This window comes from Oryza sativa, chromosome 9 (genome assembly GCF_034140825.1).
Source record: "Oryza sativa Japonica Group chromosome 9, ASM3414082v1".
Classification (NCBI taxonomy): Eukaryota; Viridiplantae; Streptophyta; class Magnoliopsida; order Poales; family Poaceae; genus Oryza; species Oryza sativa.
In genome coordinates, this window is record NC_089043.1 from 10,538,116 (window position 1) to 10,609,497 (window position 71,382).

Genomic DNA, 71,382 nt, shown 5'->3' on the forward strand with positions numbered 1-71,382 from the left:
TCATTAGCAAATGTTTACTGTAGCACCACATTATCAAATCATGGAGCAATTAGGCTTAAAAGATTCATCTTGCAAATTAGTCGCAATATGTGTAATTAGTTATTTTTTTAGCCTATACTTAATATTTCATGCAGGTGTTCAAATGTTCGATGTGACATAGTGAAAAATTTTGGGTGTAATCTAAACAATACATAAAACTACTATCCATACATATAACATTCTTGTATATGTTGGCTCCTATAAATAGCACATTGCTGCTCAATCCTTGGTCATGCAGCACCAGTAGTAGAGCACTATATATCAATAGCCATAACCTAAGCTTTCCTGCCTCTTCTTCCCCTCTCTAGCTCATAAGCTGACACAAAATGGCCTCCATCCGCACCGTCGTTTTAGTCGTTGTCGCCGCCGTTTGCGCCGCCGTCGTGCTCGTCAGTATCCCACCCGTGGAGGCGCAGCAGCGGGATTGCCACTCAATCTGCAATCAGAGCTGCGCCTCGTCGTGCAGGCCGGCGCCCATCTCGGCGTGCGGCAAGGCCTGCAGCCTCGCAGGGCCACAGGCTTGCAGTCAGTGCCAGTACAGCGTCTACCAGCAGTGCACCGGCCTCTGCTTCAACTACTGCTTCAACTCGTGCTCCCACATGAGATGAAGAAATTAACCCAAGAATATATATATATCTGTGTTTGTTTGTGCAGTGTGTGTGTGCTTGTGGACGGCCGATATATATATAGTTAAACAAATGCGTTGTGTGTTATGAGTGTGTGTGTTGTGGGTTTGTGAGATGGCATATAAATAAGCAAATGCATGCCGGACAACTGGATGGATGCATGCATGGATGCCTCTATATATGTATATGTTGTATGAAACTATGTAAAGGTAATAATAAGAATGTAAAGCCGTCCATGCATCACCTGTGTCGTAGTTCATTTTGTGGGACTATTCGGAAGAATATATCCTATATCACACAAACAGACACATCAACTAACATTTTAAAAACTATGTAAAAATATGTAAGGCTGTGTTCCCAACTCCCCCTTTCGTTTTCCGCGTACACGCTTTTCAAACTGCTAAACGGTGCGTTTTTTACAAAAAGTTGCTTAAAAAATCATATTGATCTATTTTTGAAAAAATAGCTAATACTTAATTAATCACGCTATAATAGATTGTTCTGTTTTCCGTGGGCAGCAGCTTTGTTGGGAACACAAAATAACAAAAGCAGCCTAAGTGTGCTTGGAGACCTGTACAAACATGATGCAAATCGGCGCAAGGACTCGGAGCTTATTTAAATTTCTTTTTTACTTTTCAGTCTATTAAAAGCCATACTATCAGGGGATACCAAACGGTTGCATCCGTCTATTCATGTGCTCAAGGTGTCTAGATAAGAGACACATTTGCATAACACTTGCACAAGTTTGGGTTTTCTCATAATGTGTGGGTCGAAACATCTAGGTGTTCTGGGCCGGAAATTCTAGGCCCCTGTTTTTCTGCATGTCCCTAAATGTTGGTCAGAATAAGTTCCTGACATTTCTGTCCGGAACTTCCAGACATCTTTCTAGTTCAAAGATGTGAGTAACGGCTACATGACATCATGGAGTGGGTATATATTCCTACCTCCCCCCCCCCCCTGTGCTCCTTTGACAATTCCGATTTTGCGTCTCTATCTGCTAGCTTCTCCTAGAGTTTCTTGACCTCTGCCATCTAATTCTTAAGCTCCCATAGTGATTTGAGTGTGTTTCTTGGGTGGTCGTGAGGTTTGATGCTGGTGAGCGAGCTAGGAGGACCTAAGCACTTAGGGATTGTCGTTAGGCTACTGTTTGGTGTTTATTACTCTTGGAGGGTGATCTCCTAGACAGTTAAGTGTCACCCTCGAGCTTGCTCAAGCTGTACTTTGACCTGGGTAGGTGTATGAGAGTAGAGTTCGCCTTCAGACTTGGAGGACATTCCGAGCTGGCTGCTCGGAGGTTGTCTTGGTAGAGCAAGTTTCACTGGTTCCTGCTCGGAGGCCAAAGACTTCTTCGTGGATCTTTGCTTGATGAGGCAAGGGGTTAATCGAGATCTAGTTCTCTAGAGCACATCGACGGAGTGGAGGATCCCTGTTATTCGAACATCAGAAAAGAAATCCTTGTCTCCCTAAATTTTGTTTCATCTTGATCGATCTTTGAGATGAATTGCATGAAGTATCTGTGATCTTCTCCCTCCTATGTTATACTTGTTGTACCTACACCTCGAAGGAATGAGACCTACATCTTTCATGCGTCCAGGGTGTTGGGGGTTCCTCAATGCCAATGTGAGCTCATCTATCTCTTTCAGGCACAAAAGTACCCTTTGATGACTACGAATGGGTCTCAACAATCTCTGTTTTAGCTCTTGCCGATGAGATCATGCGGCGATCAACTCCCCAAAGGTGATAGTTCTGTGTTCCTAGAGTACACATAGTGTTTTGTCCGGGTTCCCCACCGCTCTGTCTCAGGTGTTGCACCTGCTCAATATAGCTTTTTCTCCATCTCATTCCATTTGGGTATATTCTTAGCATATTCGCTTGGCTCAAGTCAGTGAGGATACTTGTTCATTGCAGAGCTGGCCTTGTTTTGTTCACTCATTTTTCTTGCCTCCTTAGATATTCTGTAGCTGGCGAATTCATCCCAGTAATCCTCACACATCTGATACTTAGGATCACTAAACTTCGAACTTATGCCACTGTTGACAGTCATTAACTTTAACCATCAATTCCTACATAAAGAATACAAAATAAAGTATGAAACATAGTGGTAGGAGATTATTACTAACCATTTCCATAACTATTGGTAAATATTTGTATGCAAGTAATTTTGGATGAAAATACACCCGCCATACGACGAAGTGTACCTCCGACAAATTATACGCGAGCATATGGATTGGAGGGCCCACATGTTAGTCAAAACCGACTGAAATTGAGCAAATCCACAGTGCACTACCATATGGGCCCACCTATCATACCCAGAACAACGCCGTCAGGCACAGATGGTTTGCCTAGATTGGCCAGACCAACCAAGGCCAACGCTTCTAACCACCAGCTTCCATTTGGCACTTCCCCACCGGTCCCTGATGATGGTTAGGGGTGTTTACCGACCTACAACCGTCATTGAACTGGTAAAAAGGAGGAGCCCACTCTCAAATACACAACAAAGTGAAGTACAACTCACTTTCATACATTAGACATAACTTTAGTACTGTGGAGAAAATAAGTATAGAGTAAGGGGAAGTTCTGGAGGACTGTCAAATTTGTACTTTCTTGTACTTCGGTGAATGCTTCTTTAATAATATAATATAAGTGTTCAAGGTATCCTTTTGATATTTAATTAGCTTACTTAAGTACTAGGACTCTGGTTGAACAAGGAGGTTGCTGCGTGAGACTTACGCGTCGTGTCTAGGTCAGCCAGTTACCTTCGTTTTTTTTTAAATCTCCTGCACTTATTATATATTGTTTAAATTATTGTGGCTAAGTTATAGTCAAAGTCACACCTGTATCAAAATGGAAAAGGTCTAACATTATATATTTTTTATCATACGGCGAGTACACAAAATAGACAGATGCACAAGAGCAGACGGGGGGTGCCCTTTCTTATTTCTTACAGTGAATAAAAAGAAATAAGGGATGCGTTGAATTTACGGGTGCTGCAAGCTGCAGCCGTACAAGCAGCCATTGTAGCAGTAGTTCTGGCACTGCTGGTTGGACTCTCTGCGGCACTGGTCGCAATACTGAGGTGTGATGCTGCAGTTTGAGCTGCATGTGTTGATAGCGTTGTTGTAGCACGTCACCGTTCCATTAGAACTCGAGGAGCAAGCGGTGGCGCAGTAATCGGTCTGCGCCGCCGCCGCCGGTGGCTGGCCGCCGGTTGAGAGGATCACCAGCACGGTGCACATGGCGGCGGCGGCGGTGACGGCGGCGCCGGAAGCCATTTGGTAGAACTACGAAGGAGAAGAGTCAAGACAGCACAGGATGGGAGGGGGAATATATTGAGTGGGAGATTGGCTGAGATGGTGCCCATAACATGGGTAACCCTGTGTTTTAATAGACAGGGGCTGCATTGGAAACGGCATCTTGCCTAAGATTATATTTAACGCGGTGCGTAACACGATATGGGCTATTAACACGTTGTTTATCAAGTAAAATGAGTTTATTTGTTTTTTAATAAAAACTTTTATGGAAAATGTATTTAGAAAATATATTATTTACCGGTTTAGGAAACGTAATCATGATTAAAGAATACTCCTCCGTTTCACAATGTAAGTCATTCTAACATTTCCCACATTTATATTGATGTTAAAGAATCTAGACACGTAATCATGATTAAAGAATACTCCCTCCCTCCGTTTCACAATGTAAGTCATTTTAGCATTTCCCACATTTATATTGATGTTAAAGAATCTAGACATATATATCTATATAGATTCATTAACATCAATATATATGTAGGAAATACTAAAATGACTTACATTATGAAACGGAGAAAGTAGCAGTTTAGCCGAGTTGTAGGATCAAAGTCAGCCGTGTAGAACCTTAGTTTAGCTAGCTATACGGCTATACTAGAACTAAATTACATATAGGTGTGTGGAGCTTGAAAGTAGCTAGCTTGCACCATGCATTAATTTTGACAATTTTACCCTTTGCAAAAACTATTTTTATAAATGAACCGCTGCCAAAACTTATTTTAAAAATGACCTTTTTGCTCAACGCCAAATCATATGGCGCTGAACTTAGACACCTCAGCGCCACGTCAGTTGCCACTGAATGCCGTGCCATGGCGGATGGTAGACTAAGTCAGCGTGCCAATGTATATTCAGCGCCATGCTATTTGGCGCTGAGGTGTCTAAGTTCAGCGCCATACGATTTGGCGTTCAGCAAAAGGGTCAGATTTGAAATAAGTTTTGGCAGCGGTTCATTTGTAAAAATAGTTTTTGCAAAGTGTCAAATTGTCAAAATTAATGTGCACCATGCATGTTACTACTAGTTGACCTTGTGCTGAATACATACATAGGATGTGTTTAGTTTACGCCAAAATTGAAAGTTTGGTTGAAATTGGAACGATGTGATGAAAAAGATGGAAGTTTGTGTGTGTAGGAAAGTTTTGATGTAATGGAAAAGTTGAAAGTTTAAAGAAATAGTTTGGAACTAAACTCGGCCACACATATATATATGTGTGTAACTGATCGAATGCCATGTTACAACTTGGCCTTATGTAATGTAAGTACTTAATTGCACTAAGTTTGAATTATAATGTGTTCTATTATTTCTATTCAGATCATTAAACAGAACCATTTAAGGTTGTGTGCTCCCCCTTCTTTCCCAACTTACCTCTCACTTTTTCGCGCGCTCGGTTTTCAAATTGCTAAACCGTGTATTTTTTTACAAAATTTCTCTATAAGAATGTTGTTTTAAAAAAATCATATTAGTTTATTTTTCAAGTTTTTAGGCTAATACTTAGTTAATCTCGCTCTATTCGCTTGCTTTATTTTCCCTGTCAGAAGGCAAGGTTCCAGACCACAGCCTAAGTGCACTAATTATGTACTATATTGCCTTGAAGCCATATTTCCTCCGATTCTATAATTCTTAATATTTCATACAAGGTTAAGCTTTAAACTTCAGAAATAGTTAGTTTGAATGGAGTAAAACAACTTACTCCCACTATTTCACATTAATTATAAGATGTTTCATATTTTAAATAGATTTATGTATGTATTCATGTATGTGCTTCATATCTATATCCAAATTTATATGTGTGTTGATGATTCTAGACAAGAGTGTTGACGTTTGATGTCGCGATTCTGGTATTTGCATAGTATGGGGATCGTTGGTACTAGGATATATGCGAGATTGAGGTAAAAGAGACAGAGATGAGGATTTTTATACAGGTTCGGGCCCCTGAATTGTCAGGTAATAACCCTACATCCTGTTGGCCGAAACTGGTCGTTGCTCTTATTCACCATAATCACACCAGTACAATATCTGGGGTAGCCTATCTAACTGTTGTCGACTTGGCGACCTGAAGTATCATCACGTAGTCGACAACAGGGTAGTCTTCCTCCTCGAATCTGTGCCCGGCGAGATCAGAGACAGCGCTATGTCTCTCCTGACAGTATCCGTAGACACCGTAGGGGACTAGCCATGCTTATCTCTGAAGTCGATCTCCGGCATCTTGTCTTGGCGCATGTTGACTTGTATGTTGATCTTGTGCCTTGATCTATTGTTTCGTATCCCCTCTCCTCCTAGGGGGCCTTGTATTTATACCCATAGGTGTCTCCTTATCCAAGTAGAATTAAGGAAATCAATATGGATACAATCCAAGTAGTCCTTATCGTTTTCATGTAGAACTCTATTCATCCTTCCTTATGCGGAACTCATCGTATATCCGAAGATTGTTTCCATATAAGACATGGTATGTGGTGGGTCCTGCCGAGATTTAGTCAACTACTATTAGGTATGTGGTATCTATAACCCTAACAAAGAGAGACAAGAGATGGAGAGACCAAAATTCGTATATCGTGAAACAGAGGGAGTATATAACAAGATTAGTTTTAAAAATACTATAATAATATTAAATTTATTATTTATTTATTTCCTACAGTACTTGAGAACCAATCTTTGCTCTATCGGCAAAAATCGGCTGTAAAATGAACCGGTAGTAAAGATTATTTTTTACTACCGGTTGTTTAGCCCACCCAGCCATATGATCTTTAGTCTCTGTCGATTCTTATGATCAGCAATATAATTTATAGGGTGCGAAATATTAAGGAGAGATGGTGACACTGATATTTATATTGGTTCAGGCCCTCAGCATGAGGTAATACTCTAGTCTAGTTAGTGTAGATTGGATCTGTAGGTTTGCGCAGCACAGCGTTGGAATTGCTCGTAGGCACATATGCAGAGCGTGATCACCCCTTAGAGTTTGCCCCGGTGCCCCTTATATAGTTACAAGGTCGGCCGGGCGGATATGGTACGGTATTCCTTATAATTTGTGTACCTACAATCTATTTACATGGGATAAGATTGATCACCTTATTTTCAATCCCTTTCTTAAATTACAAGTAAACCATATAGCCCTAAGACACTCGGTCCACCCAATGCTCCATGGCCCAAGGCCTTGCCATGAGTACCCGAGTACTGCGTACCCCACAGTCCCGGTTGTGGCCTGTCAGACTCTTGTCAGGCCCAGTGGTCAGAGCGGGAGATCTTTTGTACCAGTTGGTGGCACCAACTAGTACTAAAGATCAATACTTTACAATTACTTCATCTCGGATTATTGTGGTGGATTACTTGTTCCATGTCTATGAAAATGCATCTTCTAAAATATTTTTTGTTCTTCTACTGTATTGCATAGACCACTTATTCAAAGCATTCATATAAAAAAATATCCCTACAATCAAGTAGATAATCAGCTAAATAATTTGTTTTAAACCGGGAATAAAAGTATTAGCTAATGCACCGGTAAATATATATGGGTGACTTTGCACTTCCATTGTACTCCTCCGTTTCACCTCGTTCCTCTACTTCTCTATAATTTTATGATGCACTATAAATATATTATATCATCCCAAATTTGAAAATTTTGAAAAATGTAACTATTTTTCAAAGTTAGCAATACACAATAGTTTTAAGAAGGAAGAATATGAGAAAGAAAAATGTATGAACATATTTTGTATGTGCTGGGTGGAAAGATTTTAATGTACCTAGTTAAAAATATTCCTAAATTCAACACTCCTTAGGAATGCAGGACAGAAAGAAATAGAAATAGAATAGGAAATCACGTGGAAACAGCGAATTTGAAAACACAAGAATGTAGAAGATGGGTTCGTTTGGATGGACGTAGAAAGTGTATAATCCATGTATTTTCTACACATTTAGTTGGGTAGATCCAATCATCTTGGTAACTCCTCTGTTTATCTTCTATCATTTTACAGTATCATTTGATTTGGCTTTGTGTTTTTTTAAGTACATAGTAACTTGAATTGAACGGTATGATTAATTAGTTTTCAATTTCATTATGTACTCTCATATCTGCTGGTTCGTTTTTCTAACCACATTACAAATGGAACTTTTTTTTTGCGATTTCAACTGACATCTTCATTTTTTCTGGCAGAAGATGTGTGGAAAACTACTGAATAATATTTTATCTAGGAATGTTCACAGGCATACTGAAATGGTTAATTAGATGCTTAGTCTTCGTTTTACTGAATTTTTCAAATAGAATTTAATCTTCTTTAAGCATACAATTTGTTATTCATCCTTTCACGAGAAAGGTTGTTTACTATATTTATCTCATTTACAAATCCATCTACATGCATTCACTCTGTTACAAGGATACGATAGTCACCCCTGTTACGCTCTTTGAGGAAAGCGCATGAGTGTAATATGTTCCGAGATAAATCATGGTTGTGCCATAGTAAAATTCTTAAATAACTGCCACTGCATTTTCTCGGGTAACAAACAAACTAAGCACTCTAGGCACGACCATAGTTATTAGAACCGGACCGGACCAACGATCCGACCAGAAAAAACCGGAACCTGGGCGTTGGCCGGTCCTGTCCAGCTAAAAGATCGGCTTGCATTTTCTCGGGTAACAAGCAAACTAAGCACTCTAGGCACGACCATAGTTATTAGAACCGGACCGGACCAACAGTCCGACCCGAAAAAACCGGAACCTGGGCGTTGGCCGGTCCTGTCCGGCTAAAAGATCGGCAATCAAACAGACCGGCGGCTAAAAGATCGGCAATCAAACGGACCGGCGAAAACCGCTTGAACCGGACAAAACCGGAGGTGGTTCGACCGCTCATGTGGAGGAGCAGAGGCTGCAGCGTCACGTGGAAGAATCGAACCCACAGCCTCCATGTTTCCAAGAAGACTTTCAACCACCAGGCTATGCCACATGTTGTGTTTAGTATTGCAACACTCATCTATTTAAACCATATTCAACCGGTGGTGTGACCGGTTAAACCAATAAACCAGTAAACCGAGTGCCCTAACGGTTTAGTCACTGGTCCGGTCTTAATAACCATGGGCATGACCACCATTGCTTCCAATGCACAAGTCCAATTGCACCATTTTTCACGCAATTGTCTATGAAGGCTAGACCTTTCATCTGATTTTTCATTAGTCAACCTTTCCTTTCATGTCAATTGCTATTGATATAAGAGTTTAACTCGATTATCATCGAATACACTATTCCGGGAGCAACCTAAAGTGAATTTAGTGTTTTCATATGACATTTACAGTTACTAGCATGCATCTTGAGTTGAAAAAGAGGATGGCATGTGCCCATGACAAGGATTGCAATTTTTCATGTACTGTCAAATAGCTTTTATTAATACTGTTATATGATGTCTTTCTTCAAAAAAATGTATTTCTTTTGTCACATTGCTTTACAACCTCTGTAGATTTTCCATATTTGATTGGAAGTGATCCACTATAATTGTATCAGTGTTATTCTTACACACGCAATCCTACTGGAAAAATCAATGTTGATCACTTAGAAGTCCCGCTACAACGTGCGGGGTGTCATCTAGTATTTAAAAAACCGTTCTTCTACTGTATTGCATAGATAACTTATTCAAAGCATTCATATAAAAAAATATCCCTACAATCAAGTAGATAATCAGCTAAATAATATGTTTTAAACTGGGCATAAAAGTATTAGCTAATGCACCAGTAAATGCATGACTTTGCACTTGCGTTGTCCTCCTCCATTTCAGAACGTTCCTCAACTTTTCTATATTTTCATGGTGCACTAAAAATATATTGTATCATCCCAAATTTGACTAATTTAAAAATCATAATTTTTAAAAATTAGCAATACAATAGTTTTAAGAAGGAAGAATATGAGAAAGAAAAATGTATGAACATATTTTGCATGTGTTGGGTGGAAAGATTTTAATGTACCTAGTTGAGAATATTCCTAACTTTAGGGATCCTTTGGAATGCAGAACAGAAAAAAAAATTAGAAATAGGATAGGAAATCGCATGGAAACAGTGAATTTGAAAACGCATGAATTTTTTTTTTTAGAAAATGGATTAAAATCCGGCCTCTACATCCACAATGGATGTACACAGCCCAACGTCATACAAGAGTACTTAGACCCGAATTCTTTACAATAAGGATAAAAAAAGTACCAAAGTGACAACACTTAAAAGAGAAAAGAGAAACACTACTACACCAATCTCCTTCTAAGGTTCCACCCATATTTTGCATACAACTCCATGACCCTTGCCTCTAACATCTTGCAATATCCATTCAATTTGTGGCTATCCTCTTCCTTAAGCAACAAAGACCACTGTTGTGCCCAATAAGTCCCCTTGAAGATCACCTGCAAAAAGGAATTAGTTTTGGAGCCATTAAAGACCACATCATTTCTATTTAACCAAACCGCCCAACACAAAGCCGTGATGCCCACAAAAATTTGGTACTTTAGTCTAGATTGAACACCATTTAACCAACTACCAAACATATTAGCAACACTAGTGGGTGGTCGAATCCCAAAGGTTATAAAAACGGTGTTCCAAACAGATCTTACCAAATGACAATAAAAAAAGAGGTGTTGTATTGTTTCATTAGAATTACAAAAGCAACATTTAATGCTACCCTTCCACTTCCTTTTTGCAAGATTGTCTTTGGTTAGAGTAATCCCTCTCCATAAGTACCACAGGAAAATCTTAATTTTCAAAGGAATACTAAGGTTCCAAATGAAAGTCCTCCTTGGAACTACATCACAATACATGAGAGCATTATACATAGAATTTACAGTGAAGATTCCATTTTTATTAGCTCTCCATCTAAAAACATCATTTTGCTCTGAAAGGTTAACTGACACAACTTTCGACACAAGGTCATGCCAAGCCACTAGATTATCCCCTACGATGGCCCTCCTAAAAGAGACATTAAGAGGCTCTGTGTTTAACACATCAGCAACAACAACATTTTTCTTCCTAACTATATTATAAAGTGATGGATATAGCTTACCAAAAGATGTGGCACCAACCCAACAATCCTCCCAAAACCTCAACTGAGTACCATTGTGAACCTTAAAGGATCCATACGAGAAGAAGGACTCCTTAACAGCCATAAGCCCTGACCAGAAATGAGAGTCCCCTGGTTGCTTATCAACTTGGGTAATACATTTCTTAGCCAAATACTTCTTCCTAAGTAAGTTCTGCCAAACTCCCTCTTCATTAATGAGCTTATACACCCATTTACTAAGCAAACACTTGTTTTGCAGTTCTAAGTTATGTATTCCAAGGCCCCCACACTCCTTAGGTCTACATACAACACTCCATTTAGCCAGTCTATATTTTTTTTATGGTCATCACATTGCCAAAAGAATCTAGATCTATAATAATCTAGCTTCTTGAGGATACCTTTAGGTACCTCGAAGAAGGATAACATAAACATGGCTAAACTGGTCCACACAGAGTTAATTAACACCAATCTTCCTCCCACAGAAAGGAATTTCCCTTTCCAACTACTCAATTTCTTTTGGAATCTTTCCTCTATCCTCTGCCAATCTTTATTCGACAATTTCTTGTGATGCATTGGAATCCCTAAACATTTGAAAGGGTAATTTCCTTTGCCACATCCAAATAATGTGACATACTCCTTCTCTACTTCTTTTGCCTTGCCATAACAAAACAATTCGCTTTTATGAAAATTGATTTTTAAGCCTGAAAGTTTCTCAAATGTACTAAGCACAAGTTTGAGATTTTTTTGCGGCTTCTAAATCATGTTCCATAAAAAGAATAGTGTCATCAGCATACTGCAAAATTGAGAGCCCGTTGTCAATTAGGTGAGGTATTACCCCTTCAAACTTTCCTTGGTCATTCGCTCTCTGAATTAAAATTGCTAACATATCTGCCACTAGGTTAAATAGAATTGGTGAAAGTGGGTCTCCCTGCCTTAAACCTTTTTTTGTTTGAAAGAAATTTCCTATATCATCATTGACTTTCACAGCCACACTCCCTCCATTCACAATTTGATCAATCCACTTGCACCACATTGGTGAAAATCCTTTCATCCTTAAAGCTTGTTGCAAGAACCCCCAATCCACCTTATCATAAGCTTTTTCAAAGTCCAATTTCAAAATAACTCTATTCTTTCTTTTCCTATGCATCTCGTGAATTGTCTCATGTAGGATTACTACTCCCTCCATAATATTCCTTCCAGGTAAGAAGGTCGTTTGTGAGGGACGAATGACCTTTTGAGCTACTAGAGCAATTCTATTGGCCATTACTTTTGTAAAGATCTTAAAGCTAACATTCAAAAGACAGATAGGTCTATATTGCAATTCGATTAGCTTCCTTTTGTTTTGGCAATAAACTAATGATACCAAAGTTCAAACTATGAAGCGGCAACTTTCCATCATAAAAATCTCTAAAAATGGCCATAAGGTCATTCTTAATTACCTCCCAGAACACTTGATAGAACTCCGCTGGAAAGCCATCAGGCCTAGGAGCCTTATTATGTTCCATATGAAGGATAGCATGTTTTACTTCTTCTTCTGAGAAACTTTTAGTTAGCAATTCATTCTCCTCGTATGAGACCTGCGGAATGCCCTCCTTTTCAGACTCATTCATGGAAAAATTATTTTCCTTCGGTGATCCGAAAAGGTCTTTGTAATAATTAGTAATGTACTTTTTTAATTGCACATCACCTTTAATTACTCCTTCCTCTTGTTCTAATTAGAAAATTTTTGTCTTCCTGTGTTTACCATTAGCTATCATATGATAATACTTTGTATTTCTATCCCCTTCCATTATGCGCCTAGTTTTCGCCCTTTGGTACCATTTGATCTCTTCCTGTCTTAGCAAATGCGCTAGTCTATTTTTCAAAAAATTCTTAAGATCCAACTCCTGCTTAGTTAGTATTTGGACCTCAGCTTTTTTATCTAGCTCATCAGCCTTTTCTATTAATCTAGCTTTCTCTTTTTTATATGCACCAATAATATTTTTCGCCCATCCTCTTAAAAATTGCCGCAATCTGCGTATCTTATTTTGCCATCTTTCCATCCCTGTTGAACCTTTAGCTTCCTTTTCCCATACATTTGCCACTAGATCATAAAAACCATCCCTTAACAACCATCCAAGCTCAAACTTGAACAAGGGTTGTTTATTTGCATGTGTTCCAGTTCCTGCATCAAGCAATAAAGGTGTATGATCTAACAATTCTCTATTCGGGGCTCTGACCGTTGCTAACGGGAATTTCACTTCCCAATCCGTGCTCATAAGCACCCTATCCAACTTCTCAAAAGTTTGATTTTATAGAGCATTCGCCCATGTAAATTTACGTCCAGTGAGCTCCAGCTCTCTCAAGTCTAAGCTATCTATGACAGCGTTAAACAAGAAAGGCCACTTATCACTATACTTGTCATTGTTTTTCTCGCTAGGGTTTCGAATTATATTGAAATCCCCTCCAATTAGAATCGGCAAAGACTCTTTTCTACAAGATCTGACGAGTTCAGTAAGGAAAGCCTCCTTATACTCCTCTTGTGCAGCCCTGTAAACTGCTACAAGGATCCATTGGAAGGCATTTTCCTTATTCCGCACATGAAACTTTACATAGAAGTCTCCTTCATCAATACTAGAAACGTCAAAAAATTCCAAATTTACTCCCAAAAGAATACCCCCAGATCTCCCTTTTGGTCTAGTCCAATGCCACAAAAAGTCTTTACCTCCACAAATGTTCTTAAGGCATGCATTTGAAAAATCACTTTTGCATGTCTCCAAGAGAGCAATAAAGTCTAGCTTTTGCTCCTTGGTTATGTCTGAAAGAAATCTGAATTTAGCCAAGTCCCTAAGACCTCTGCTATTCCAAAAGATCCCTTTTATGTTAAACATTTTTTATTAAGCCCAGCAATCCTAATTCTCCGTTTCTTACTTCTTGATTTTGACTTATAAGCTTTAAGAACTGTTTTAGAGTCACAACTTAGGTGACTAGTTTCCTCATCCATAACCTCATCCATCAGATCACCACATAAGTGACCAAGGACAAGATAATTCAAATCATCTTCCTCCTCTGAACTGTCCCCATCATCCAACTTGTCTAAATTATCCCTTACTAGACTTAAACTACTATTAATCCTTTCAACCTCTGTCTTTTTAAGGCTACAAACTGAATCTGTAATTTCATCACTAGAGGCACCTAGAAGAACTCCTAAATTTTGTAAACTAGAAGTAATGGAGGAATTAGAAAAAGACAAAAACGAATTAACTTCGTTACCTTGTTGCAGCTCTAAATTCTTCCATGCCTTTTCCACAGAGTGCACTCCACTGTTGCAACCCAGCCTTGCACTAGAACGTTTCGGTGTCATAACTGTCTCCTTAACGTTTGCTGCTCGAACCACCCTCTCCTTGAAAGCCTCTTCTATATTATTCTCTACTAATGTTAACTCCTCTTGCTCCTGCTCTTGCTCTTGCTCTCCTTTCTCCTCATCTCCCAGATTTGAATCAAGAGGCAACTCCTCCTCCTCTATTGGCTGCTCTGTCTCCTCCATCACCATATCACAAACCTCATTCATCACTTTGCCAACTGCAACATCCAAAATTCCTAAAGCTATAGCAGAGATCTCACTTTCTTTCATCTTGTGCTGACATTGGTTCCCATTCAAGGCTGCATCATACTTTCCTTCTGTTGTACCATTCTCCTTTCCATCTACTAACATGTCATCATTTTTTGCTCTTTTAGTTACTCTTCCATCCCTCCCATCACCATCATGCTTATCTTCCTTATTTTCCTCCAAACCATCACCATCTCTATCATGTTGTTCTATTTCTACCTCCTTCCCATTCTCATCAAAACCCATCTTTTCAACCTCGATTTCCAGCTCAAAAAAATGATCGCCAATCACTACATCCAAATTTTTTGGGATAATCCTCGGGTTTAAAACATCCACAAAGATCCTTCCAAAATCATTCTTTCTCGTCATTTTCATGTCCATAGTTTGAGTGGCGCCTAAAAGAGAACCAACCGCCCAAATATTAAGGTACTCCCTTAGTTTCTTTCTCAGTCCAAAAACCCGTACCCACACCTTTGGCAGCAGAAACCCCTCCTCCTTCTCATTCCACTCCTCGAACTTCAGACGAGCCCCTGTAAGAACTCCATTTTCTTTCACATTTGCCCCGCCATACGCAATAGCTCGTTGTAACTCTATCTTTGATGGGAAAGGAACAACAAAAGAATTCTCTTCGTGTTCAACTGGCTCCCATTTCCATTTCGTCGAAATAATTCTCTGAAGTTGTGATACTGCCTTCTCTTTAGTTAGGCAGCCCCCCTCAATTCTGACCAAAGCTGTCTTGGACCCTTTCTTACTTTTTTGTAGAGGTGGGTGAGGAATGTGATAAAATCCTAACCCATCAACTGAATAACCCACAGCATGTGCAGCAGGTCTTGATTGCTTCAATACTAGGCAACGATGATTGACATGCTCAACACTATCACAAATATCACAATACAACTCCGACGAACAATCTGCAGCCACGTGCCCCTTCTAAGTACACCTAGAACACACCTTCAACTTTGCTTGAGTTTTGCTAATGTCCTCACGAACATGTTGATCAACAAACAAAGATGGATCACAATCCAAGATAGCCAATTCTGAATTTGTCTCCGGATCGTCCGTCACCACCGCAGCCCCATCCATCTGGTTCACCACTACCTCCATATCACCCACCTTCACCTTCCCTTTCCCAGCACTTGCACCACCGCCTCCCCCTGAAACTCCTCCACCAACCTCCCCCTTAGCTGCAAATTTAGAACCACCTCCTGCCTTGTTAATTCCTCCTCCTGGCCTGCCCTCATTCTTCAACAATGGCCTCTCGCCAAAGCGCTTCATCGAGAAGCGATTGTTTTCCCAGCCTCCCCTTCCGGGTCGGCCGGCAAAACCTCCTTGGCGTGGACCAAAGCTACGTGATCCCCTTGGCCTGAAACCACTCCTTTGCTGCCCCCAACCATGATTTCCCTGCTGCCCAAAACCATATCCCGGCTCAAAACCTAGCCGGCCAGCATCAAACCTTGCACCAAAAAACTCTTCTTCCTCCTCCCAGAAGCCATCTCCCCTCTCCCTACCATGGCCATCCGAGCGACCGCTGCCTTCACCTCTCCATGCCATGGTGACTTCTCGCCTGCTTCGCTCTCCCTGGGCGCCGCCACTCTGTTCGCCTACCGATTGCTTGCGCTCGCGAGTTTGAGAGGTCTGCACTAACTGTGTGGTGCGAAGCCCTACAGTCACGTCGCTTCGTTTTTGCCTAGTTGCTCCCTCTGTAGCCCACATATGTTGGCCCGCACGCGAGAGTAGTCGGCCCAGTCCTTGGCAACATTTGAATTGGACCAAATTCGACCTTACTCCAAACGAAACAAATTTATGTTCACTGCCGCCCTTCGACAACAACTCGACCGACCGCTTTGACGCCTCGATATCCGACGTGCACTGTCCCCCTGGACTCATCAAAACTATCCTTCCTTCTTTTTCTCTTTTGTCGAGGTTCATCAGAAACTTCAATGTCTTAGCATTGTCGTCCAAACTAGACCTCACCGCCGCCGCCGGCGGCGCCGCCGCAGCCTTCTCCATTATGCTGCATGTATGCGCAACAGGAAGCCTCATAGAGGAAAGAGATTTGTTGGCCCTATCAAGGTTCTCCTCAGCAACTGGCGAATTAACACCGTTTACTGTCGTGAACCTCGCCGGCGAAGCCACAGACGCTCGTTTCTTTTTTTTCAAAGCAACTCCTATGACGTCCCCAAAGGTTAAAGGCTGTGAAACCCTAGCCTTTGGTAACGGCCCTTTCCAAGGTTTACAGGTAGTTGTTTTTTGATTCACCACCTTTTCAACCATTTTCTTTGCCAGTTTTCTGTTGCCGACGAAATCAGAATTCATGGAGCACGAACTTACCTTTGGCGGCGAACTCATACAAAGTAAATGTTCACCCGCCTTGAGTATTTCATCCACGGTGAAGCCTTGATCGATGGCCTTCTTGACGAAGCTCTCTTCCGGCAGCACCGAACCACCTTGCACCTCCTCCTCTGATCGATGCTCCTCACGGTCAACTTCATCCTCCGAGCTCTCATCACCCAGAGCCCAGAAGCGTGACCCCAGCGCAAGTGGCTTGGGCACACACAACGGTTCGACAGCATAGCATTTTGTCGGAGCAGAAAACCCGCCTCTAGAACACCCCTTCTTATCCCAAGTCGAAACTTCCGGCGAAGTGCGGCATGGCGTTGCTGCCAACACCTCCGACCACCAGTTCCTTTCATCCTCTTCCTCTCCCTGCGCAACTCCCCAGGTTTCCTTTGGAACAGCCGGCTGTGACCACAGATTTGCACTAGCTCCTAGAGCTAAAGTTAACCGTCGACCACCATCAGCACCCTTGCCTCCGACCACCTTAGCTTTCATCGGGCTAGCTACCCCCTTATCAAGAGCCTCCACCTCATCGGCTCATCCCATTCTCTTCCTCACCTCCCCCTCTCTTCTCTTTCGTGATCCCTCTTCCTCCTCCTCCTCTCTCTCTCTCTCTCTCTCACACACACCAATTCCACCTCAAAACGCATGAATATAGATGATGGGTTCATTTGTATGGCCGTATGAAGTTTACAATGATCCCTGTATTTTCTATCTTCCTTATCATCCTTATCCAAAGCTCTTGCTCGATGTCTCCGATTGTGTTCTTCAAAAACACCTACTTATTGTTTGATTGCTTTGGTCTTTTGTGAAGCAAAATAAAAAAGAGCTTGAAGTGGATAAAATTTTTCCCATGCCTTCCCATGAAATCAGTAGCGAAGGAATCTTTCCTTCTATTTTTCGTACGGCTGGTGTGTTCCATCTCCTCCAGATCCTCGGACGTAGCACTCGCTACGTCAGAGGGACATCCGGCGCAGCTGCGTCGTTCATACCGCATCGGATGAACGCACGCAGTGAGGCGGCCAAACGGGCTCAAACTCGGTCCAAGTCACTGAAATAGGACGGCTCATTTGAACAGAAGGCTCGTTTCCTTAGCCAGAAAAATCGGTGTCGCTCCCAAGTTCTCCAGGACATCAGCCGGCGGCCGCTCATCGTCTCCTCCGGCTCAGGCGCTATTGGAGCCGATCTCGGACAAAGCCCCTCCCCTCGTCGCCGCCCTCCTCACCATCCCTCGACTCCTCACGTGGCGCGATGTCACGCCCTGAAGTTTTCCCCCTTTTTCTTGCTTTAAAAATTTGTTTAATAAATTGCCTCAAGAAATAATTTGATTAACCTAGAGCTAATTCCTTAATTAATAAATGCAATCAATAATTGGAAATGGCATTGTGGGATTTTTCTTGGGTTCCACTTGTCACATTTCATTAACGGGATTTTTAGTAGAATTTTCATAGCCCTATAAATAGTTTTAACCAATAAAAATCAATTATCCGCAATATTCTAATCCCAGGAAAATCCTTTTCTTTTTCCTCTTTTTTCTTTTCCTCCTTTTTCCTCTTCTTGGGCCATCGGCCCACTTGGCTCCTACGCTGCCCGCTCGGCTGGGCCGGCCCACGCCCCATCCCTCCTCTCTGGGACGCCGATAGGTGGGGCCCACCTGTCAAGTCGTCCCCTACCTCTAGCCGGGCAGCAACCGCCGCTGAAACCGCCCACGCCACCACCGTTCCCGCTCTCCTCCACGCCACCACTCCACACCAGTGCCCCACGCCCACGTCGCCCGCCCACTAACCCGCTTCTCCCGCTCGTGCGTGCGCCCGTGAGGGGCAGGATTCAATTTGAATCCCCCCCTCTCTCTCTCCCCCACCTCCCCACGTCGCCAGCCAAATCGGGCCCTTTCCCGGCCGTGTCCGCCTCTCCCAAACCCCTATATAGCTTCCCTGCGTCCTCCTCTCCATTTTTCCCCTTTCCACCTCCCTCTCCCGTGACCTCTATCGCACCGGCGCCGTCACACCCAAGCTCAGCCGCCGCCGCCACTCATCAACCACGCGCCGCCACTTCTACAGCCGCTGCCACACCGCCACTTCTACAGCCGCTGCCACACCACGCAATCCCAGCCGCTAGCTTCGCCGCCGCAATAGCAATCTCGGCCGCTGCTCACTTGCCGCGCGCCGTCGCCGTACCGCTCTCCCCACGCACCGCCACCTATTGCCGCCTCCATCCGCCGCTAGCCACCGCTAGTTCCACTGCCGCGCCGCGCCGCTCCGTCGCCGCCGTCGGCCTCGGGAGGTCAAGGGCCGCCTTGTCCATCCCGCGCACCCCGCCATCCACCGCTTGCCGCCGTCATTCGCTGTCGTCTTCCCGCACGCCGGCCGAATCCCACGGTGAGGAGCATTTCCCCTTTCTCTCCCTCCTAGCACCGAGCCGCGCTGCTGCCCTTCGCGCCGTGCGCCGCCACCTTCCGCGCCCCTCGTCGCCGCATCGCTATGGCCGGTCGTGCTGAGCCTAGCAGCCGCTCCCTAGCGCCGTCCGATCAGCCCTCGGCCAATCCGGGCCATTGGTCCCGTGGACCGGCGGTGGACCACCCGCGTGGTCTCGGTCCACGGTGGATCGGCGCCCTTTGGGCGGCTGCTTGGTGGGGCCCGCCAGCTGGCGCCCCCTCGCTCCTTTGTGTCATTGACAAGCGGGGCCCGCTTGCCGCCACTGCCCCCCCTATGACATCATCGCCTGGGATATATTGCGCGATAAATCCATTAAGGCTTTTATTTTTATAGTAAAAACACAGTGAATCTTCTAAAATTCATAGAAATTCATCCGAGCTCTGTTTAAGTCTATTCAAGTCTTAGTAAATTCATAAAAATCCCTAGAATCCATTAAAAATGGTTTTGTTTCCTGTTTTAGTAAACTTATGGCCTGTTTTGCTTGTGTGCTTTGTTTGTCACGTAGTTTTCGGCCGTTTCGTCGCTTCGTGGTGCGTTGAAGATGTTGCAGAGGTCTCATCAGTGCAAGAGCAAGGCAAGTCATGCTTGTTAATTGACCATATTGCTCCCATATTGCAAATACTCTACTTTTCTCTAAATACTGCATTGTTTTATAATGTCATGGGATGGGCTATTTACCTACTGTTCTCGCCTTATAAATTGTATGTCATATTCCTTTGCTAACCTGGGATTTAATATGCTTAGATGTTGTTTTCGTAATTGCTTAGCCCTGCTTAGTTCAACTAGTACACAAAGGGGAATCACATTAATGCTTAGACATTGGTTACTAGCATAGCTTTGGACATGTGCCACCATGACAGTATTAGATTTTTAAAACACACTAAATGGTGGGCTATGGGTGCATGGTTTTGCTGGTTGCACCCATGGCGATTAAGGACCGGTTCGCGGGATGCCCTAGAAAAACTTATCGTACTTACCACAAGCCAGCGTGGACAACGGCTGGGCTTGTAGTGTAGCTTTCCTCTAGCTGACGTACCCAGGCTAGGGTGAGCGTGATGGAGTTGGGTCGGCTGGGGTGTTCGGTGGATTGGCTTTCGGATTCATCGTGGCACGAGGGGTGGCTGCCCGTTGCCTGCTGGGGACGGGGGCAAAACCTGAGGTGTGGTGAGATTGGTTAAAGGGGGTTATGCGAAGGGTCCTATCACGGCCTCTTTCCGGTATGCCGTGGTGGCATGTCGGCACACGGAAACGTGTCGTAGGGCTGTGTCTTGTGGGTATAGTTGTACATCTTTGATCAGAGTAAAACTATTCGAATAGCCGTGTCCGCGGTTATGGGCGGTCGACCAGATTCACCGTGATTAGTCTCACCAATAGTATGGCTCAATGGAACTAGTTAGTTCAGGTGGTGGGTTGGGCCTGTTTTAACGTGGTATAGCGTTGAACAGTGATGATTAATTACTACAACGGTTTTACTGCTTTCAACTACTTCTTTTAAATGCTAGCTTTATGCAAATAACCCCTAGCCTCCTTTGGATATATCTTACATCATATCTTCCCTTCTGATATGACTTGCTGAGTACAGTGTTTAGTACTCAGTTTTGATCTCTCTTCCCCACACCAGAGCTGAAGTTCTTCCCAGTGGAGCTGTCTCAAGGAAGTTGTTTCGTCGCTGCCATCAAGGATGCCTTTGGAATGGAGTCGCCTCGCTACAGGAGTCAAATCTTCAAGCTTAGCTCGTTTTTATCTTTTTCGTGCATTTGTAATCTTTTATATTTTCGTAAGACGTGGATCTGCATTTCAGCAATTGTCATTTGTGTACTCTGGCTGGTCCTGGACAGGGGTTTTAATATACATTCAGTTTAGAAATTCTGGTTCGTGAATTTCTGGGCGTGACACGCGAGAGCCCTGTTTCATTCCTGGAGATCTGCCTCGACAACGACGGGTTCCACGGCGGTAGTGACAGGGGTCGCGCCGCCACGAGACGAAGGGCAGCCTTTGTTGCCATATGCCCACAGCACCGCAGCCACGACGACGACCACCACCACCACGGGTTTCTGGAGGGAGGCGACAGCTGCTTGAGAAGCCCAATTGAGATTGTAAATTGATGTGAATGCGATGAATGGATGTTTTCGTTGGTTCGAGACTGATTAATTTGTCAATTTGAGAATGTTCGATTCTGCAATTTGAGATCAGTATTGAACATACATACATGGCATATATGCATAGGGACTTGTATGCTATGGAGTACTTTCTTGCTTGCAAAATGGGCAATGGCGAAAGATAGCTGAGCCAGACTGTCGGACTGCCGGACCTGAGCCAGACTGCCGGAGTACTACGGAGTTTATTCTCTGGTCGCACCTGAGCCAGACTGCCGGACGGGATGACGAGCGGCCGCCGGCTGTCGGCTGATGGCCACGAGGAATTGGGAGCGATCCCGATTTTCCTGGCAAAGGAAACGAGCTCTTTCTTCAAACGGGCCGTCCTATTTCGGTGACTGGGCCGAGCGCGAGCCTGTTTGGACGCCTCACTAGTGTGTCCATCCGATGCAGAATGAATGCCACAGCTGCGCCGGACATCCCTATGACGTAGCGAGTGCAGCGAGTGCTACATAAGAGGATTGGAACCATCCAAAGATGGGCAGAGCAAAGAGCATGGCAAAATTTGCTACAGAATACTCAAAAAATGTGGTCTTTACCGAGGGACATCGGAAGAACGTGAATTTGCTCAGAGACACTAAAAAACGTGGTAATTTGCTGATAGACAAAATACACATTATTTTATGATTTTATGCTATCTTGGAGAGAGAATTTTCACAAAATGACATATTTGCCCCTGGGACCAATTAGTACATAGAGTTTTGTTTTCCTTATAAATCAAGTCCCTGGTGCGAGCAGCAGCTGAGGCATGGCCTTGCCGGCTGAAACTCCTTCACGGCGATGCCGACGGCGAACGGCGACTCCTCAGATGATGCGGCCAAAAAGAGAAAGATGCGCAGGCTTCTTGCGAACCCGACGATGGTCGTCTTGTAGCCGGAGGTGGCCATAATTGACGCCAGCGGCAACGCGAGCGGTGGCGGCAGCGGCTTCAAGGCTGCGGTGCAAAACAAGTTACGGGCTCAGTCCGGCCTAGATGATGCATGCATGTGTTTTCTTCAGGCTCTAGTGTACTCACCAAGCTGTGCACAAGCCCTGGTGATGCTTGAACAGCGGCAGGTTCGTGTAGAGCAGCTCGGTGGCGGCGAAAAGCCCATGGGCGACGGTTCCAGTCCGGCCGAGCCAAGGAGCTGATAGTTCGATGCTACCAAGATGTTAATAGAGACCTAGAGACGCTACATTCACGAGGAATCGGCTTCTAACTCACCAAGGACGACGGAATCGAAGATGCCGGAGGTTGGCCAGAGTTTGGAAAACGATGGCGATCTCATGATTCACGGTATCTCGTCTCGATTGCTTGGGTCGAAGGGCTCCTAGGGTCTCAGTGATGACGATGGCGCGGTGGATGGCCCGGCCATGCACCGTGGCGGCCGGAACGCAGAGATGGTCTTGACAGTAGCGCAGAGAGCACGCTCCGGGGTCACGTCGGCATGACGGTGTTCCCATCGATCTACTGCACGAGAGAGGGTGAGGTCATAAGGTAAAACCTTCGGCATGATGATATGAATAAGGAACAGGGAAGATCGAGATGATGGCGAGCTCTGCTTGACGACTTATGGCAACTCCTCCTTCTTGGCGGCCGACGATGAGGAGGATGGCGAGGAGGATGATATGTAGCTCTCAGCTTCAGTTCCTTGGCAGTGGGGTGGAGAGTGACAAGAGATGACGATGTTGGGAAGATAGAGGGCGAGGGGAGCGGCGGCCACGTCCTCGGACACGCATCGACGGCGTCCTGCCACGCACTCTCTCTCGGCGCCACGGCCGCGTTGGAGCTCTAGCACTGCGGTCATGCGACGGCGGGGTCGCTGCCATCCGGGACGGAATGGTAGCGACGGTAGGGATGCCCTCCCCGTGCGCGGGCGGTGTATGGCGATGAAGAAGAGTGTAGAGGTTGGGAAGAAGGAATAGAGGGTAAAATAGACAATTTACGTGGTTTCTCTCTCCTCAAATGAGTAAATATTATATTTTAATGCTCATGGTGTCCTATAGTAAATTATCACTTTTTTTGAGTGTCCCTGAGAAAATTCATATTCTTATGATGTCCTTCAGCAAGGACCATATTGTGTCCTGTGGTAAAATTTGGTAAAGAACATCTTTTGAACAGTATTCCCAAAAATCCTACGAAAATTCTGCAATCCAAAGGAGGCCTCAATCTATTTCATCCATTTTTTATTAAAAAAGCAGCGCATGCATTTCAAAACCACTTACCTAATTCTAAAATATCTCAAATCAAGGTGAAACATGATAATCAAAATAAAGAAAATGCATAAGCTCTATATAATTTAAAGTCTATAGAACAGTTCGTAGGACTTATGCTGCTCCCCTGGTTTCACTCGATCTATAATATCCTAAATCAAACATTTTAATCTGTTACCATCAATTTTATAAACTCATATAATTTAACAAGTTCGAGTTATGACAAACCTACAAAGGTGACTAATTTGAAACGGACGAAAATAATCCTACATGTTATACTCTTTGAGAGCATCTGTTTTTACTCTTCGGCACAACTGTTTTTGTCAGAGTCGACATTATTTTTTAGAAATTATTCAGATTTTTTTTAACAATATATACAGCAATATGGTAGGTGGTGATGAAAAATGGTGAACAGATTAAAATGTTTGATTTAGGATATTATATATGGTTCACAAAACACAAGGAGAGAATGCTAGGTAAAAAAAAAAACAAACTAGCCCTCATATGCTATTCCTACATCTCCTTTTCTCCTGCTATATTTCAACTTTCATATGAGAAGAAAAGAATAATGCTGCGACGACTCCATCTATCCTATGGTTGTGTTAATTTGGAGGGGTCCCTTCACATGCAAAACTGAACGACGAATTAACGAATTAACGCATAATTAATTAAATATTAGCTAAAATAATTAAAAATATGTTAATATGATTTTTTAATAGCAATTTTTGTATAGAAATGTTTTGCCAAAAAAAACACGTATCGTTTAATAGTTTGTGAAACGTGCGCGTGGAAAACGAGAGAGATGAGTTTGAGAACTTTGAGGTATGGCTGTGTTCTTCCCTTCCTTTCCCAACTAACTTTCCTTGTTTTCCACAGACATGTTTTATAAACGGTTAAACGGTGCGTTATTTGCAAAAAAAATTCTATAAGAAAGTTGCTTTAAAAATCATATTAATCTTTTTTAAAAAAAATAAACTGATACTTAATTAATCATGTGCTAATAAGTTGCTCCCAACACAAGAAAATACAACTATATAGGCCTTGTTTAGTAGACCTCCAACTCCTAAATTTAGGGCCATTTTTGATACCAATTGTTTGGCAATTCAAATAGTAGTTTGATTGGTTTGGATTAGAGCCAAAGCATTGGCAATGCCCATACTTGATTTGGTAGCACTCTAGAATTTTCTTCACTATAAAAAGCATATTGGTAGCAAATGGTAGCAAACCAAACACATATTATATGAACTCTACCCTATCAAAAAATTGGTAGTACTAAAATTTGCCTATATTTTGGCACTACAATTGAATTGGTAGGATAGAGAACCAAATAGACTCTTACTTATAAGGGTTGAGTCTAGAGTGAAGTTGTGAAGCTGTCTAAACCTAGCTCTACCTCTCTAGTTCATTTTGCAAGAGAGCTTCACCCAGCTCCGCTTCCATTTTAAGTGAAACTCCCATACTATTAGTAAGCAACCAGCAGCATTCTGGTAAGCTCACCGCCTCTAGCTTGGGCCAGAAAAAAAAAAAGCTAACCCCAAAAAAGAAAAAAAGGGGCAGAATGGTGGTAACCTTACCGCGCCCGAAACCCTTGTCCCCCACCCGACCCGCCCCTCCCCGCACGCGCGCACCTCCCGCCTCCTCCCTTCCTCCGCCTCCGCGCCCTAGAACCTTCCAGAAGCGGCGGCCAAGGCGGCGTGGAAGCTCCAGGTGCGCGCCACCCCGCCCTCCGGAACCTTCTGGAAGCTCTCGGGGAGGGGGGAAGAGGTGGGTGGGTGGGAGGATGGGGACGTCGGATCTGGACCGGCAGATCGAGCAGCTGAAGCGGTGCGAGCCGCTGACGGAGGCGGAGGTCAAGGCGCTCTGCCTCAAGGCCATGGAGATCCTCGTCGAGGAGAGCAACGTCCAGCGCGTCGACGCCCCCGTCACGGTGACCGCCCCCCTTCCCCCACCCTTCCCCTTCCATCTCAGTTTCGTTCGATTCGCTTCTGACGATTTTTGGGCGATTACGATGAGCTTTGCTGATGAGGAGTAAGAAGAATTCGATTCTACTGGTTTCGGTAGCTGGATTTGTGGGCGTAACTCCCCTGTGATTGTGATGAGCTCGTGCTTGGATTACGGTTCTAGGGTTTGCCTGTATCCACTGGATATGCTTGTATCATCGTCCTTAGGATTGTGGTTTTGCGAGGAAAATGTTAGACTTTCTTGCTGCGTCGTTGGGGAGAATGCTGCTGTAATGTGTATGCTTAGCTCGATGGTTATGCTTATGTAATGTCCCGATTTATTGGGAGGCATATCTATATTCTTTTTTCCTGTTCAGTTCCAGGGCTTTGGTGAAAATTGCTGGTATTGTGTGTGCAGCAATGTGGTGGTTTGGGTATTTAGTGCATTTTTGTGCTTGATTGCTGGTGTACTAGTTGAATTGGTCACACTTTCCATGATTTGAAATGGTTCATGGAAGTGTGTAAGTACCCTAGAGATCTCAAGTGCTGAGGATTTTTCCACATTTTGCGATTTGGATTCTTGCATGTTTTAGTAACTTAGTTTGTTGTATTTATTTGTTTACCTAATTGTTTGATCTGACAGCAATTATTGGAACATGAAAGGCTGTAACTTCTACTCGATTAAATCCTTGAAATCAACTTCTTTTAGAATTGCAGCCGACCTGATTGTATCTGCATTGTTTGGAAGATTTAGGGCCTGTTTGGCACAGCTCCAGCTCCAGCTCCACCTCTCTTGGAGCTAGAGCCCAGCCAAACAGTTTCAGCTCTACCTAAAATGGGAGTGGAGCTGGGTGAAGCTCTCTCATAAAATGAACTAGAGAGGTGGAGCTGGGTTTGGGCAGCTCCACAACTCCACTTCAGACCCAATTCCTGGAGTTAAATTTAGGAATTGGAGACTTATTTCTATGAGGAACTGGTAACTTGGTTCAGTGAATACATGCAACAACTATTCACTCCAGCATACATGTGTTTATCCAACATTCCAACCATTAAACACTGCACAGCTGCGTGAGTTTATATGCAGATGATAAGTATATAGATAGATTGTTCCACTAACTTGAAATCTTGAATCTACAATTTTGTTTGCAGCAGCATTTGCTTGCAGAATAAAGCTAGAGTAGTGTTGTTATTTTTACGCTGTCTTTTTGTAATGACTTTCTCTGTCTGGTTGTATTTTATTCTGAAAATTATGTTGATACAGCTGCCATTTTCTACTTGGTTAACTTAAAGCTACAGCTTCCATTAATTCTTGTAAACACATTTCTCTTGGAATTCTTGTAAAGCTGGGATAAAGCTACAGTGGGCTCCATCATTTTTCCAAAAGACAAGCTCCATAGCCTGGCAGTCGTTCTTTCTCTTGAAATAGTGTCAAACTGAATTAACTTAATATTCTGAAGATTAGATACAGCTGCCATTTTTCTACTTGATTTCATAAGTTAAATCATTCTAGCTCTTTGCAAAAGCATTATATGAAACATGATCTAATCTTATTTTTGTTGTATTGGCGCACAAGAAAGCATTGATTAGGCACGAATTGCGGTTAAATGATATGTATTGGATGGAAGGATGGTAAATTAATGTAAAAGCAACTTTTATTATCAAACAAAGCTAGAGTCCTGAAATGATTTATATTGTAAAATAGAGGAGTTTTGGACTTGCACAATAGCATATCAGTCCCACATAGGTAGGGTAATCCAGTCTCCCAACCTCATGGTAGAATTTTATTGACTGAACACAACCTAATAACCCAAAATAACCAGTTAATGCCAAGCTTAGTTGCAAAGCATACTTGCATCATGTAATTGGAACATTCTTCCTGGGTCATTATCCTAGTGTTAATGGGGGTATGATACAGCAAATATCTTACTACTGGATATTTCATTAGTTATTTCTCCATAAGTTCAGAAAAAATGTTATTGCGCTAAGTAATATTTTTCTGCTGCACTCAGATATGTGGAGATATTCATGGACAATTCTATGACATGAAAGAACTATTCAAAGTTGGGGGTGACTGCCCAAAGACAAACTACTTGTTCCTTGGGGATTTTGTTGATCGAGGATTTTATTCTGTTGAAACATTTTTGCTTCTGTTGGCCTTAAAGGTATGCTGTTGACACTTTTAAGAATTTTTGGTGTATCTACTTGTTTGTATCTTGCAATATATGTTGATGCTATTCTCCAAAGAAATTGTAAGGAGTACACATGCAATTACCATGCTTTTAGTGTTTATACAGATAAATTAAGGAAAATGGTCACAATGCTCCTCATGTATAGCTGGGTATATGACCTAGTTAAGTAGAAACCTGTTTTTGGAACAATGGCTGATGGCCAGATTGAAATCGTAACATACAAATTTATGCTGATTCCATGAAACCTCTATATTGTGGAATAACATGAGTTAATTATAATATCTCTAATTATAGATAACTTCTTTTGCTAGAATAGATTTGCAGAGTATATGTTGACTATTATTTGCAATAATGCCTAGCTTGAATTGGGGCGAATATTTTAGTAATGTCATTTGCACCTGATTTATGTATTGAATGTATAACTGTAAGGTTGTTAAATGTTAACTACAAACTCAGCCACCCACTAGCCATTTCTATTCATGAAAAAGCTAAAAAAATAAGTGATATAAATGAAACTATAATTCAGTCATCAACAAGAAAATAAAAAAGAATGTATCTAGAACTAACCTGATTTGCTAGAAAACCCTGGAAGGATGAAAAACTAACATAAACAATTGATATCCTAAACAGTTGTTCTGTTTGAAGTTTCAAGTTCATGTTATTTAGTTACCCATCCTAACTGCTGTGGTAAATATGCATACAGGTTAGATACCCAGATCGTATAACTTTAATACGAGGAAACCATGAGAGCAGACAGATTACACAAGTAAGGAATCCTTTTAAGCTCATACTACACTAATGTTATGAAAAAAAATATCTTGTCATTGAGCTTATGCATTCTCTGCAGGTCTATGGTTTCTATGATGAGTGTCTTCGTAAATACGGCTCAGTGAATGTCTGGAGATATTGCACAGATATATTCGACTATTTAAGGCAACTTTCTTACTTTTTTTGTTATGAATTAAGAATTTTGCTTCTTTAGTTTAAAATATACAAAAACTGATTGCAGCTTATTTCTCCCTTCAGTTTGTCTGCACTCATTGAGAACAAAATATTTAGTGTCCATGGAGGCCTTTCTCCTAATATTACAACTCTTGATCAGGCAAGTTATTCTCCATTTTTATTTTTAATTTATGCATTCTATTTCTGTTATTGACATATCATGTACCCTCCAACAGATAAGAGTAATAGATCGCAAGCAAGAAGTACCTCATGATGGGGCCATGTGTGACCTTCTTTGGTCTGATCCAGAGGATGCTGTAGATGGTTGGGGATTAAGTCCACGAGGTGCAGGATTCCTATTTGGTGGAAATGTTGTTTCTTCTTTTAACCACACAAACAACATAGACTATATTTGCCGTGCTCATCAACTAGTCATGGAAGGGTTTAAGTGGATGTTCAATAACAAGATTGTCACTGTATGGTCTGCTCCTAACTACTGCTACAGGTACCTTATTATTCAGCTAACATTATAATTATTTTTGAAGTGATCAATCCTGTATATTTTATCTGTTGACAATGATCAGATGGTCCATGTTTGTTTTGATCACTAGTACTACCCAAAATGGGTTGGGAATGGATTGGCTTGCAGGCAATGAGGATCAGATGGGGGTATACTGATTGTGTGAAAAAATAAAAAGATCGATAACATAAGATGGTCTATTGTTCTATTAATATCTCGAACAAAGCTATTTATGGTTTCTACTGTTCTGATCTTTTTGTATATTATTATGTTTGGGTTGCTAAAAATAACCTTTGTGTGGGCTATGCTTTTGCAGATCTGTGATTCTTGTATTTTAATCCCCTCACAGTGTTCTTAACCCTTTGAAATTGTCAGGTGTGGCAATGTTGCTGCAATCCTAGAGCTTGATGAGAATTTGAATAAGCAGTTCCGTGTATTTGAAGCTGCCCCACATGTATGTGTTAACGACCTTTATCATTACCTCTTGAACACATTATTGATTAGCATCTAAATTTGCCCATATGTGCATTCAGGAATCAAGAGGTGTTCCTGCAAAGAGGCCAGCGCCAGATTACTTTCTGTGAGGCCGCAGATTCAGCAGTGGGTACAGCGTATCCTGCAAACAAGCACCGGCGGATTAAGTCTTGCGAGCTCCCATTTTCTGAGATGAGCTGAGCTCATGCTTTACAAGACTCTTAAGCCAGGAGTGCTTTCGAGATGTATAAATTGATTTTATGTCCCCAGTCCTATCATTTGTAAGCCAAGAGAGTGGCTCACATTTGAGCTTGAGAAAATGCCCCTGTGAAGGGAGTGGTGTAGATGAGGCCACTCCTTTGATTCCATGGGTGTGCGTTGGTCCATGATGTAAAATTTTGTTGCTAGCCCGTTTGCCCCCTAGGAAATCCTGTGCTGGAGAATGATATGCAAATGCTGTGCCTGAGTATTTATTGTTGTCAGAATGCAAATGCAGGAAGTTTTGTAGTTGGCATTTGTACAAACTGTCCGAAGAATGCATATCCATTCCTGCTAGGAAATGCCAGTATGTGATGGTAGAATGGTTCTTGTGTTTCTGTTTGTTCCTTTATCTGTGTAAGCTAAGCTGCTTATAAAAAAATATGAAACGGATAGAGTAGCTACTTATAAAAGCTCAGCGTTCAAATGGAATGGTAGTTGCGAATCGTAGATTGTCAAAATGCCATCTACTGTGACAATAAGGGCTCTTCTTCTTCTTTTTACAAGGGCTATGTGATGATCTATGGGCAAATTTTTTGAATAATATTTTTAATAGCCTTGGGAGACTAAGTCAGAAAAAAAAAAGTAGTCATGTCACATGCCTAAAACCAATTGCTGAGAAGCAAACGGGAACAAGGCCCCCAAAAAACCAAAACTCCATGGATGTCTTTGGGTTGGCTGTAGAGGGAACGGTTAAGAAAAAAGATAGAATCACTTTTCTCTGATCGGTCCATCAACGTGGTCAACTTGTTATATCAGGGCACCGCCGGAAGAGGACAAAGTTCTTAAGGAAAGGCTAAAATTGAACAGATCTTCAAACGGCTCCTCCATGAAGGTTAAGACGTCGAGAACGCTGCTGTCACCCATCCTCAGGGGCATACCTATTAAGGCCAACAAGGGTCCTTGGACACCGGTAAAAAATTTCTTTACAGATATAAGCTATGTATTTGTCACATCCTAATTTTCGTTTTAGGATTTATAAATTATTTAATAAATTATTATTAGAATTTATATTAAATGTTCATTAATTTACAAGTGAAGTTAAATGTGGAAAATAAAATTTTCTAAATATAAAGCATGGATGGATTTAATTTTTATTAAATTCTCCATGGTTAATTATACTCTCTGGAATTTTCTCGGATTTTTCGGAGCTCAATTCCTAATTTTAATCATATAAAGAACATTTCAGTAATTATCCGCATATTAAATTAATCATTAAATGGTATGATTATAATTTTTTTAAGTACTTTGAGTGTCCAAGTATTTTCAGGACTTTTCTTGAAATTATTTGAGCATTGGAAGTATTTTTAACAATTCAAAGATCATTTCAGTGATTATTTTAATTGGAAAAGGTTTTTAAATCTTCTCCTAAGCCGTTGGGCTGATTTCAGCCCAACATCTCTCTCCCTCGCGCGCGTGCTGTGCAGCCCAAGCCGGCCCAAGTCAAGTTGCTCTGTTCTGTTCTCAGCCAACCTAAAAAGTCTAATTTGCCTCCCTCGACACTGTTCATCTTCTACCTCTAGCAGCCGAACTGAGACCGAGTGGGCTCGGTTTTTCCCCTCCAAATCCGACCTTTTCTCTTGTGTTTTCCTAAAATTAGTTGAGGGGAAATATTTCCTTTATCCTCCTCTATCCTTTCCCCCAACAATCGGACTTTATCCCGAAGAAATCAACGCGGAATCGAATTCGTTTTCGAGTTTATCTCTCCAACTAACCCTCGGATTTTCCGGCTCAAATCCTCTCGTTTGGAGTCCGATCTCTCTAATCCAAGGCTATAAAAAGGACCCCCTAGTCGCCCTCTTTCGTTTGTCCCATCTCCCGAGTTCTCTCGTGCTCCGTAGCGCCGCCGCCACGCCGAGCAAGCCGCCGCCGTCGCCGGCCGACGCCCAGCCGCGCCGCGCCGTCGATTCCGTCGTCGCCGCCGCTTCCCCTCGCCGCCGTTAGGTGCGCACGGAGGTGAGGAACCTCGGCCGCCCTCTCCCCGCTGTCGCTGGTCGCCGGAGACCCGTCGCCGCCGTAGACCGAACCGCCGCCGCCGCACAAGCTCGCCGCCGGCCGTCATCCGTCGTTCGTCGCGTTGGTGAGTATCGTTGAGATCGCGTCGTCGTCCTCTACGCGTAGGTGCCCTCCAAAAGTCCGGCCGAGTCTCCTAGCGCCGGCGAGGTCGTCGCCTATGTCGAGCCGACGTTGATGATGTCATCATGACGTCATATTCCCTTTTTTCTCGGTTTTCTTTTTAGATGAAAATCGATTAAACTTCGGAAATTCATAACTAAATCATCGTAACTCGGATTCGAGTGGTTCAAGTTGCTAAATTTTTCTAAAATCAATATCTACATGTTAAAAATATCCACATGTACTGTTTATGCTTTTTTTTTAACTGTTTTGTTGATTTTGTTCATTTGCTTTAGTTTTCCGATGTTCCGGAGGAGAGCGTTTTCGTTGAGGAAGGTTCGGAAGTGTTTGCGGAAGTTCAAGGCAAGTCACACAGATCCCAAACAACCCTTTGAGCATGTTGAACCTATTTAAAGCTAATGTTTTATTTCAACTTATGCATTATTTTCGAATGTCATCGGGTGGTTGAGACTTTCCCAAATTAATTAATGGCCGAAGATGACTTTATTTTTCTATGGGTTATAATTTGATTAGCTAGAACCTTATATATTGGTTTGGTTCAGCTAAATGATATATATATATATATATATATATATATATATATATATATATATATATATATATATATATATATATATATATATATATATATATATATATATATATATATAATTGCTTAGCCATGCTTAGAAACATTAGCTAATTAATGGGATAAATCATAAATCATCTTACATTATTAATTATGGTTATATTTAATGGTAGCTCACGATGGTTAATCGTGTAATGTTAATTAATTGAGAATTAAAACCTGTTTAAGGTGGGTTGTGAGCACATGGTTTTGAAGGTCGTGCTCATGGCAATTAAGGACCGGTTCGCGAGCTACTGTTGTGAAACATTAACTGTGCCAACCACAAGCCAGCGTAGGCAACGGCTTTACCTTTTGTATAGCATGATTCATTACGGGGCACCAGACTGAGAAGCGGCGAGAAGTCCGTGGGGGTCGTTGGGGAGTCTATGCCTCTAGTTATATTTATAGATTATGATCCAGGAATGGTGCACTGTGGTGAGTTGTGTTGTGCAGGGGGTATTGTCACAGCCTCTATTCGGGTACTTTCCGGTATCGCGACGCATGGTAGACATGATGTTGAGGCTGTGTCTTGTGGGTACAGTGGTACATCTCTGGCCAGAGTAAAACTATTCGAATAGCCGTGCCCGCGGTTATGGGCGGGTATAACAATGTTTTTCGTGATTAGTCTCACACTACTCATTAATGGTAATAATGTGATAATTAATTTGACTCCTGGTTTGGAATGGATAATTCCTGGTTTGGAGGTTTGATCTGTATGACCGGGGTTGGTTGTTCAGGTTTGGTTGGGCCTATGCAGCCTGGGTGTGCTGTTCAGTGTTGATTAATATTGATGATTAATTACTTTACTATTTTACAAATTCTCAACTCTTTGCTAAATGCTGCTTTCGCGAATGAACCCTATATTATGCCATCCTTTGGTATACTTGTGCACTTGCATATTTGCTGTGTGGCTTGTTGAGTATGTCATATGCTCATTCTTGCAATAATCAATCAAATCTCAGTTGAAGAAAAAGGATCCAGAAGGAGAAGACGTTTGGCTTATACCCCAGTTGAGCTGCCTGTGGGAGTGGAGCTGAAGCCATCGCTAGACCGTTAATTCCGCTGCTGTTTTCTTTTCTTTTGTAAGTATGTAACGTTATTATTATGATAGATTTGTATATTAAATTGTCAGTTTGTGTACCTCGGCTGATTCCTGGACGAGGGTTTTATGCACAAATAAGTTTGGAAATTACTAGTGAATTTCCGGACGTGACAGTATATATACCATGTGGAACATCCCAACCAAGTTAAATTGGACATCTGAGAATGTTGCTTTATGAGTCAGATGAGCATAATGGCCCTTAGTAATTTTCATTCTGGCTTTGCCACTGCTCATCCTGGAAAGCCAGGATGTGATTTTCACCTAAAGATTCCATCAAAGAGAAATGTTTTCACAACAACATCACCAAAGAGTGTCGTGGCACCCTAAAGTATCATCATTGTTGGCCTTGAACAGGCTAGGTTTTCGCATGATCGTGCTTTCTTAGAAAAAAAATACCCAGTTAAGGTTACTTGAAATAATCTAGTAAGATCTTTTTGCGAGAGTTTCTAGCATCTATGTTCTTAGCTTCTAGAATTTAACAATTCTTAAATCTCTAGATCCTCAAATAAAGTAGAGTTGTAGTTTAAACTGTTTTGCTCCACGGCTTGTATGCATGATACATGATTAAGCGAAAAAAAGAGATTGTATATAGTTTTGTTTTCTGGTGCAAAACTGTGAAATTTTTAAAATAAATATAAATTAAGATATATAATTCAAATTTGTCAATGGGTTATACTCCTGTCTGCATTTTTATTTTATTTAATTAAATTAAAGATATTATAATTCCTCATTTGTGCTCGCGTTCCATCTCGTGTAGTGCGGATCTCTCCTTTTTGTTCTTGTGGGCCCCACTTGTCATTCTCTCGGCGAAAAAAAAAATCCTCTTCTCATCTCCTCCCTCCGAGTCATTTCCCGCACCGCCGCCTCCACTTCACCCGCCTCGCCGCCGCCATCGCCGACGTCGCCGCCGCCGTCGCTGCGGCGAGCTTCCCGTCCGGCAGGCCGATGGACACCGTGGGCGCCCGCCTGAGCCGCTCGTCGACGCGGTACGGCCCCGTCGGGAACACCGCCTCCTCCTTCAGCGGGCCCGTCAGGAAGTGGCGCAAGGCCTGGGTCCCCATCGCCGCCGGCGGGGCGGGGTACGCCGGGATGATGGGCCCCATGGGTGTCTCCAGGGGGAACAAGGTGGTGCTGTTCAGGTGGGCGCCGGTGAACGGCGGCGCGGCCGGGGGTGGCGGTGGCAGCGGCGACGGCGACGAGTCGGCAGCGGTGGCGGCCACCAGGCGGCGCTTCGTTCCGGTGAGGCTTCTTCTTGGCTCCGTAGATTGGCTCGCTGCATTGTTTGTGTTTGGGTCCGATTTGCTTGGCATTTAGGTTTTCTCCATTTCTTAGGATTTCGATTTTGGTTAAAAAAAAACTAGGGTGGGGAGGGATAATTCCAGTTTGTGATTGGATGAACATTTTACACTTAATCTGCGCAATTAGATTCGAGAAGCTGGTCTTATGAAAATCTGTTGGTTAATGTGCTAGGCAGCTAGGGTTTGGTCATCAACTTGGGTTTTACTAGGGTTTATAGTGGTGTAATTCTTTTCTTATAATCTTCTAGGGGTTTCTTCCTCTTCCTTTCCTTGGGGCTAGTGCTAGTTTAATTTAGTGATAGTTGGCTATGCAATTTCATGGTCTGAATCCTCAGGGGTCTAATCTTGGCCATGTAGTTAGGAATGTAAAAGGTTCATGACATCTCTGAATATAATCATTGCTTCATTGGGCTGATATTAGCATGAATACCATCCCATTATCTTAGTCGCGGGGCTATTGGCTGGATGCCTAGTTCATGCGTTCTACTCTGATCTGTAATATGATATAATTATGAAAGCACTCAATTATTCAATAGGGCTTAGTTTTATTTGTCTTTCCTTAGTTGGTTGCCAATGATGTTTCTGTTCATGTTACATCTAGATCAGAGCTACTAGATGCACTCAAATTTGGAATATCAGATATTTGTGTACATGGAAAAAAAGTGCCTGCTACTAAGGAGTAGATAAATCTATTTATCCCCTTCAGCTATTGTTTCAGTCTAGTTCCTAAACCTCAACACACCCTCAGTTATCATTAGGATATCTCCCTCTTCCTCCCGTCTCCCTCCAGAAAATCTCATCATCCATTGCTGCGTACAGATCTCCTACCAGGTCAAAATTTTCCCCTCTGCCTTCCCATCCAGGAACAGAGTGAGAAGCAATCCCAGCAGGAGTTGCTGCGGCCTTGAGCTCGTGACCATGGACCTACCAGTATTTTATGGAAGATTTGGTTTCCTGGTACATCATCCTATCATATCTTCGATGGCAACATGTATGAGCTGAACGGATTGCCTAAACAGAGGAGCAGCATCGGTACTACTGTAGGAAGCAAAAGCTGAAACTAGCCAAATTAGATCTAATAAAATAAGCATCCTTGAAGCCCACGAAAATGGTTTAAGAGTGGAAAATATAGATTCAGGCAAAGAGAAAAACTGTCTGTTTATTCCCCACTCTATCCAATTCCTCTGCTAAAGCATAGAAACAAAGGGAGGATAGAGGAAAGGAAATGGGAGCAAGAGGAAAATGTTGGAAGCTGACATGCTGGGCCTATTAGTTATGGGATTTTATAATTGAATCACTGTGGCTAAATTTGTCCATGTAGGCAGCACAGAGCCACAGACCATTCCTGACTGGATGCCATCTCAGCAAACCGTACAACAGAAGTGCTCCCTCTTCTGTTCATATAATTGAATAGTCTCTAAATTTTAATAATTTCTTATCGCGGAACAATTTCATGTAATCCCATCCTGATTCCTGAGCTGTAACTATCCAACTATTTGTATATAATAGTTACACTTACATATGTTATGTGGTCAGTGGTCGCCTCTTCTCCTTAGTGTTGAAATAACTAATACAGGATCTGTTGTGACCAATTAAATCAATATATGCTTCTGAACATTATTCCCCTCCCACTCAACAGTATATTCAGTTTCTCATGTTCTTTTAATTCCTTTGTTTTCAGGGACTATCAGTTTACCCCTGCTATGTCAAAGAATTTTTCAAATTTTCCATGTAAATTTTCTTTCTGAAAAGCCATGCAACTCATATATTTATGTATCCTCTTTCAGGCTTCAGGCGTGGCACAAAATTCTACCAAGAAGAGCGGCAGCACCGAGCTGAATTTGAACCTTGGGTTGGAAGATCCAGATGACGACAGCGATGCTGATCTGAGCGCAGAAGAGCAACGTGACAGTGGAAGTAACCAACGCTCAGACAACAGACTGAAGAGAAAAGCCTTTTAACCGCCCAGTCCTTTGATGATGAGAACGTACGTGGTCATGCGAGGCCACTCATGTAATCTTATTAGCATCTATCTCCTAGCTCTTAGCTTGTGTTAGGCATTAGCAATTGTGTATTGTAGTCCAGAACAATGCATTAGCCAGTTGTAGTCTTATTAGCATCTTATGCCAATATGCCCCCTTCCATGAGCTGATGATGTAGCAACATGTTATTACACCAAGTGTTAATGCATGAACTTGTCAGATTGGAAATAGGGTTTGTAACCTGGTGCAAATAGCAGCCTTTGCACAAGTGTTATCTTGCTAGCCTGCTAGTATTAGTAATGGTTTGCCTTTGGTGATTGCATTTGGCTTTTCCATGTTTCCTTTTTATGAGCTGCATTTTTTCCATTTTTTTGTATAATAGAGTTGTGCATCTAGTTATGTTCTGAAAGATGGTTTGCTTGGCCAGAGCATGTTTGGAGAACATGAATCTCATGTGAAAACTTATAATTATCACAATACTCCCTCCGTCTCATAAAAAAAAAATCAACTTCTGATTATGAATCTGGACATAGACATAAGTTCGTAGTAAGAAGTTTTTTTATTAGAGGGAGGGAGTAGGTTGTAATAAATGTTCCGTTTAAGCAAGCATGCTCTGCTGTAGCTGACATGACGTCGAAATACAAATACGCACTTGCATATACAAGTTAAAAAAAAACACTTTGCTGCAGCATCACTTGCAAAAACACAATTGTCATTGCTTACAGTGCAATAGCTTGTGCTGGTTAGAACAAAAAATAACGCTCCTCTTATCTTACATGGCTCATCCTCATCTCCAGGACCAAAATGGGACATCGTTCCAACTATCTCGTTAAGTGAAGTAACAGCAGCAAACTTAAACCTCACTCGATTTCTGCTCAGAATTTTCTGCTGCCTCCTCCGTGGTCGTGGGGCCTCCCTCTGTAACACCGACTTCTGCAGGGCGCAGAACACGGTCATGTAGCATGTAGCCCACCTGAAATCACATTTTTTTCGTCATGAATACTGGCAGCAAGAAGATAAATATGCCTTTATCTGAGGAGACAGACAACAATCTACTTGCAATAGACAGGCTATATTTTCATACGTCTGATTCCAGGGCATGTCACGGAATCATATTAAAGATGGGACTTCAGGCTGAAACAGTGAAATGATTGACACGCAGAACCAAACACCTTACTTCAACAGGTATATGCCAGCATTAAAAATATAAGAAACTCTAAGAGAGTAAATAAAACAAGATCATAAACCATCACATTCTAAGGTGAGCAGAGATACAGATGAGATCAAAACAGTAGGGAAGTTAACATCCATACCATAACATGTAACTAACCACCAGTGACTACTATTCTGTCGAAGTTATGACAGGAGTTCCTAAAATAGTTCATCAAGATTACTGCACTAGCTTCCAAAGAAATGGTTGGGTATTCGAATAGGTACGTATCCAGCACAATTCAAGAAAACAGTGCCAAATTGTTCAGATACACTAGGTGACATAATAAGTGCACATCAGGTGACGGAACAATATCATGCATTTAATGTTCAGAAACGCCCTTCAAGCAAATTGTTCGAACTTTACACAAATGGTCACACAACTATAATGGTGGTGCTTCTAAAGAGCATTGACAAATTACCCCAAAAAAATTCAAAATAAGAGGATTTCAACCAATCCAACAGAAGAATACAATCATAGATCATGATTAACGCTTAACCACAAGATGCTTAGGTTCCCCACAATATGCAGAAACATGGATATCAGAAAATGCACGATTCCATACCTTTACAACAGAAGCTACAGTTCCTGAAGGTTTCGAGGGGTCAGGAATTTGAAAGATTGCACAATGTCTACTAGGATCAAATTTCTCATTCAAAGGATCAAACTTTTCAACTCCAAACTTCTTAAAAACCTGTTCAATTTTGAAGGCATAGATTGAATACAGGGTACACTGTCAGTTTCATCATACATTAGTGGGAATATTGGTTGAGAGAAATGCTACTAAAAGGCATTGTACACAAGTTTCAAAATCAAAGCATAAATTATAATATCCGCAACAGATTACCTCACCAAGTTGTTTATCTGTCATGTCCACACCCTCCAACAGTGTTTTTAGTAGTGGAACAGCTCCAGTAGAATCTTTAGATGTATCTATTTTTGAGAAGCTTTCCTTAACAACAGATGATGCTCTAGTCAAATTGTCAGCGACATCTAACAGGCTCTTGGAGAAATTCTGCATATATAATTGCCATAGACTATATAAGCAAGAATTAACAGTTTAAATGCAACTGAATGTACATATAAAGTATATAACAGCATCTACGTGATTTGAAATTTCAAGATGGAGGTGCATAGGTAAAGACAACAGACCTGCACAGCATACTTTTTTGAGTTCTCAGATTCACGCTTTGTCCTAGCTATGACATTTTCCATTTCTGCATAACTTCGCAAAACCTTGTCCTTCATATCATTGATTTCTTCATCTTTTGACTTCAACAATCCATCCTTCTCAAGAACTAGCTGCACCAGATCCTCCTTTGACAAATCAACGTCTTCAGTGCCTGAATCAGGAAATGCAGTTCATTTAGAACCTCACTTCTTATAGGCTTATGCCATGGGACATGGAGTTCTGTGAACCTATCTTGTCATGTTTTCTCAATTGAACATGAACTACCTTCATTTGACACATTTGTGGAATTCTCCTGGTCCTTGCGTTGGTTTTCCTCCTTATCACTTAGTTCCGGGGAAGTGGATGAAAATCCAAAACGTTGAAAAATGGTGGTTGAGTATCTCAAGGGCTGATTCAACATATATGGGACCTGCTTGTCAAAAAAGTACGTAACCAAATTAAGAATATAAAGGATATGACAATGTCTTCCAGTTATAACTGACACCGTTCAAGTTATATTGTGTGTGGGTTGGGGGCAGGGAACCTCACAAAATAAACGATGAGAAAGTAACTTTATTTTTAAAAATAAAAAGCATGAGCTCTGCTAATTCTTTGCTACAAGAGCATAAAAATACAAAGGTGCAGGTGTGATTCAAGAAAGTGATACATCCAGAACAAGTTGATCCAGTTGCTGATGGCTATCCACCTGCTTCCAACTAACTATTTATTCTTTTATCATGGCAATGACTGCTGAAGTTAGTGATGAGGAGTCCTCAAAGATGCGCCGGTATTTGTGTTTACATATATGCAAGCATGAGTAGTAAGTTCAGGTTGAATCCCCAAAATATTTAGTGGACTCAGTGTTGCATAGTGGAAGTGTATGTTAACTGAATGGCTATGATACAATGGTGTACCAACCATTCATAGTATATAAAATACACTCAAGTCTTCTTCTTGAATAATAATCGTAATTACTAAAAAAAATGAGGTATCGTCCAACTTCCCACTCCTGCTTGTATCAGAGCTGGTGCAGCATTGCAACAAAGATACACTTATGAAATAAAATTGAGTATGGCGTAGTCATTCCTACGATGTATTATCGATCATGTTACAGAAGCAAACTATTCATACAAACAAATACTTGATCTCCATTAAACTATAATTTCTGACAATTACTAGTTTACTGAACATAATAATCTGCCACCCCTGCGACTTAAGGGCGGATTCTCTTCAAATTTCTCCATCACCATTATAAAATAATACGAATAGAACTCTAAAACCCTCCACAAAAACATCTATAGACAAATTTTCCACAGCGCAAGCCACCTGAAACGGCACATCCTAAAACCCTCCCAATCCCCCTTGTGACATCTCGGCGTGCGCAGAGGTGGCGAAGAAGAGCACATTAAAACTTCACAACAAGCACCACGAGAGGAAGCATAGAAGGATTCTCACCCCGAGCCACGGCTCCGCAGCCGCCGCCTTCGCCGCGGTCACCACGGGCAGCGACAGCGCCGCCGCCGGGCACCGCCGCCGCCTCGCGGCCGACGCCGCCACCGCGGCGACGCATTGCCTCGACGCCCGCGCGAGGAGGCGCGACGCCGCCACCATCTGGTCGGTCCCCCTCTACGTACGCCCGCGGCCGAGTCGAGGGGGGGAGGATCGGAGCGGCTCGGTTGGCGGCGGCGGCGGAAGCTTCTGGAAGAGAACGGCACAGCTTTAGCTTGCGAGAGGGGAAGAAGACGATGTTCGTGGAGGAGGAGGGGAAAATGACTGTTATGCCCATGGACATTTGGACACGGATGCGGTGTGTGTAGCCAATAGGTCCAGGGGTATTTGCGTCTTTGCACAGGGTGGTTCATGCCATCAACTTATCGCGCAAGAAGCTTTATTAAGAAAATGCGAATAGTAGGGAGTGATATAATTTGTCTAGCCCATCATTTTGTGGAGCTAGCCGGAAGATTATTGTGCGGTTCTCCAAAAGCTTTTTTAGATGTGTTCGTATTTGTATAGTGTTGTTTTATTATTATTGCGAGTATTAATCAGAGTAATAAGGTAATAGTATGAACAGTGAGATCATTAATTTACATTAACAAAGTAAGCGATGCCGGTAAAGAACTGCAACTTGTAAAACGAATCTAGGTGCTCCGGTTGTTTTGCTACAGAATGTTCTTGTGACAAGGGGTGGATTAGCCTTTGATTTGATGAGCTAATACAGACCTATGGTGATAAAAAAAAAGTATGTCAGAGTCTTTATGCTACCTAGCATGAAATTAACAAAAAAAAAAAAAACAGGCACGAAATTGACTGGTCATAAACTATATGAGCAGGGTTCTATTCTATATTAAGGAAATCACAAAAAAAACTGTCAAAAAATTTTAAACGTGGTTTAGAATGTCCGGAATAATTAAAAACGTGAAAAACATTTTACCAAATTTAAAATAGTTTTTTGAAAATTTTGGGCGAAATAGTATCCTATTTGAGGGAGGGGGACCCAAATTCCTGAAATGAGGTGTTCGTAGTTGTTTTTTTTTTTCCGAACACGCTGGAGAGCTATCCATCATTATATTAAGAAGAGAATGGAGCCAAGTATGACAAAAAAAAAAAGACTCGAAGAAGAGAGAGGCGTTTGCAATTATCACACTGTTTTCCCCTTCCATACCATCCCCTAAACATGACTGAACTGACAGTACATACTAGGAGGATGAAAACAGTACCTTATTTATCAGACATATGTACTAACAAGGCAATACGAATTAAACTGGAAAAAAATATTCCACAAGCACTAGTGTGTTTTTACTTAGTACATAACCAGCATGCAAAAGATCAGCCAACTTTTACTGAACTTCTTTTTTCTTCTTCATCTTACCATTTGTACGATACTCCTCATACATCCCTTGTTTTTTCAGCACAAGGCATTATATATTTGCTTTGATGTTTTAGGCACTCAAAATGCGAGATTGGTCTGAATGAGAGGATAAAGGGAAACAATGGGGAAACGCCGTTTACCGCCATTGCGGAGCAAGAAGAATAGCCAGCAAAAACGCAGGATGCCACCATTGTACACCGCCGCTGCACGGCCTCCTCAAGAAGGCTGGAGCATCAGAGAGCGTGTCAATTTCAGGATCGCAATTGGAAGGTATGAAAAACAAATGTTCGCACAAATCTTTGCTAATATTCAGAAAACTTGAGGTTTGTGACTAGCAGATAGCTGAACTAGACACACCCAATGTAGATCACCTGGATTGTCCTATTAATCTCCAGATTTCAGCTTTCTGACTAGCAGATCACTGCAAATTTGTATATTCAGATTGCATCGCATTCTATGGAAGTACTTTAGTATTGGTGAAAAAAACGTTTATTCAATCATGTTTCTGGGGCTCTGCAGATTTGGTCAGGACTGGCCTAGAGTTGCACAGTTTATCAGCACAAAATCTACTGGTCAAGTATGTATCTGAACATGTATTCACTGCCTGCCTTTTAAACTAGCAACAGAATGCAATGCATAGCCTTATGAAATGTATAACCTCTTAACCTATTTTGCTTATCAGATCTGTGTCTATGCCGAGGAATATTTCCTGAAGCGTCACACACATAGCCCAGTGAAGAATAAAAGGATTCTGATTATCAGCTCAGGTTGTTGACAGGAGCAACACATTTAAAGTATTTCTACGCTGAAGCAACTGCAATTGAAGAACTGAATCATCTGAATTGTAAACTATGGGGTTGTTCAGATTAATAACATTTTAAACCATACCATTTTTTGGTAAAATTGCTAAATAAAGTTTTTTTTATCAAACTTTAGTAAATGCATAAGGAATCCTGCCAACTTGACAATATTGTCAATTTACCAAAATTTGGTAAGGTTTATTTTGGCTACAATCTGAACAGCCTCTATATCAGTCTCAAATGACCTCAAGGTTCCACCACATGAATCATTGATGGTATTATTTCAGCTACAAATAGTTACTCAAACTGCTATCTGCACCTTGCAAGGGAAATCTCCACTGGAAGTGTGGCCAAATTTCACAAAAAAATTCTACTCATTGAAGAAATAAAAGGACTGTTGAGGTTACAACAACATAAACTAATACAACATTTCAACAAAACATCATGCAACATTGTTTCACATATCCCATTTCCACGCACCTAGTGCCCTACCACTACCTAACCTAGTCACATCTGATATCACATGTCATTGGATTACAGTATATACATACGTGCACATTGATTGAACACAAATGCACCAAGTGTTGAAACATTATACAGAAAGGTTGATTTATCAATGAGAAGGATTCCCCCTTCTCCAAATGAATAATCAATGAGAGAGCACGGTGTTAGATACTGACCCTACAAGCCTAGACAAAAAAATGCTCTACTCTTTCACCTACATATTAATAATTTTACAACAGCTGTGAAAAGATGATTAAGCCCAGATCGGAAGAGAAACGTTAGCAGATATAGCCTGGCCACACCCAGTATTCACTGAGGGGGTCTGAGCCTGCTGTACAGCTCACAACCCGGGCGGCCAAAAAAGTATTCCATCGACCAATTTGGCGCCTTAGCAGGATCAATTGCTCGAGTGCTTCACTTCTCACTAGCTGTATAGGTCACATAAGTAGGACGTGCAGATGGCTAATTGCTTCAACTTTCAGGTGAGGGAGGCCTACGGCTGTACGGTACATAATAGGAGGTTTCCTGCCCAATTGGTGTTTGGAGAAGAGGGTTCCATCGATCAAAGATGATGCGACCACCTCGCCCAATCCTACCCCGGCACCTAAATGGTGGCATGGTTGCACCATTCTCAATGGGAGGATCTGGTGGTGGCTTTATACCTGCTGCTAGCAACTTCTCAGGATCCAATGGTCTTGTGAATAACAATACTGGCTCCTCAGGATCCTGCATTTTCAGTAAAGTGGTAATTAGTTGACAAAAATAACTATAACAAACGAATTTCCTATACAACGTACATGACAGGATTCTATTAAGGGTTGATAACCTTAGAGATGAGCTATAAGAAAACGGCGCATTCACGCCATTATCTGACATTGTAACAAATCTGAACTTTCTAAAATGGCCCCTTCTAAAATTTCTGGCTCCAAGGAAGCCAAGCCACTAGCTGGCCTGTTTCAATTTAGATGATTACCTCTATTTTCAATTTATCATCTGCATTTTCTTAGAAGTAAATCAAGTAATATTCAAATAGCACTTCCCACAAAAAAAAAGCACTTAATGCTCCAATCTGTGGAGCTTAAAAATACAGTACTTCATTGCCAAACTGCCATCAGTTCTGTAACCCAACTGTCTTACATGAAAGAGAGTGAGGCAGTGAGAAAAGGTGATCACATACCCTTTTAAACACCCAGCCATTCTGCTGTGGCCTCCTTTTTAGTTCGCGCTCACGCTTTATACGCAATGTAGGGATTACGGATAGCTTATGATCAGCGAATCGAGGACGGAAAACAGGTGGCCGGATATATGGTTGTTCAGTTGTCGTGTCATCTGAATCTGCGTAATCATCTTCACTCGATCCAAATCTACTAGAAACTTGCTGGAAGCCTGACAGTGCAGTCCCTTCATCAACAAGCTGGGCTTCATGCTGAACAAGGAAAGAGGATGACAGTAAATTAGTCAAACAATAAAAAGTATCCAGGTATGACCAAAGAACAAAAATAGCAAGACTATAACATCAATCAAAGTTAAATACTGTAATGAGCTACAGCGGACAATAATCAGGCAGAGATATTTATTGAATTTTCTTCGACATTTTCTGTTCTATGATGTGCTAAATTTATACTATAGAATTATAGTATCAACTGCAAGTGGTCTTGGGTGAACAAAGTATAAAACCATTCCCCAATATCAATTATGGGAGTGGTTGAAGCTATGCCGCTACCATTTTCTTATGTGTGTACTGTTCCTTATAAGTTTAAGGTTTACAAGAAACCATGCCAGCTCCACATGGACACATGGATAGCTAGGTACACAGACTGCAAATGTTCTTTTGAAGATAAAGAACCAAAGCAAGATTACGGACAGAATTCAGGAACTGTTTAGGCCGTTCACCCCAAATACAAGCACATAAATTATTTATAAAGAGAAAAGTTTTAGACTGTAATGTATGATGGTTTATACCTTATATTTCATCTGAATGCGTCGAAGGTTGACCTCGCATTCCATGGCCTCCCGTTTTGTCTCTTCCCTCTGCGAAGAATGTATTATTTAGTTGCAGAAGTATAATTTGGCATGTTAATGCTGATGAACCACCGTAAGGCCAGTTCATTCATGAACTAACCTTAACCAAAGCATCCATAAGTGCCTTTGCCTGGTCCAAGTTGCGCCGTACCTAATAGAAATTTTCAAGGTAGCATTGTGAGAACTAGAATAATGAAAAAGCATATAGTACTTAAAATGTAAGAATTCAAAAGCCACAGCTAACCGATTATCATTCACAGGATAAGACAAGGAAATGATGTTTCAGAATTTAAGTTATACACACAAAACTAGCACAGCACTCAAGTTGAGAGCTATGTATAAAATAGAAACAGAATGAAGCAAAAAGCCCTTAAAGCTAAAAATAAAGAAACTGTTGGGACTTTTTCTCTTTTTGAGAGGAAACTGTTGGAATTTGAAACAAAGAAAAGTGGCAAATGGCAATTATTCCATTCAATAACATGGATATTAAATTAAGCAGAACAAACCAATCATTTCAACCAAGATAACAGAAGTTCTCCCCAAACAAGACAACTTGCAGAGAAGAGTTTGCATTAAAGTTAAAATTATTTACAGAAAGACCTTCTTGTGTTCATTTCTCTAGAGCAACTACACAGCTAAGTTCCTCTTTGTCAACAAACAATAGCAAATCAAGAGTGCACAAAAAAGAATAAAGGACTAGAGTTTTACTAATTAACGTGCAGATGAAACATGAAAAATATTGAAAAACAGATTTCTCCATATCAAATCTTGGTAATCTTGAGACATGATTTAACAAATTAAGAGCTTCAACAGTGTAAGCAGACAAATTGGTTTATAATGCTTCTAGTAAGGTGTAAAAACTGAGTACATTGCATAGACCTCCTCCACAATAATATAGTAGGATTAGTGTTTATCATACACTGGTACACTGAGAACCTCATCAAGCAGAATAATGAACAAAATATCTTCAAAGATTTCAATTCAGATTTTATAAACAGCTAATTTATCCTATAATCAAAATATTATGTAGTTATTATATCCAGTAGGATGTAAAGGGATAAAAAACAGCCATAAAAGGTTCTATAAAGAAAAAAAACAAATTGTTGCTTACCATGCGAAGTTTTTCGAATGATTGAATATTATTTTCTCGCCTTTGCATCTGGAAAAGGAAGAAAACATTATGCATATACAAAATAGAGACCTGATCAGAGATAGATATTATCCCTCCACAAAGCTTGCCTAGCAACTAATGCTCCCAGAAGGTCACATGATTGCATACTATGTTAAATAAAAATGATATCTGATTTCAAGTTACTCACCCTTCTTGTATGAAGTCGATGTGCCTTCTCTCTTGGTCTGAATACATTATAAGGGTTTGTATCATTCACTGGTGGAGGCGGCTTCACGAAAACAAAAGCAATAGTCAACAGTAATGCAACCGAGAAACAAGAATCATGAAATAACAGAGTAACAGTTCCTCCAGTCCTCCAGACTTGAGCATAACTTGGACAAAACCAACCTGACAAAAACTTATATTCTATGGCTGATGGCTTACAAACCCAACTATTCATTGTCAGTTTGGTGCATCCTTCGTTTTAATCAGACTGCTTCAACAAATGTTGTAGTTTGGTACAACTGTATGGATGTTTTTATGCACCAACTGAGTGAATTAGCATATACATTTTAATCAGACTGCTTCAACAAATGTTGTAGTTTAGTGTTATCCCATGTGATATCTTTGGCTTGCACTAATTTTTGGCTTCGAAGCAACACTACAGAACCAAAGTGAGTTACTCCGGTTATATTTTGTCTTTGCTCAACATAGTTAAAGTCACTGGATTTTTGCTTATTTGATTTATAAGCCAATGGGCTTAGCTGAATTTGCCCAAACAGCTTTAGAAAAGGTCACACACATATGTTTGAAGTTGATGAAGATGAAGATGAAGTTAGGGCATGCAAAATGAGAAATCCATTAGTGCATGATTATCTGGATTTTTAATTATTACAAACTTGAAAATTGGGTTTATTTGATATTTTAAGCAACTTCTATATAGAAAGTTTTTGCACGAAACACATTGTTTAGCAGTTTGGAAAGCGTGCTAACGGAAATCGAGGAAAAATCTGTATCTTAATTAGAAAAGAACACGAATTATTTTGAAGCCAGGATAATGAACTTAACCAAACTACCGATACGAACATTTCAGGACAAAGCATCCAAAAGGCAAAAATATAGCCCAATATCTGCATTGATACTGCAGGGTTATTAGATGTTATTTCATTAAACGAACTAACAGGTTTTAGTTTACTATGTTTGTTGGTTAGCTTCTCAGATACAATTGTGCGGTCCCATTTGGACAATGGGATTGGGAAAAAAATTCCCACCCACTAAAGGATAACTTTTAATCCTAGCAACTCATTCTGCCTACCTCATTTCATCCTCATCCTTCACTTTCCCTATCCCAATCCCACCCCTCTCAACCAATCATCCAAACAAGGCCTGGGTGGTTAGTTCTTGTTTCTTGACATGCAAACAAACATATCATACTTTGATTTCAACAATTGGCAGGATATTACTGTAATATAAAATTAACCAATCTTGTGTATATGTTAGACCTCAGAATATGCGGTTGGCTTTCATCAAGTATTTACTCCTTGTGTATACACTAGACCTCATAACAACCATGCATACAATTTATTAACTGAAGTAACCATAGCAGGTACTACATTAATTCACAATATTTACAAAAATTCTATTGTTAGACTATACTTAAAAAAATGTCGCACTTCACATCTGTGATGCATATTTCATTTATAGCACTATAGAAATAGCATTCACAATTCACACACCATAAAACCATTAATCAACAATCAGTTTTGGTATTTTAACAGGAAAATGGCAAATTACTAAAAAAGACACACCGAAGAAATTGTACTAACCTGCAAACGCCGCAGAATAGGCTTTTGCCATCGTTCCCTCTGATAAAAGAATGAAAAATGAATCAGCAAGCAAAAGGAATTATGTAAACACAATTAAAACTAAATATCTAATACGCTAAATAAATATACACTACGAAAAAAAAGGCTGAGACCATGTGAGGAAACAACAATGTGACTTGTTACAAAAACTGAAAATGTAAGCATATCGCCACCACAAGAAATTTGTTGTTGCATTCTCATTTTAGAGAATACCTTGTCTTTCCAATAACTATATACAGCTTGGAAAACTCCATACCGAACAGATAAGTACTGCAATGCCTGCACAGAGAAGCAATTCTAAGCAAACATTGAGAAAGAAATTAACAAAATTACAAGTCTGCAGTAACCAAATAGAAATAGTGGGAAAATGGATTTCTTCCCAGAAATCTTGAAAATACTAGATCCAGAATCAAGTGAACTACAAATTCAACACCAGAAAAGATTTCCATTATATTTGTTTCCGCTGAAAAATCTTATCTACATCATTGTCTTGCAATCCTTACAATCTAGTAAAGTTATATGATCTCTACACTAGCAAGGCACACTAAACCAAAAACCTATTTTGATCAATATATTAATGGAATAACAACATAATCACATATATCAGCACAAGAAATGCATGAAATGTGAATCAATATTAGCCTATATAATAAATAATCAATAGTTATTAACTATAGAAGAAGATATTTCTACAACCTTAGACATTAATCTTTCATGTATCCTTTCCTAGGTTGACCTGACTTTGGCATGGAAATAATGGTTACACATCTACCCCAACATCACCATTAAGATGATAATGACATTCATAATCACAATATGTTGAATTAGTGTGTTATGTTTTAATTTACCTGTATTCTAGAAGGTAAAAGTTTTTATGCCCTGTAGGACTTCTACTATCATATAATACATAAACCACGAACATTAATTTAAAACATCTTGACAACATTATAAGGAAGTGCATGAAGTTGCAAAGAATGTATAATCATGCAGAACAAATGACGTGAGTGTGGTGAATCCAAATCGACTTTCTGTGGATTCTTCATTGACCACGGCATTATAAAAGTAGCAACAGTCTTTGGGTGAGGCATCCAAAAGAAAAGCACAACCACAGAAAGTGACACTATACTACAACATATCAATAGACCAATATGGCTTCATAACATAGCAAGTAAAGAACTGCATAAAGAAGTTGTGTAACCATGTTAGTAATATCTGAAAATGCAGCTGTCACGTAAGCATATGCCAATGACATGTGACGGGAGTTAGGAGAATTAAAATTTGAAAACCACACAATGTTTACTGGGATGTCAAGTCTGAGGTGGAACAACATATATCACTTCAAGATAAGTGTGCAAACCATGTGCTAGAGCCAGTTCAAGGGATCCCTAGACCATAGGTAACATGTCCCAATACAATTGACACATCATGATGGTTAAGTTATTGGAAAGAGTTCATGTTGTAAAATGGATTAAAAACAATGAGTCGTTATCTCACAGTTGATCATGATGTCAATAGATAAGGTATGATTTTACTACATTAACAAACTATACATTTCGCTTGATGTTTATACAAGTATGCCTGTATTGCAAAATGCATGCACATAGATCCAAATGCCAATATTATAATCTCCCTTCCTCTTAAACATCATCCTATCAGTAACATGTAAGATTCCCATTTAGCATGTGGCTTTACCTCCATTGCAGCATCAAGCTGCAAGAGGACTGGTACAGGTCCTATGAAAGTTGGTGTAATGGCTCCTGCTCTTTCTCGAGCTTTGTGGTCCAAAATTTCCAACTTGAATAGGAGGACTTCCAACCTGTAATGTAGGACCATTTCAAACTGTAGCAAAAATACATGCTTCACAGGGGGAATAACATAGTGGTGTCTCAACAGATTTCTTCATATTCAAGACAGAAAACGTTAAAAGTTAAAATTATTCCCCCCTGTTTTGTATTGTCAGCAGTTATATGACGTACATAACCAGTAAGTTTAGCTCTTGCAACCAAAGTTTCCTCAGAAATACTACATGCAATTCTAAGTTCACATGTTATAGCCTATGTCTTGGAAGGAGAAACGTTTCTAATTAAAAGTACAACTAGAAACTCCTGATGTTAAGTTTTAGATTTCAAATGGTGCATACTTCAGTTATAATGAACATTTCAACTATAACTAGTAAACCAAGTCATCTAGATCTCCAGAACTTTCTTACTTTTCAGGGTTAAGATTCTTCCGCTCATTGTTGAAGTCTTCAAGCCAGTCTTCATCTTCATTGTCCAGATCATATTCGACAAATTCACCAATCTCAGCCCTGGCTGCGGAGTGTAACAAATCTTAGAACAGAGGCCATAAACAAGATATTGTAAAAACAATACCAGAGCAGTAGGAAAGAAACCTCCTCTTCCACGTATATAACAGGTTGGTTGTGCGAAGGTTCGAGTGTAGTCCCTTTCATAGGTGTCCACAGCATCAAACTGAGGCGTTGGTATCTCTTGAATGTTCTTCTTAGTGGGTGTTGGATTTCCCTGCAAAGAGAAGTAAGATCACCCTTTTGAATAGCATGATGCCAACTAAAAAAATATATGGCCCTCTGAAATAGTGGTTGCTCTGTCCACTACTCTACTAAAAGAAACGAGTACAGCAACAACACAATGTGTGGCATAAATAGTTTTTTTCAGAATCTTAGCAGTTTCAACAATTTTGATTTTCTTTTCAAAAAGTAAGGCAAAAGTAACCCTACTGTTTCATTTATATAGAAAGATAAATTTAAATATTGATAGAATGAAGTGTATTGTTGTTGTAGGGTTGCAAGCTATCTGAGACACAATTAAAGCCAAACAGCGCACATATCTAATAGGATCATTATTGCAGGTTCAAGAAAAGGTTATATTGGCTAGTTGCACAGTTAAATGTTGCTAGCCAAATACAGGTCGAAGTACAAAACCTAAGAAATGCAAAGTGAGTACTAATACAGGAAAATGAAAAGAGCTAATTTCACTGCTCCAAATAGCCGTTTTCTTATTCGTAACACATATGACTGCAAACCTGAGATTGTGAAATGAATCAAATGACTATTCATTCATGTACATAATTGAGCTGAATTCAATTCAACTTGCTAATAGGATGTAGAACAGAACCCAGCAACTTAAGAAAGCTAGCAAAATGCACCCAGGCAACATTTCAAAGAATCGTGGCACAATCCAGTAATCCAGCACTATGAATCAAATTACCTCGCCCTCCGTGGCAGTAGTAGCAGCAGTGAGCTCCGGCGCGGACTGCCGCAGCAGCACCCCTGCCCTTGCGACCGCGACCGCCGCGGCCGTGGGGTCATCGTCCTCGAACTCCCGCGCCGACTTGAGGATGGGGAGCTTCTTGTGGATGTCGAGCGGCCGCGGCCTAAACGAGAGCCTACTCATGGCCATCACCACCACCACCACCACCACCGCCACCCCGCCGCCTCATCTCATCTCCACCTCCCCCACCTCCTCTCCCTCTCTCTCCACCCCCACACGCGCCGACCGCTACCGCCCCGCAGGGTCGGGGCCCAAGGAGGGGGGAGCGCGCGCGGGCAAACCCTAGGTCCGCGAGGGCCCCGTCAGGCGGGGGCTTGGGTTCCGGCGGCCGCAGGAGCCGCGGGGGGGCGGCGTGAAGGGGGAGGAGAGAGGAGGCTCTCCGCGGCGAGCTAGGGTTAGGGTTTTGGAGGTGGGGAATCGAGTTTCTAGGGTTTGAAAGGAGGTTGAAAGGGAGGGAACGACGGAGAAAGGGGGGTTCGCGGGCGACGAAGGGTGGCCAGGCCGGCGGCTCGAGCTCGATGAGTCGAGGCCGTACGTGTACGTATCCGTATGGGCGTATTGGTGTCCGTACGCATGCGTACCTAAGCAAGTGTATAAAGGTTTTTTTTTTCACTAGTAGTATGCCCGTGCTAACGCTACGGTAATATTTGGTAATTTATCCTCAACCAAAAGACGATAACAGTATTTATGTACATAGTAGTATTGTTCTCTAAATCAGGATTTCAGTTGCCAGGAATAACACTAATTATATTCTATTATGATTCTATTCTTTTTTTTTTCAAATACACCATTGTCGAAGCATTTTTTTCCCGGTACGTATAAGATTGTGATATCTCTATCGACTATTTGCGCACATAAATGTAAAACATGTTCTGACAGTGCAAAATATGGATGGCAACCATAATTTAGGTAGGGTGAACAAAACACCAGATGTGATATTCTTTCTAGCAAGTAAAATAATAGGCAATACTACCATATGCTATGATTCATGCGTTAAATTTCATACAAATAAAACAAACAAAACAAAGAGAGAGCCGACAAAAATGGTTGTTCTTGAGTAGTTTCTGCAAATAAATAAGCATTCGCTAGACAAATGAAGAGATAGAGAGAGAGCAGAGAGACTCTGCGAGTAGGAAGCAATACTATGTTGTAGCACCAGCCTCTTCTCCTTTTGCAAGTCCACCTTAAGATAGCCTCGTTTAAGACCGTATATAATAAGCTGCTTATAATTTCTTATAGTTGCTGAAGTCGAAGAATATGTGTGCTAAACAAAATAAAGAAAGTATGTGCTACCTGATATCGATAAATAGATAACCTACGTGTGCATATGCTAAATATTCCAATTAAGTGGCATAGTAGCTGAGAAACAATTAATAAGTAAGGGAAAAAGTCCAAATACCCTCCTAAAATTTATGGAAATCCGTCTAGCAACCTGAACTTTAAAATCGACATCCAACCCGCCTGAACTTTGCCATACCATCCATATTACCCCCTAAGGTAGTTTTTGATGATGGTTTTGTATATTTTGGAAGTTTAAATGAACAATTTTGAATAACTAATATAACATATTTGAATATGATCAGTTATAAATCATCAATTTATTCTTATACAATGATATCATGCTATTATTATGTTGATACTTGTTTTTAAGTGATAGCTAATAAGGAGCAAAAAGAAATATTTAAGTCAAAATTTTAATATATATGTTCGAAGTGTATGACATGTGATCAAACTCATCCAACTTATATACAAATTAGATAAAAACTACTATGCAAATCATCCTTGGAGGTTATATAAACGGTATTGTAAAGTTTAGGGGGTTGAATGTCCGGTTTCAAAGTTCAGAGTGCTAGACGGACTTCCATCCAAAATTTAGGGCGTTATTTGGACTTTTTCCATTAATAAATAAAAATGTAGTACAGCTCTAATGATATTGAGAGAAAATTCACCTATAGGAGCATTCATGCATGCGCCATGATCAATATTACGAGAAAATTCACATATAGTTAGTTGCCCGTGCGTTGTAACGGAATCATTTTACAGTCCGATATTCAGTTTATTGCAATAACAAAACTGACAAAAGAATAGTATGTCTGCGAAGAATAGTATGTTAGACATGATACCTGGAGTACTTTTCCCAATAGATATATCACTGTACTAACTTGGCAATAAATGTTTTAAAAAATCATCACAAAAGCTTGCAATAAAATAGGCTACTGAAATGATTGTTCAGATTAGACATGTGATGTTTTTTGACATTACAATTACTATTTCTTCCGACGAACTAAAATATAGAGGTACTGGTCACATCCTTTGTCATCGTTACAAGCTCAAAGTAACCGACAGTGCACAACATAAGGACCATGACAGTAATTTGGTTAGTACAGGATAAAAGTTTTCCTTTAAAAAAAACAATGACAAGTGTTCCTAAGAAAAATTTGCTGCAATGCTCCTCCACTTACTTTGAGCTTAATGGTAAGTGCAAAATTGTTACACTGATATGATACATGCATAGGTGCACCAAATTTGCATAAAAATATGAAATTTGCCAAACAAGGCTATAAATATGAAATATGCCAAATAGAGACTACTTGAGTATGTTGAAACTTGCAATACATGTATAGATAGTGGTTAGATTTGTTTATATATGGGTGAGCCAACATGATGTTAATAATGCAGAAACTCTTGTTGTGTTCGTCTTGCAGTAGTGTAACACAAAATATAATTTTGTTCCATTAGTGATAATGCCTTCACCACCATAAAAATGCAAAACAAAGTACTCCTTTCGGCATTTCATCAAACATATGTCATGCATGACCAAAATTGCAAAATTGCCCGTATATGGTAGTAATGATCTTGACGTTACCCATCTTGTACAGAGAAGACCTGCACAATCAAAGTAGTAAACCAGGAGCCAAACCGCCAAACCCATCATTAACACCCAAGAGGTCAATATATATAATCAGATAGATCTGCCTCCTTTTGCAAAGAATGATTTTCACCCGTTGTTGAGGAAGCTGACGAAGGCGGCGACGGGAAGAGGCAGGAAAGAAGTAGCAGCTGAGGCGGTGGTCGTCACCGAACTGTCTATCGAGTTCTTAGCCTCTCGCCGTTTTCTGGTGCTCTGTAGCACTGTTCGGGGTGGACGCGGCGGACGTCGGCAGAGGGTGTAGAGTCTTGACTGAGAGGCGTGGTCACGGCCTCACGGGTGGAGAGGATCCCGACAACGGCAACGGGGCCGTGGAGGACGGGCTTGGGCGCCGGTGGAGACATTTCCGATGACCGCACAAGGGCGCGGAGCATTGGAGGATGATGGCGGCTTCGGGCTAGGGCTAGGCGGTGCGGCAGGAAGGGGGCAACGGTGAATCGGCAACGGCGCTAGGGCGAGCAGGCGCGGAGGGCAGAGGCGGCGATGAGAAGGATGGGATCATGGGATTGATGAGGGAGGGGTGCCGGAGGAGATCAGCGCGATGGGCGGAGGCACGCGAGCAGTGGGGGTGGCGGCGAAGAAAGCGGGAAGCGGGGTAGGAAGGGGGTCGCGATGGAGGGCGGCGAAAGGGAAGGGAGCGCGCGTGCGAGGTGTGACGGAGCACGGAGAGAGAGAGGATGGATGCGCGATGTGAGCGTGGATGGGGCGTCCTGTGCGTTGATTTGGTGGGAGGATCCTCCGAAACATCTCAGCCATTAAATTGTTCAGGACTCACCGCCACCACTACATAATTTTTAATTAGTAGAGATTTTGTTCGAGTATAAGTATTACACCCTCCATCCTAATATATAAAGCTCTGTTTGGTTAATGGGATAGAAAAATGTTACACACCCACCAAAAGACGTCTCTAAATCCTAACCGTTCATTCTTCCTCTTCCATTTAATCTTAACCCTTCATTTATTTCTCAATCTCAATTCCACCCCTCATTTCACATTATCCAAACACACCCTAAAGGTTCCTTTGAATTGCAGGAATAAAAAAAACGAAGAAATAGGAAAATCACAAGAATGGAAGTGTAAAACAGAGGATTACAAAACACAAGAATGACCGTTTGATTGGACCGTAGAAAAAACACAGGAATCGGATGAGAAAGATAGACTCGAAGGAAATTTTCCAAGACCGTTGATCTCTTGTTAAGTTTCCTCCAAAATCTTTATAGATTGTTCATTCCATAGAAATTTCAAAGGATTGGATGGATTCAATCCTTTGATTCAAAGGCATTCATAGGAATTTTTCCTATAGGATTAAAATCCTCTAAAATTTTTATGTTTTTCCTCCAAATCAAAGGGACCCTAAGAGACTTTGGGATCGACATATCCTTCGATTAGCCAAGCGAATGAACACGAGCGATTATATAGGTTCAAGCCACCCGGAGGTGTAAAACTCTACACATGTTTTTTTTGCTATATGGATCTGGAAAGTACAAGCTATGCCTTTTTCCAACTAAGAAACAAGCATCCTTTTTCATAGCATGTCTCCTTCCTTTTATAGCGTAAGGAGGGGTTCACCGTGTTGTTTTCTACTTCCCCTCCGTATTGTCTTTCAGCTGTCTTGTCAATGTTGGCTGATGTCGAGTGATTGCTCCCTCAGACAGCGGGGAGTGGAGACCCATTCTCTAGAGTGAAGATCCGACCAGGGTGTTAGTCGGCGAGAGGTGCAGGGTATCTGCGTTCGTGATGGATTTGCGGGGCCCGGCCACCCCGCGAGGAGAGGGAGACTGGAGTTTATACAGATTCGGGGCACCCGGAGGTGTAATACCCTACTCCTGTGTTGGTGTTCGTTGTCTTCCCTAGATCAGCTAAGTACAAAGGAGACATTTACAGGCTACAAAGTGAGAGTACTGATCTAAAAGAATCCAACCCTTCATCCGTATCTGGTCCCCTTCCTTTCATACTACAAGGAAGGGCTCACATTATTACGAATCTACTCTTAGTCTTGTCTCATCAACCGTTTTGTCGTTGCCAACTGGTTCCCTAACGCAGGTCTCAACACAGTTGGAGCTTTATCCAGAAGGTTTCACTGCTTTTTCAGATTCTCAGAAGCTGGCTACCAAACAACTACTTTTCATAATCTAAAGCTTCCCCAAACAGGTCCTAAGTTTCTGTAAAATCAGTTGTTGCTTTATGCAGCCTCACTAAAATATTGTAAACGGCTTTATTTGGAGCTTTCCCTTGTTTAATTTACCAAATGATTTCTCCTCTATGCTTTTGATTAACATTTTCTTATATGGGGTCTCATTTGTTAAAAATGCCCTGTGGTGCGTCAGGGGCAGGGCTGGCTGGGCGGTTCCAAAGTTAGCCAGACAAAAATTTGAATTTCATAGATGAAATTGACTAATTTCTAGCAATAAATCGGCCCGTTTTGGCTAAGAACAACCAGTTTGCAAGGAATCCGACCACGAAAATCGATCAATTTGGAAGGAAAACCGACGGATGAAAAGTAAATTTTTCACTGGTGGTACTAGGTGGACAATTTGACCATGTAAAACATGTTTTCAAAGAAATTTTGTGTCCGAAGTGTTGCCAATATGATCATACCGTTTGCAGGAATTTTGTATTTTTAATATAGCAACATTGTACTTCACGAGACACATTAGTATTAGGAGCATCTCCAAGAGCCTCTCCATTGCACTCTCAAGCCAAATTTTAGCCATTCCAACCAAAAAATATCCTCTAACAGCCTCTCCAACTGGATGGTAAACCCTCCGGCTGGCCAAAACCCTCCCTCCACTAGCCAAATTTGACCAGACAAAACTCACTAGCCAATCATGGGCCCCACACGCCGTCCTCCTCCCATCTCCTCTCCGACTTCTCGCATCGAGCCATCGGGCCATGCGTGCCACTTCCCGCCGCCGGCGCCGGCGACGGCGCCACCAGCCGCTTGAGCTACGGCACGAACATGCTCGACCCAGAGGACACATGCATGAAGTGGCTGGACACCAAGCCGCTGAGCTTCGTCGCCTACTTCTCCTTCGGCAGCTTTGCGTCCCTCGGCACCGCCCAGATGGAGGAGCTCACCCGCGGCCTCCACGCTGCCGGCAAGCCGTTCCTGTGGGTGGTCAGGGCCACCGAGGAGGCACAGCTGCCCCGCCACCTCCTGGATGCAGCGATGGCGTCGGGCGACACGCTCGTCGTGCGGTGGAGCCCCTGCGCCACGGGATGCTTCGTCACGGGGATGACGGCGTTTCTCCACGGCGAGATCGAGCAGTGCGTGCGCACCGTCATGGATAGGAAGGAGTAGGACGCCGGGAGCGATGCGGTCGCCCCCGCCCACACGCGTGGCGAGGCGCGGCGGTGTCCCCCGCGGCAGCTCTGACGCCGGCGAGAAGTGGAAGGCGTTGGTTCGGGAGGGCAGCGAGGCTGCAGCATTGGAGATGTGTCGACGACGGCACAGAGGAGAGAGGCGCCGGAGCTGTGACCGCCGCCGTCATCTGTGCCGTCGCCCGCAGCGACCTCCGCCCGCGCACGCCACAGTGAGCGACGGCGTGGGCGGCGGCGAGGCGACGGACACCACACCGACACGCTCGGGTAGCAAGGATGAGGAGGACGAAAATACAACCCATGTCCCATTAATTTATAATACACGGTGACATGGATGAATCTCAGACGTCTATTTTTTTATCCAACGGTATTTTTCAGGTTTTCAGTACATATGTAGTTTGCACTATATATTTTTTATGTTTACTCTTTCTGTTTGTCATTTTATCCTGGACTAAAACTTAGTTTTGCTATGTCTCTAGCTTCGGGTGTTTGTTTAGTGTAAAACCATTCTGTAAGATTGGTCAGCTCATTTTATTTATTTTTAATTTTTGTACAAAGATAATCCGTTCTTAGAGCATCTGCAGCGTTGGGTTGAATCGACGGGTTTGGCCAAAACATCGAACCTAGCACACTGTGAGATGCGGCTTTTTGTCAGAGTAATTCGACCTCCGCTGAGGAGTCGATCTAGTCTAGCTGATTAGAAAAAATTACTACCTCCGTTTTTTAATAGATGACACCGTTGACTTTTTCTCACATGTTTGACCATTCGTCTTATTTAAAAATTTTATGCGAATGTATGAGATATAAATCACACTTAAAGTACTATGAGTGATAAAACAACTCATAGCAAAATAAATTATAATTACATAAATTTTTTGAATAAGACGAATGGTCAAACATATGGAAAAAGTCAATGGTGTCATTTATTAAAAAATGCAGGGAGTATTTCGTTTTGAGAAATTTTTAGTTGGAAGTTTGAAACTTGTCGGTTCTCTTTTATTTCCCTTTCGCTGTAAGACGGTCAAGACTCTGTAAGACGGTCAAGACTCTGTAGCGTTCTCATTTCATTAATGAAATGGGAGAGAACAGCCCATTCATCCTACCCCCTTCAAGCCGCATCGTGTGTGAGTTCCATCCAAATCTTATCCAAATATTGTGTTGTACGTAGAAGTCAGCGGTCACCGTCTTTAACAGAGCCGCTCCCCGCTGAAGCCTTTCTTGTGCGTTCACCGATCTCTGCAGAATGGACCAGAGATTGATCCATGAGCAAACAACATAAATCAGCTCTAAAGGGTCTTGTGTTCTTTTATTTTTGAAACATGCAGTATTTCTGAACTTCCATATAGTCCAATCAACAACTGCAATTCTCACTACCACAAAATTTTTCTCCTTTTTTTAAGACAAAATTTGCTACAAGACATGCAAAAAAACGCGTAATTAGCTGAGGAACATCGAGAAAACGTGAAACTGCCCGAGGACACTGCAAAAATTGTGTAATTGGCCGTAGGACACCGCACGCATTATTTTATTATTTCCCGGTTAAAAGTTGTGAGTATTTTTTTGAAATGCCAAGACTGCCCCCAATGGCAGTATATTCTCTTCTTCTTGTTGTTGGTTGCTGAAGCAGTGGCAGCGGAGCGCGTCCCGCATCCGATGTCCGTCCCAGCTCGTTGGTCGTTGTCGAATCTCCATGGATGCATGGTGTCGTTGAGCACATTGTTCGACAGGTCAAATAGGGAAAACAGGAGGAGGTGACGACGACGTTAGCGGGGATGACGCCGGCGCGTGATGTGCTCCTCCGTGACTCCATCCCGATGTGAAGGACAGAGATTAGGGACGTGCGCGTTCTCGCACGGAGGTGGGCCACCTGCTCGGTGAGGTCGTCAAGGTGGCGCTGCTTCCACATCCACGACCGCCGCACCGACTCCCCTGCCGCCGACACCGTGCTCCCCCCACTCCCACTTGAAGAAGCCATCAAGAACCAAACAATCAACGGGGAGGTGGATGGCCACGGCGTCACCACCAGACGCCCGCCACCTAGCCGCGCCCACCGCTGCTTGCCTCCTAGCTACGCCTGCCGCTGCTCGCCACCTAGCTACGCCCGCCGCTGTTGCTCGCGCCGCAGCCCACCTCCCACCCCTGCACGCCCTGTGAGAGAGAGAGGAAGAGGGGAAGGGGATGCGCCTAGTCACCGCACGCCGGCGCCTCCCCCATCGACTGCCCACGTCACACTCCTCGCCCCATCGCGCGTTCCCGGCGAAGTCAACAGGAAGGGGAAAGAAGGAAAGAGAAGGAGAAAACCAAGGAGAGAGAAAAGGGGCAATCCGGGTATTTAGAAAATATCTCACCTCTTTTGACCTGAAAATAATAAAATAATGCGACCAGTGTCCTGCAGTCAATTACACAATTTTTGCAGTGTCCTCGGGCAGTTTCATGTTTTCTCGGTGTCTTTCAGCTAATTACGCGTTTTTTGCGTGTCCTATAGCAAATTTTGCCTTTTTTAAAAACCATGAACCCACCTCGCAAACAAGTGATGTATACTATGGATTGGTTTCAAATCAAACAAACAGCTCACTATATTCCAAATGAGTATGGCAATTGGTCATTCTAGTAAAAATGTGCTGGTGGCTAAGGTGATGGGGAAGGGCTAGGGTATCTAAGATTCAGGTCTGTTGTGGATAGGAAACATTTGGAGTGGGTTAAACTAATCAATCTTGTCGGTCAATTGAACTGACTGGGGAGGAGGATAAAGTGGTCTGGAAATTGACTAAGGCCTTGTTTAGTTCGCGAAAAGAAAATTTTTTGGTGTCACATCGGACGTTTGACCGGATATCGGAAGGGGTTTCCGGACACAAATGAAAAAACTAATTTCATAACTCGCCTGGAAACCGCGAGACGAATTTGTTAAGCATAATTAATCCTTCATTAGCACATGTGGTAGTAGCACTTATGGCTATTCATGGACTAATTAGGCTCAAAAGATTCGCCTCGCAATGTCCATGCAAACTATGCAATTAGTTTTTTATTTTATCTATATTTAATGCTCCATACTTGTGTCCAAAGATTTGACGTGACGTTTTGGGAAAAAAAATTTGGTAACTAAATAAGGCCTAAGAATGGTATCTTCACTGTTAAATCATTTTATAAAGTAATGATGATTCAAAATACTGGCTTTCAATTTAAGAATATTTGGAAATTTAAAATCCCTGCCAGAGTGAAGGTTTTCCTGTGGCTGATGTTGAAAAATAGCATTTTAACCAAGGATAACTTGCTAAAGAGGGGTGGAAGGGGAAGGAGGCTAAATGTCAGTTCTGTTTTGAAAAAGAAATTGTGGCATTGGAGCAATTAGCTCTTTTTCAGTGGCATACTCGGCATACTACCAAATAGGGTGCCTAGGAGTGACAAAAGAGCAATTGTTCCTTTTTACTAAGAGAAACATTATACAAATTAGGGAATTGTTTAGCTAATGGTCTTCCTCCCAGCCAGCTATCCTCCCAAAACAAAGTTCTTTTGCCATTACCCACATTCTTCTCACATAACATTAAGAATCTCTCTTTAACTTTCATTAACCCCCTCCAAAATTGAGAATCTCCAGGTCTTAGCTTTTTCTGAGATAAAGTCTTTTGACCTAGATACTTAGCTAATATCAAATCTTGCCAAATGCCTTTCTCATTTTTTAGGCGCCAAAGCCATTTACCCAACAGAGCAACATTCATGCATCCTGAATCTAGGATCCTAAACCCCCTTGATCCTTAGGAGTGCAAACAGTTTGCCAATTAATAACTAAGTGATACTTCTTGACCCCTTGATCCTCTTACCGTAAAAAATTAGATCTGAAAAAATCTATTCTTTTCTTTACTCCTTTTGGCAACTCATAAAAGACATCATGTATAACGGCACACTGCTAAGACTTGCATTTATCAGGGTCAATCTCCCACATCCCAAGAGTTTCCCCTGTCAACATCTTAATTTTTTCTCAATTTTGTTTTCAGTAGGACTCCAATCTACACTGTGAATTCTCTTCTTATCAATTGGACCCCCAAATATTTCATGGGCAATATACCATTTTTACAAGTTAAAATCTGACAATTTACCACTTCTTTTTCTTGGGCCCCTCCTAAACAGAACAGCTCACTTATGTTAGTGAAACGCCATAGATTAGTGAAATGCAACCCTTCCCTTCCGCCTGTAGATTCGACGCCCCGATTTAACCTTCCCTTTCGCTTCTGCCCTAAGGTGTACATGGCGGCCGCACTTTGTGCCATGGTGGGCGCCGAATATTGTGGCGTGCTTGGAACCCCGCGCGCTCGCATCTCCCCTCTATTGGGTCGGATCTTACGGGCCGCTTCCTCTGGACCAAACAATTCAGTAAGGTTATTTCAAGTCTTGTCACATCGGATATTTGGACACTAATTTAGAGTATTAAATATAGACTAATTACAAAACCCATTCCATAATCTTGGACTAATTCGCGAGATGAATTTTTTCAGCCTAATTACGTCATGATTTGATAATGTGATGCTATAGTAAACTTTTGATAATTATGGATTAATTAGGCTTAAAAACTTCGTCTAGTGGATTAGCTCTCATTTATGAAATTAGTTTTTTTATTAGTCTATGTTTAATACTCCAAATTAGCATCTAAACATCCGATGTGATAGGGACTAAAAAATTTGGGACAATTTCGTTTTTGCCCACACTTTAATCTCTAATATTGATTTTGTCCCTACTTTTTAGGGTTTTCGTTTTTGCCCCCACTTTTTTTTGAACGGAAAGATACTTTTGCCCCTGTTTTGGATGGAGGAGTTAATGGTGTTAAATAGGACTATATACCCTCTCCCATATCTATTCATTAATTATGTTTTTGCCCTCAATCCCTCATTAGCCGGAACAGAAAGTTGAGATTTCTCATGTAGACCTAGAAATAACAAGAGTTCACCAGAAAGCTAAAACGTCTATATAATGCAACGTTGTACGTTAGGAGTAAATTTGACATCCACGGAACAATGTAAATAATTGGACACAATTGGACATTGCAGAAAATTTGAAGCCCAACCTCAAATGCTTCAAATCGCACACAGATTTCATATATATGGTACTCCACAATATAATGTCAGACAGAAATACTAGTATCCACAGGCTAGGAGAAACACAAAACGAGAACGGAATTCAACAAACTCCTGCAAAGGAGAGGCGAGATCCCCGCTGCTAGGCGTGGCCACCGCGGCCGCCGCCGCGGCTTCCCTAGCGCGGAGGAGCGGCAGCGCCGAGACGCCGAGGAGCAAGCCCCGCCGCGCCAGCACGTACACCGCCGCTGCCGACTGGGACGAGCCGGCATCACCAGACGATGATGCCAAGTTCGATGCGACGATGGCCGCGCCTCTCCGCACGCGGCCTCGTCGGCGGCAGCAGCCACCGGAGGACGACCGGCACTGGAACGCGAGCGGCCGCGGCGCCGGCGACGGTGCGAGGAGGAGCTACCCCATCCCGTCCCCCGCGACGTGACAATCCCCAACCCACCAAACCCTAGCCCCCGCTTCCTCCTCCCCTCCTCGCGGTGGCGCTCGCCTTCGAGCTCGGAAGCGGAAGCCCACAGTGAAAATGGCTGGAGGGAGGGGCTGCGCCTAGCCCGCTCTCCGCTGCCGCCGCCGGCTAGGTTTTGACCGTGTCCTGTGTGCAGCGAGAGAAGTCTGGAAGGGTTAACTGTTTCCCAGAGGTAAAAAGGTAAATCACTAATTCGAAAAATCTTTATTTCCTTTTTTTTCTCTATTTTTTACTGCCATAAATCCGGTCTCACTAACTTCCATTCAAATTAGGGGTAAACGTCTCTTTCGGTTCAAAAAAGTGGGGCCAAAAATGAAAACCCTAAAAAGTAGGGGCAAAATCAATATTAGATATCAAAGTGAGGGCAAAAACAAAATTGTCCCAAAAAGTTTTAGCCCCATCTAAACAGCCCCTAAATCGCAGAACAAACCCACTTCACTAGATTCTGTTTGAAGTATGATAGTTTGGCCAAAGGGTTTGAGCTAATTGCTGAATTTATGATAATGCCTTGACTGTCCTCTATGGTGCAAAAGACTCTTCCAAACTCCCCATTATTTTTATCTAGGGATCATGAAACACCCAACGAGTAAAGTTGACCCCAACAAGTGATTCATGTATAAGCAAAGAATTGTCACCTTCTAGCATATAAGTAATGGTTCATGTAAATGCTGCATTCCTTGGTGAAATTGCATTTTGCACTGGCCTCAGATGAAAACTTGCATGTTCGACAGCCTGCCACATTCCAACCCAAGATTGCAGAACCTCCAGAATTACCACCTTGTACTACAGATCCGGGCTTCAGTGACGGGTTATCTGTGACAGGCCAACACAACTCGTCAAAGATGAGTCATCTCTGACGGGCCGAAAAAATATCCTCTTCAATATATGGCTACTAGGGAGGACCCGTCACAGATGTGAAGTCATCTGTGACGGCTTGCACTTGTAACCCGTCACAGATCACAACCATGGCTCGTCACATATGACATGCCATCTGTGACGGGTGTAGTATTATGAATCATCACAAAAGAGACCACTCATCTCTGATGGGTATTTAACTAACACACGTCACAGATAACGTTATCTCTGACGAGTGGTAGTTATGACCCGTCATTGATGAGTGAAAATTCAAAATTTTAAATTTTGCAAAAAACCTCGGATTGAGACATGTCTTATATAAAAGTTGTAGTTCTCGATGATATCCACAACTTTATAACTAACAACATTTCTATTAGAGATCATTTATATCCCCGAACATGCATTACAAGTGATGAGATCTTACGTTTAAAAACAAAATTTTGAGTTTTTTTTCAAATTACATGGATGGATACATGCCCCATATCAAAGTAATAGAACTCAACCAGATCTACAACATTATAATCGAAAATATTTTCATTTGACAAAGTTTACATGTTCAAAATACAAATACATGTTATAAAGTGAGATCTATTTTGAAAAATGAAATTTTGAATTCTTCAAACAATATCGGATGAAGATATTTTCTATGTAAAAGTTATAAAACACGATGACTATTTAGTTGATAATATTTTCATTTGAAGTCATATTTAGGGTGTTAAATATATGTTAAATGATTCAGACAAGCATAGACAAAATAATAATATTGGGTGAGTAGTCAATATGTATTGAGTAGGTGAGTTGGTAAGGGAGCTCTCTATGGAGGTTGAGGTCTTGAGTTTGAATCTCATGTTTAGCATGCAAGTTATATTGCGTGAAAAATTGTGAATTTGTAGGTAGTGATGTGTAACCATGTATAGGATGGCTAGTAAAATTCAAAATATTTTTGAGGTTTTTTTGCGTTTAAAATTCAAAAATTGTATTTCTTGCTGTGTCATCAGTGACGTGTCGTAAGTTACAACCCGTCAGAGATTAGTCATCAGTGACGGTCAGGTAGTTACGACACGTCATTGATGACTCATCTGTGACGGGTGACAGGTTTTAACCCGTCAGAGATGACTTATATACCGGTCAGAGATGAGTTATCTGTGATGGGTGTTTCACTCGTCACAGGTGATTTTGTCATCAGTGACCACTAATCACTAACCAAGACCAAACCCGTCAAAGGTGAGGGTTTGGGCCCGTCAGAGATGACCTGGTCCGGCGTAGTGTGGGTCTGGAAACTTGCAATAGTTGGTATGAAAATTATTATTTTGATCCTTGAGTACCAATTGATTTATGGGATATTTAACTTTGGACCACTTTTAAAATGTGTCAATTAATTATTTGCCACTCACTATCTATGACATGTGGGTTCTCATGTGTCTATGACATGTAGGTCCTTGATTTATAGCCTCCACAACACAAAATAAGTTGGATGCTACTGATTTGATCACATGATGGAACCATTTTCCAAAAGACTGAACAGAGTTCTTCAACTGATACAATAGTGCAAGGTTGGCACCACATGAGTCCAGGAAACTGCAATCTGACATTTGTTGTTAACCACCGTCATTATCTCAACTAAATAATTTGAAAAACAGTCCAAGCTGAAATTCAGTTGCTTCCCTTAATTCTGTGCACTCATACAGGAAGCTAATTGATGTTCAGTTGGCTTTAGTCCGTTCTCCTTCCCAATATCGGTATGCATATATCATGCATAATTGCAATTCTGGCCTGAGCCATTTGTTCCTCCCCGTAGAACTTCCAATGATTGTGTACTAACACACCCATGTTACCGTAGACGAGCAAACATTCACGTAACCACATATCAAGTATTGGCCATGACAGGTCATAGAGAACAGGCACTGGTGGAGAAACCATTTTTGGTCGGTCGGCCGAAATCCACAATAATCCCGGTTCCTCTAAAAACCAAGACTAAAGATGATTTTTAGTCCCGGTTGGTGGCTACAGTGGGCATATTTGATCTTTAGTCCCGGTTGGTAACACCAGGGACTAAAGATGATCTGTAGTCCCAGTTCTAAACCTGTCAGGCCTTGTCAGGCCCCCTGGGATCTTTACTCCCGGTTGGTAACACCAACCGAAACTAAAGATCCTAACTTTACTCCCAGTTGGTGTTATCAATCGGGACTAAAGATCAAATTCAACGCTTAATATATAATCCTTCTTCCCTATCCTCTCCTCTACAACCACCTCGCACTTATCCTCTCAGATCGATCTCCCTCTCCTCCCTATCAGATCGATCTCCCTCTCCTCCTCCCCCTCCGCCTCCTCCCCTTCCTCCTCCCATCCCCGGCCCTCTCCTCCCCGTCCTCCCTTCCCATCCGCTCAGATCGATCTCCCTCTCCTCCTCCCCTCCTCCCTCTCAGATCGATCTCCCTCCTCCTCCCCCTCCGCCTCCTCCCCTTCCCCTCCCATCCCTGGCCCTCTCCTCCCCCTCCTCCCTTCCCACGCAGCAGGCGGCCGGCTGGGCCGCGCACGGGCCCAGTGGCGAGCGGCGGCAGGCGGCAGCCGCTGCCGGTATTTTTTTTTACAATTTGTGATTCACTAAGATGTATAATTTTGTGATTTGTTGCATGATCTGAGATATATAATCTGTGATGTATTTGGTTTGTGTGTAATTTTTTAAAGATTTGTGATGTATTTGATTTGTATGTATAAGTAACTTAAGATTTATGATGGGAATGTTTTGGGATGTTACTTTGATTTGAGGTTTGATTTGGGGATATGTATCCTACTTGATTTGGAGATATGTATCCCACTTGATTTGGGAGAAAATACAAGGATTAAACTCTAGCTAAAAAAATAAAAAAAAGAGACCTAATGGGACTGCCGCTACTCTCTCTTTAGTGCCGGTTGGTGTTACCAACCGGGACTAAAGATAACCAACACCAACCGGGACTAAAGATGGATCTTTAGTCCCGGTTATTTCAATCGGGATTAAAGATGGGTATCTTTAGTCCCGGATTCATAGTCCTGGTTAAAAAACCGGGACTAAAGGGGGTTACCAACCGGGAGTATAAATGATTTCTTTACCAGTAAGGGACATACCATTGTCACCAAATGACAAACAAAAGGCTAGTTGCTGCTGCATGCAAATAACTTGTCATTGACTAGAGAAGGAGGAGGCCATGGTTTCTTTTTAGGGAAAAAAAACATGTATCCCGACATTAGACTGTCGAGTCAAAGCGAGAAGCCTTGAAAGCGAAAAAGAAAGAAGAGCAAAGACAAATATTTACAGGGGAAACAGCACTTAGGGCTACTCCTCGCTAAACAGGAAAATGCCGGCAGCTCTCTAGACTGTGACTTCCTCCTTTATCTCTGCAACAAGGAGTTCCTCAGTTTTCTGCTTATGATCAAAGACCCGTGCGTTATGTTCCTTCCAAATACGCCAACAGGCCAACATAAAAGAAAGAATCAAACGAGGCCATGGTTTCAACTCCCCCCAATGCAAGACTATATCCATCATCTCAGAGTAAAGCATTCCAATATCTTGACAAGCCAATGCAAGACAACTTACTTTAGTTGGTGGCACCCAAGGTGGCAAACGATGTACTCAACCAGTCAGTTCATAAGAGGAAAATGAAAAAGGAAGGGGGGAAAAATAATACACCTTGATGTAGGGTTTCGCAGGGATGGCGGTGGCGGCTTCGTTGCTGCTCGAATACGTCAGCCGCTCGCTGCGGTGGCCGATTCCTCGCGCTCTCAAGGAGCTCCTCTTGTCGCCCCACTGCCTTAAAGAGAGCCCACGGTGGCTCTACAGCTCAAGACGGTGTTGGGACGAAATCCCAACAGAATATGGTCAGCTCTCTCCTAAGCCAGTCGCCAGATTTGATCTGTGTAAATTGATTACCCAAATTTATTGCATATCGGATCCAATTAGCTGTGTGTTTTTCCTAACATTGGGTATATGAATAATGTCTTTTTTTTTTCTTAAAACTTCTCAACTCTGTTGCCATATATGCAGAGTTGTTCTTTTTTTCATTTGGGCGACACTGGGACATCTAATAGTTTTCTTTTATTTTGGTGGTTCACTCAGACGAATTTCCTTAAACATGTAACCAGAGATATTACTGCTTATTGAGATCTCAAGCTTAATCACGCCAATAGCAGGGGATCAAACTATCTTTATTCCAGGAGTTCATAAGAGCTCGGATATAATCCATGTTCCATTAATTTATAATACGAAGGAAAATCCATGTTCTATCTTTATCAAACGGAAGTTTAATTGCATTATAAACCAATGTTCCATTATTAAATTATAATACAAAAGCATGTTGCATGTGTTTGCAGGCTTTACAGCTTGAAAGGGCACAACGAGATCCTGCAGAGAAGAATAAAGGGGCTGTTTGGTTTACACGAACTTATTCCAAGTCCCTGTCACATCGGATGTTTGGACACTAATTTGGAGTATTAAACATACAATAATTATAAAACCCATTCCATAAGCTTGGACTAATTCGCGAGACGAATCTTTTGAGTCTAATTACGCCATGATTTTGACAATGTGATGCTACAGTAAACTTTTGATAATTATGGATTAATTAGGCTTAAAAAAATAGGGTGAGAAAGGGTGAGAAAGCACCTCGTTTTCCACGCGCACGCTTCCCAAAATACTAAACGGTGTGTTTTTTGTAAAAAAAATTTATAGGAAAGTTGCTTTAAAAAATCATATTAATCTATTTTTAAAATTTAAAATAGTTAATACTTAATTAATCATGCGCTAATAGCTCACATCGTTTTACGTATCTTTCCAGTCTTACCAATATCCTTCTCCTCGAACTCACCCTAAGGCTCTAGAAGAGCGCATGATTTCACATATGGGTAATTTAAACCGCGGATTAGATAAACTAGAAGGAAGGATCGATGGCCTGAGTGCTGTCTTAGAAAGGGAGGTGCTACATAAAAAGTAATTAACCAATCACTTTATTTATTTACTGTATATATACTAGTATTGCATATGTGTTTTCGTTGCTTGTTTATCCTAATTATGTTCATTGTAACTTTCAGATGCGATGAATGGACACTAAGGGTGGTGGTGGGTCTGACTGGTATATATGGTGTTGCTTTTCTTGTTAAGAAATCATGAAATGCAGAGTCATAAGAAGAAGGAAGATCTTTTCAGAAGCAAGTCAACAAGTGAGATAATGGTCAAGGGGAAAATCCTTTTAAGCCTTTACTTTGGCATTTTTTTTGCTAGTTTAGTGTTTAGTGTATATGTTCTTCACTTCATCCTGGACTAGAATTTAACTTTGCTATCTCTGACTTGGGGTGTTTCTTTAGTGTAAAACCATTCTGTAAGATTTTGGTGAAGCTCCTTTTTTATTGGCAAAATTGGTTCTTAGCATCCAAAGTTTTCAATTTTGGTTTTATAGTACCAAAGTTCACCGTTTACTATAATAGCACCTTATATCGTACCTCCGTTTCTATTTATATGCCTTCCGTCGCACTCTTCTGTTTTCCGTTTTCTTTAACAGTGCTGGAGATCATGGCTGAGAGAATGGATCATCTTTCCCCTTCTTAATTACAGGATTAGTTTTGATCTCCTGACGAAATGAGCGAACGTACTCGTTCCGGGTTTGCATCGTCTGCCTTTGACGCAAACGGCAAATTTTGTCCAAGCCGTTCGTCTCTTAACCAACAACTCCATCGTTTGGTCCCACGCTGACACTCCCATTCTATGGACTACTCTGCACTTAATACTAGCCAATTAATTCAGAATTAGGTCTTGTTTATTTCCCTAAAACTTTTTCTTAAAAACATCACATCGAATCTTTAGACAAATACATGAAGCATTAAATATGGATAAAAATAAAAACTAATTGCACAGTTAGGGAGAAAATCGCGAGATGAATCTTTTGAGCCTAATTAGTCCATGATTAGCCATAAGTGCTACAGTAACCTACATGTGATAATGACAGATTAATTAGGCTCAAAAGATTCGTCTCGTGGTCTCCAGGTGGGTTATGAAATTAGTTTTTTCATTTGTATCTCAAAAACCCATTCCGTCATCCGGTCAAACATCCGATGTGACACCCAAAAAATTTCTTTTCACAAACTTAGTTGTTTGCTCTATAGGAAAGCCAACAAAATGATCTCCGCAATAAAACAAGGTAAAATAGAGCTCGCACCATTGGCAAATTTGTGCCAAATAAAAAGAATATAGAACTACATCTAATATATTTACTCATCTCTCGTTCCATAATACTTAACCTTCTGAATAAAATTAGAGTCAAACAATTAATCTTTGACTATCAATAATATTTGAAACATTTGGTTTGAAGAAATTAGAACATGATGTATAAAATTAGTCTAAAAAATGATTTAATAAACTTAAATATTTACTTTTTACGTATATTATAATATAAACAATAGTGGGGTTAGAAAAAATATTTGAGCCCGGGCAAAAATTTCACCATCAGTTTATTCAAAAGTATTAAAATTTAATGGTGTTTTCGCCGGCGATGGCTTCGCCCCTGAATATTAAAATATACTACCTGTGTCCCAAAATATAAGAACTAACGATCAGATGAGACATTCTGTAGTACTACAAATCTGAAAATGTCTCATCCGATCCTAAGTTCTTATAATTTGGGATGGAGGAAGTAGTTAAATATATATTTTGTAATATGTTTCATAGTACAAAATGTTAAGAACTATATATAGACATAGTGATATGTAGATTTTTTT

At 41.6% G+C, this 71,382-nt stretch overlaps 4 protein-coding genes and 1 long non-coding RNA gene across 7 annotated transcripts; 3 read left to right on the forward strand and 2 right to left on the reverse strand.

The window, feature by feature from the left end:
- Positions 1–25,316: 25,316 nt before the first annotated feature.
- Positions 25,317–30,268, forward strand: LOC4346619 (serine/threonine-protein phosphatase PP-X isozyme 2). Of its 3 annotated transcripts, none has more exons than XR_010734930.1 (8): positions 25,317–25,623; positions 27,646–27,798; positions 28,529–28,591; positions 28,673–28,758; positions 28,835–28,927; positions 29,004–29,272; positions 29,663–29,741; positions 29,821–30,268. XR_010734930.1 is itself a non-coding variant. In XM_066304093.1 (8 exons), the coding sequence occupies exons 1-8, from the start codon at positions 25,477–25,479 to the stop codon at positions 29,960–29,962; spliced, it is 1,032 nt and encodes a 343-aa protein (XP_066160190.1). In that variant the 5' UTR covers positions 25,317–25,476; the 3' UTR covers positions 29,963–30,268. The 3 variants fall into 3 exon arrangements, 2 of the variants coding, with proteins under 2 accessions (XP_066160190.1, XP_015612628.1); XM_066304093.1 differs by having other exon boundaries at positions 28,852–28,927; positions 29,663–29,758; XM_015757142.3 differs by having other exon boundaries at positions 28,852–28,927.
- Positions 30,269–31,527: 1,259 nt separating this feature from the next.
- Positions 31,528–34,046, forward strand: LOC136351774 (uncharacterized). The gene is made up of 3 exons (XR_010734931.1): positions 31,528–32,099; positions 32,431–32,497; positions 33,725–34,046. It is a non-coding gene; the product is annotated as an uncharacterized lncRNA (long non-coding RNA).
- Positions 34,047–34,669: 623 nt separating this feature from the next.
- On the forward strand, positions 34,670–37,372 carry LOC4346620 (uncharacterized). The gene is made up of 2 exons (XM_015757179.3): positions 34,670–35,103; positions 36,950–37,372. Exons 1-2 carry the CDS (start codon positions 34,810–34,812, stop codon positions 37,121–37,123), a joined length of 468 nt encoding a protein of 155 aa, XP_015612665.1. The 5' UTR covers positions 34,670–34,809; the 3' UTR covers positions 37,124–37,372.
- A 431-nt stretch (positions 37,373–37,803) lies between these two features.
- Positions 37,804–41,238, reverse strand: LOC4346621 (grpE protein homolog 2, mitochondrial). The gene is made up of 6 exons (XM_015757178.3): positions 40,981–41,238; positions 39,811–39,955; positions 39,507–39,697; positions 39,202–39,369; positions 38,920–39,048; positions 37,804–38,117 (listed from the first exon to the last, which is right to left on the reverse strand). Exons 1-6 carry the CDS (start codon positions 41,134–41,136, stop codon positions 37,998–38,000), a joined length of 909 nt encoding a protein of 302 aa, XP_015612664.1. The 5' UTR covers positions 41,137–41,238; the 3' UTR covers positions 37,804–37,997.
- Positions 41,239–43,589: 2,351 nt separating this feature from the next.
- Positions 43,590–52,445, reverse strand: LOC4346622 (uncharacterized). The gene is made up of 12 exons (XM_015757074.3): positions 51,924–52,445; positions 51,089–51,218; positions 50,906–51,008; positions 50,389–50,512; positions 48,910–48,975; positions 48,658–48,696; positions 47,040–47,120; positions 46,832–46,879; positions 45,821–45,871; positions 45,661–45,729; positions 44,876–45,124; positions 43,590–44,424 (listed from the first exon to the last, which is right to left on the reverse strand). Exons 1-12 carry the CDS (start codon positions 52,113–52,115, stop codon positions 44,170–44,172), a joined length of 1,407 nt encoding a protein of 468 aa, XP_015612560.1. The 5' UTR covers positions 52,116–52,445; the 3' UTR covers positions 43,590–44,169.
- Between the last annotated feature and the right edge of the window lie 18,937 nt (positions 52,446–71,382).

What these genes read in the sequence shown, in the direction of transcription:
- LOC4346619 (XM_066304093.1), top strand. Translation starts at nt 25,477, where the DNA reads ATGGGGACGTCGGATCTGGACCGGCAGATCGAGCAGCTGAAGCGGTGC. An exon ending in GCGTCGACGCCCCCGTCACG is followed by an intron (nt 25,624 to 27,645) that starts GTGACCGCCCCC and finishes TGCTGCACTCAG; the next exon opens with ATATGTGGAGATATTCATGG. An exon ending in AGAGCAGACAGATTACACAA is followed by an intron (nt 28,592 to 28,672) that starts GTAAGGAATCCT and finishes CATTCTCTGCAG; the next exon opens with GTCTATGGTTTCTATGATGA.
- LOC4346620 (XM_015757179.3), top strand. Translation starts at nt 34,810, where the DNA reads ATGGACACCGTGGGCGCCCGCCTGAGCCGCTCGTCGACGCGGTACGGC. An exon ending in CCAGGCGGCGCTTCGTTCCG is followed by an intron (nt 35,104 to 36,949) that starts GTGAGGCTTCTT and finishes ATCCTCTTTCAG; the next exon opens with GCTTCAGGCGTGGCACAAAA.
- LOC4346621 (XM_015757178.3), bottom strand. Translation starts at nt 41,136, where the DNA reads ATGGTGGCGGCGTCGCGCCTCCTCGCGCGGGCGTCGAGGCAATGCGTC. An exon ending in CAGATAAACAACTTGGTGAG is followed by an intron (nt 39,049 to 39,201) that starts GTAATCTGTTGC and finishes AAAATTGAACAG; the next exon opens with GTTTTTAAGAAGTTTGGAGT. An exon ending in CTGTAGCTTCTGTTGTAAAG is followed by an intron (nt 38,118 to 38,919) that starts GTATGGAATCGT and finishes ATGTGATTTCAG; the next exon opens with GTGGGCTACATGCTACATGA.
- LOC4346622 (XM_015757074.3), bottom strand. Translation starts at nt 52,115, where the DNA reads ATGGCCATGAGTAGGCTCTCGTTTAGGCCGCGGCCGCTCGACATCCAC. An exon ending in TTATATACGTGGAAGAGGAG is followed by an intron (nt 51,009 to 51,088) that starts GTTTCTTTCCTA and finishes TACACTCCGCAG; the next exon opens with CCAGGGCTGAGATTGGTGAA. An exon ending in GCATTCAGATGAAATATAAG is followed by an intron (nt 45,125 to 45,660) that starts GTATAAACCATC and finishes TTCCTTGTTCAG; the next exon opens with CATGAAGCCCAGCTTGTTGA.